Source organism: Lactuca saligna, chromosome 4 (assembly GCF_052625555.1).
Source record: "Lactuca saligna cultivar CGN05327 chromosome 4, ASM5262555v1, whole genome shotgun sequence".
Taxonomy (NCBI): domain Eukaryota; kingdom Viridiplantae; phylum Streptophyta; class Magnoliopsida; order Asterales; family Asteraceae; genus Lactuca; species Lactuca saligna.
Window position 1 is genome coordinate 186664139 of NC_136420.1, and position 72089 is coordinate 186736227.

Here is a 72089-nt window from a genome sequence, read left to right on the forward strand (position 1 = left end):
AGGTCTTGAATTTCCAACACCACTAGAGTCTAGATCAAACTAATGAATGAAGATAACGATGTCTCAGAACTATGATGTTTATCGCTCGATGCTGTCGTTGGAGAATGAGAGATGAGGTTGTTGCCGTCGCTGCAACAAAATATAAGTGAAATCATTATCTTCGATCAGTAAAGTGTATGGACGAAAACACCATTTTGATTCATATTTTTTTCACATCTTACAAAACATTGAAACTCAATTTAGATTCGTGCCATCTTCATTCCAACATGATTCAAGGCTTTATCATAATGAAATAGGAACAATCTTCGATTGTATAACCATATTTGTTCCATCTTAATCTCCTTGATAGAAATGAACCTATTCTCGATTGAAGTTTCATAAAAACATGCTCATCACCAAAACACAGTAAATGATTTAACATTCATACCTGATTACATTCAATTGTCCATACAACCTGTTTCCAAACAACTTTATAACTTTTCGTATCAATAAAGAACCAAAGTATACTCCAATCGATAATTTAACGTCCTAAACCGAAGCTTCATAAAAACCTAATTCATCAAAAAACTTTGATACACATTTTAATCAACTTTTTTGCATCAGCTAACGAGAAATCAGATTCAATTAAAATCAACCATCGATTCGACCATATATCCCACACAATCGACAAACACAAATCATCATCAACGACGAGCATTTCTTGATCAAAGAAGAGAAAATGAAGAACACGATGATAAACAAAAACCCTAAAATTTGAAATCAACAAATGATTGTAATCCAAAAAATTTCAAGGAGATAATGAATCGATCTTGTTAGAGAAACCTTTTATACAAATCAATTAGTGAAAATAATGAGAGATAAAGTACTTAAAAAATCAAATCATACAATGAAAGTAGGAAGATAGGATGAATAGTAGAATCCGATGGAAAATGTGGTTGGGTGTTATAAATATATATATTTTTCTTTGTTTTTAATTATTTTAATGAAAGGAAAATGGAAAATGAAATTGTAAAAGGAAAATCTGTCTAAATATTTTCAATAAAGATTGCACTAAAACCGCAACAAAATGAAAAGTTTGGACCTCTGGCGATAGTCCAAATATTTTTGGACCAAAATGATAATTTTTAGCTAACGATGTGGACCATTTTTGTAGTTTATCTACTAAGAATTAGTGGGAGCTATAGTGATATTCCTAATCTTGTATAAATGAGACATACTTAATCATGAGAAATTACATTTTTACCATGCGAAGTTTTTTCACCTTGACTCAGAATGCGTTTCTACAATGAAAGACTTAGGAATGACAAGATACATTCTTAGAATATAAACTCTATGGAGATAGATAAATATGAATGTTAAAGTTTTTAAAATGATTATGCATATATTGACAATGTTTTGAAGGAGATCAAGATAGAAGATTCATTTGGAGGATTCTTGGCATTGCCATATGACACTAAGTTTGAGCAAGTCTCAAAAGGACCTAACATATATGTTTGAGCTAGATAGAATGATTAATATTCAATGTTCTTTACAAATGAATATATTATTTACTCCATATTATGAACAACACCTGGTATATGATCATGCTATGAACATATCATAAGATACCAGTTGGATAAATGGGTAAGTCACTGGATGAATTTGAGGACATTATAAAAGTACTTAAGAAGAATTAAGAGAACGTACAAGAAATAATAAGTTTATAATAATATCTCTATGTAAAGAGCTACACAAGATGCTGACTTCAAAACAGATTAATATAATTATAATTATAATTGGATGAACGAGTTGATTTAAAAACTAAGCTGAATCCTACCATTCAACGATAACTTAGAAGTCTTTTGTGACTTTAAGAGTGTACTTAATAAAGCTAAGTAACTCTAAATCACATTAGAGCACCAATTATATTCTCTAAGATATTTAACTATACTTAGAGTAAATTCAAATATGGAGATGATAGTATTCACAAAATTCACACAAATTAAATTTAATCAGACCTATTAATCAATTCTTGCTTTTAAGTTAAGTATGATTAGTCACACTTTAGCTATAGGAATTCATTATTCTAGAAATGATATTTGATTTGGATTTAGTATTTGGAATTTGGAACTTTAAGACAAAAAATGTTATATTTTTTTGATATATTGGGATATGATCATCATATCAATACTTGTTGTGTTCTATATTAACATGCTTAATCCATGACTTAACTTACTTTTGTAAAACTTCATAGTCGGTTATAATTATTGGAGCAATTATGAAGTAAGACTAATATGAATTGGATTGGCTGAGTATCATCAGATGAAAGTAGGCAATTGGTTGCTACCAAGTTTCATAGGTACTTATCAGAGAACTGGTAGTGAACGAACCCACATAAAGACCACCTCATGGATCACTTTCATGAATGAGACTTGATTAAAAGGTACTATATTTGTATACTTAATACCTGAGATGCATAGTGAGACTTGGGTGTAGGAAATGCTATAGTTAGATATGGTTAAATGTTGATCCTTAACTGGGTAGTTATAAATTCCATTTTTGGATTTGGTGTGAACTATGCAAGCAGCTTACATAATCAAGATGGAATTTGTTCATATTATATGTCGAGAGTTAGACATCTACCACGGTACCCAAAGTTGAATACCAAATAAGATTGATTGCGATCAAAGTCTCATGTTCAACAGGATGTCTATAACAAAGGGATAACATATAAACTTACCTTATACGTCAATTGAATATTTGAGATTTTGGGAATTCGATGTTGATGAATGGAATTCTTCATCATAGGTTTTTGGGAGCAGTGAAATATTCCTAGATGTTCACCACTATCCATATCAATCTATGTCGAGTCTTGTACAAGTGTGAGATTGAAAGATTTTGTATGCCCAAGAGTTATTATAGAATGATTTTGTTAATAACATATGATCCTATAGGGTCACACATTATAAAACGTTACCATTAGTTGATTATTTATTTGTATAATTTGATTATTAGTGAATATATCAACACTTGTATTTAATTAGAAAACCATTATTTTTGTGAAAGTAATATTTTAGCAACATATTGGGAATTATTATTTCTCGAAAATAATAATAAAGAGAACAAAACTAGCTTACTATACATAAGGTATGTATTTAAATGTTATGTATAACCGTTTGGTCACCTTAAGTAACCTTCATTTTAACAAAGTAAAGAGCATTTCATTTTTGCTCCTTTGACCTATATTAAATAATGGTGTTAGAAATGCCTTTTAATTTGTTTATTACATCATGACATGCTTATAAGAAGTCCCCATGCTTTCATTATTATATGTATTACTTTTGTACTAAGTGTTGGTATAAAGTAAAGGCATAAAACAAGAGTTTTGGCTAGTTTTTTACACAGTTCTCACTGTTTTGGGGCTAATTTTGCCCAAAAGTTTGAGCCACTCTCTCACTTTTGTTCTCTTGCAATTTGGTGCTACAAATGAAGGATATGAATTTGCTTCCCTTTAATCACTTAGTTGGTATGAGTCTTAAAGGTTAAGGACAACTTTATACAAGTGTATACTAGCATATTTGGGTAGTTCAAAACTTGCTTGGTGGATACATTATATAAAACTTCTACTTGGAGTTTTAAAGCCATCTTCATCAACTTCCTAATTATCAAAGCTAATAAAAGTCTTCGAAGGTTGTTATATTTTCTTCTTCTTTGGTTATGTTTAATCTATCCAAGTTCTTAAAAAATGATCCTTGGTGTGTATAAAATGATTTTACTTTATTCAAACAAAAATGCTTCCATTGTTAATTATGTCTAATTGTGAGACTAAAATTGGACTATTTTTTAATAAAAACCCAACAAGTGGAGCTTCATGATTTAGAGTATACATCAGTCTTACATTCAAATAATACAACTACTTTGATAGTATATCAACCCTTATATAAGGTTGATTTACCCTACCCAAACCCTCATTTTAGTATCATGTTGATTTTCCTTGTACGAAAATTTTTCACTCCTTCTTGATGGGTTTAAGACTCCAAAGGGTAATATGATTCTTTAACTTTCACCCTACTTCATATTTCCTTGAACGCTTACATAATTGATTGCATTCTGTTGAAAAGGAAAACCCAACATTGGCTTGAAGTAATCAGCCCGTTCTAGAGGGTGGATGATAGGGGAGGGAGAGTCTTTCTCCAATGAGAATAAAGAAAGTTTTTGGGCAACCGTCCACGGCCCATCTTTCAAAAGTGGCCAAAATTTTTATGGAAATTGTTATATTTAGTAGACAGTACAAGTAGTTTTCTTTTAATTATTGAGTTTTTATAAAAAAAAAACTTGATGACATTATGTATTTTAAGGACCCAAATTTTTTTCTATCGCCCTGGGCCCAAAATATGTTTGGAACGTGTAACATTCCGAGTCCCATGTATAAAAATATAAAGATTATAGTCATGTTCTTACACAGACTTGACGAGTTGGATGCCTCAATTCATCGTGTAGAAATGATTCAGGCTGTATGAATTTATGGGGTCTACTCGACGAGTAGGAGCTCGAAAATGAAACCCTATTTTCCAGGGTTTTACACCCTATTTAAAAGGTCATTAACCTCCCTCTGACTCCCTTACCATCCCTTTTGAGCTCAGGAAACCCTAATCACGCCTAACCACTACTTTTGTGTGTTAAGAAGCTTGGAAGGTGGATTTTGTGAAGAAAGCTTGAAGTCTAAGGAGCTTGGAGCAAGGAGAAGTTGGTGGATCTGTTTCTACTTCATCTTGACATCATCTTGAAGGTAACAAAACGTTACCTTGACTTCTCTCTAGCTACATCTCTTCATGCAAAGGTTTAAGGCCATTTTCTATTTTCCTGTGGGTTATTTTGGGTATTGTGCATGATTTGAAGTTGTAACTTCAGATCTGGACTCCTCTAAGCCTTTAGAGTCATAAAGTTCTAGCGTTTAGCAAGTTATGGAATTTTTCTTACCTAGAACTTCTTCCTTGGCTTGGTTTTTTCCTTTAAGACATTGCATGCAACTGAAGTTTTTAACTTTACGTGGTAACTATGCCCTTGGAGGCTAGATCCACAATTTGGAGCTTTGGAGTAGCTTGAAATCATCTGGATAAGAAGTAGACTGCATGAACTTGACGAGTTGGATAAGCCAACTCGACGAGTCAAGACAAGTTTCCCCGTTTTTTGGTTTCGGTATGAACTCGACGAGTTAGTAAGAAGAATCAACGAGTAGATAGGGTTTTTCCCGACGATCTGGACGTTGCATGGACTTGATGAGTTGGGTACCCAACTCGGTGAGTCGATTTTGATTCTCGCAAATCTCTGAGCTCTGAAGGAACTCAATGAGTTGGGTCAACATGGACTGTTGACCTTGACCGTTGACTTTGACTTTGATGAAGGGTTGACCGGTTTGACTTCTGGGGGTATTTTAGTGTAGTGACATAAGAACATGGTTTGACATGTGGAATTAAAGTTTGCACAATTAAACATGGTGATTTGGGTGCTAAAATATATATTCGATCATAGTAAATGAGTACAAAAAGGGATATAGTCTAGAACTTCATAAATATGTCACTCACTAATCACTATTACTACATCTCTCAACCACACATCTACAAGTGGTATTAACCCAAATTATATAGAGGTGTTTACATGTCTCTCTCTCAATCTCAAAAACTCATTAGTCATAAGGCTAATGCACCACATGCAGTGGGTCTACAAAAGTCAAACCATCTATAAAGTCATACATGAAGAACTTTGCATCCTAACATTCTCCCCCTCAAATTTAGGAATGGATGACCCACTTCAAGACTACCAAAGTCGAGCAACTATGTGGTTCGAGCCTCAAAGGTGACACATATCGAAACGAACTTCAATCTTTAATTTTTCCGTGATTCTTCAATTTGGGCTCTAGGATATGAGACCATAAAACCCGAGTATCAAAGAATGATCACGAGCTTCTCACACTCTAAATCGATCACCCTAAAGTTGAGCATAAAAAGACACCCTAAAAACCTTCAATAATTCCAAACCCATTTTGAAAATAAACCATTTCCAAATTTCCAATTGCATCATTCCGTAAGCTTCAAAACATCAAGATCATTTCGGTCTTCAAATCCACGTAATATGAAAAATTCAAGTTCGAATTTCCATATAAACTTCTCCCCCTTTTTATAATCGAAATTTGATTATAAAACTCCCAAGGAAAAATAACGTGCTCTATTTGGAATTTTTCGTGTCAATACTCCCCCTTAACATGTGGCATAAACTTTGTGCTTCAATCCGGAAAATCCAAAAATATTCAGTTTTTAGCTTTGTTCATGGATCGGCTTTGACAAGATTTCTCAAAAATGGGTAGAAATTGTCAATTTCAAAATTCTACAGTGACCCGTTGTGCCCAAAACAACAAAATATGCAAAACTCTGCCCCTTTTTCAAAGTTGGGTAGAAATCGTCAATTTGCACAAACCGCAGGGGCCTGAAATGCACTTTCTTCAATTTTTAGCAAAAACAATCCTTTTTCGAATTTGGGTATGAACCGCCAAACATTCAAAACCTTAGGGACTATTTTCTACAATTTTACTATTTGTTCTCAAATCATACGAAGAATCACCCCAAACATACGAAGCTCCAAAAATTTTTGAAATTGGGTGAAATGGGTCATACATTCGAAACTTGAGTTAATTTTCGAAGTGTCAAATATTCGAAGATTTAGGGGTTGAATTCGAACTTTTTGCCATTTGTTCAGTTCATACGAAACTTTGATCATTCATACGAAGGGTTTTGAAACGATGTCAAACAGCCGAAACTTCAAGGATTATTTTCGAAACTTTTCCTTTTTTTTTTAATTCGTACAAATCCAACCTTTGTATTTCATACGAAATCCCAAACACCCCTTCTATAACTCAAAAACACTCCCTTCGTACACAATCCAAACAACTTCGATCATTCCAACACAATCATCCTTCGTTCAAGAATCCCAGATACACTCTTCGTATCTCAATCATCATTATACACTTCGATCATTCACAAACACAGATACAATTCATTTAAATCCTTCGTATCATCTACAAACCCCTCTTTGTTAATCTTTGACCAAAAAAACTTCAAATCCCTTTGTTCTTAAAGTCACTGCCCTTCGAATCATTGAAACATCCAATTCCAACCCATCGATCGTATAACCAAGGCTTCATTCGATCAAGTTCCAGTTCATCAACATTAATCTATCGAATACTGATTCCCAAGTCGTTCCAACTATGAGCCACAATACTTCGAGTTTTCAATCTCTTAATTCGTTAATGAGGCCATAACTCCAAAATCAAATCCTTCCAATTCTAAATCTGTATCAACTCAAAATCATCGATTTCTCATAATTCATTTCTCAAAATCACTTTCCCAAATCAAGACTGATTCCCAGTCGACAATACAAAAATCGATACCCACTTTAGGTTATAGGCCAATGATTTGCAAACTCAGTCAAAATTGATTCTAAATTAGCCTCCGAAAAATCATCGACATTAACAATTTGATTTCATCAATTCGTTAAATCATCAATTTCAAAACTGTGAAAGCAATCGACAATCCAGATCTCATATATCTACTTTTAGTATTCAAATAATGAACTCAGTGAATACCGACTCCAAACATCAAAATCAAAATGTTAACTTTTCTTTCAAATTGTTTCCAAAGGGATTTCTAAATCGACGACATGAATCGATTTCGATTCAAAGAATATGAGTCAATAAATCGAGATGAACAAGAATATGAACAAGAACATGAATCAATTTTGAATTTTGATTTTGTGAGTATTCATTTTAAATCGAATGAGAAAATAGAACAAACAGATTAACAGTTGGACTTTAGATGTACTATAATCGAGATGTTTGCACAAAAGAAAAATCGGAGCTATCTTTTCACGAATTGGACTTTAGATGAACAATTTTCGAAATTTTTATGGGCTCTAATATGACATTATCGGATCAAAGTGATTAATGGGCTTAAAAACCAATCATTAACAGTAACTCGTTATATGATAGGATTGAATTCGCATTTTAGATCAAAATATTAGAAACAAGATTGAGCTTGATAAAAAAAAGTATATTGGATCAACAAAGGATATTGAAACAAATTAGATCCAATGAATCAAGACGATCAAAAATCAAGAACGTAACACATGATTCAATGAGATTAAGTGAGAGACTCACCAAAAATTGTTCAAATTGCGACAAAAGTTGCCAAACTGAGAATCGTTCTTCAAAAATCACCTTGATCTTGAGGACCCACTCTGATACCAATTGTAGTGACATAAGAACATGGTTTGGCATGCAGAATTAAAGTTTGCACAATTGAACATGGTGATTTGGGTGCTAAAACATATATTCGATCATAGTAAATGAGTACAAAAGGGGATCTAGTATAGAAATTCGTAAATATCGCACTCACTAATCACTATGACTACATCTCTCAAGCACACATCTACAAGTGGTATGAACCCACCTTGTATAGAGGTGTTTACATGTCTCTCTCTCACTCTCAATCTCAAATACTCATTAGTCATAAGGCTAATGCACCACATACAAGTGGGTTTACAAAAGTCAAACGATCTACAAAGTCATACATGAAGAACTTTGCACCCTAACATTTAGTAATTTGGGAATTTATGGAAATGGATCATTGGTAGATGTAGGTGATTGAGTTAGGAGTTGAATTTAGGGAGTTTGACATTTATTATTCCGTGGTACTTATGAGGTGAGTTTTCCTTACTATACTGATAGGGTCGAATGCACCAATGCCGACCCATTTTTGGATTCGTATCCGGGTTTATTGCATGATATGCTTATTCATTTACATCCTGGTAGGTAGGATGGTGATATGCTTAGTAACCTAGTAGGTCAGTATCCTAGTAGGATGATGCTAGGTCAGCGATGTAACACTTGATTCCTGGTATGCGTATTATTCAAGTATTTTATGTTTTTCTCTGGGACTCTACGAGTTGGAGGCGCAACTCGTCGAGTAGAGTCATGACCCGTGGACAACTTAAGTAACCTACTTGACGAGTCAGGGGACTGACTTAGTGAGCTGGTACTGGTTGATTGAAACCCTAAATCTGAGCATTTGAACCCTATTTAAACACCTTATCTCAGACTCCATCACCCTTATCACCCCTAGAAAGTTGTGTATCGAAGCCCTAGCCGTTTTTGGGTGTTCTAAGGCCATTTTGGTACATTTGGTGGTTTGTGAAGCTCGAAGAAGAAGAAAGAAGCGTGAAAGTTCGAGTTGGGGCTTAGATATTTAGAGATCTAGTTCCATTTTCAGCATAATCAAGGTAAAATGCCCCTGTCATGGTCTTCTATGTATTTATTCATCTTTAGACTTGGGTTTTGGACACATTTAGGGCTTTCCAAGCCATATTCAAATTTATGGAGTGTTATATGGGATCTTGAATTCAGATCTGAGTCATTGGAAGGGTCTCATGGCATAAAGGTGCCAACTTTATGGCCATGAGAGCCCCATGCATCTTGTAGAGCACCTTTTATGGCTTTTTGAGCCAGAGCCCCCATGCATGTGCACCAAGTTTGGAGCTTTACATATGAAATGGACATTAGGGGACCAGATCTATGGTTTTGAGGTGTTAAGGCTCATCTGAATCGAGTGTATAGTGTTGGTCAAGGATGGAATCGTCGTTTGTTCTTGGGAATCGGCGAGTCGCGGTGTACTGACCACCAAATCCTTTTTTTGTGGATGGACCAATTGTTAGGGAGGAAAATCTCGTAGATGTTTAGAAACAAAAAGGGACCTGGGAATCATGGGACTCGATGAGTGTATGAGCAGACTCGGCGAGTCCAAGGCAATCTCCCAATATTTGAAGTTGAACTCGACGAGTTGTTTATACAACTCGGTGAGTCGTAGACAGGACACGTTATTATAAGGGAGATGAAATCGCCGAGTTCAAGGAAGAACTCGACGAGTCATATGAAGATGGTCTCGATGGTTTGAATGAAGGAGAACTCGTCGAGTTCTTGTTAGACTGGATGAGTGGAGTTCGGGTTGGATCGGGTTAGTGGAGTATGGACTCAACGAGTTGGTAAACTAACTCAGCGAGTCAGGTCAAATAGGTGTTGACTTTAACCAAGGTTGACTCTGCCTGGTTTTGGTATTGACCCTGGTTAGGGTTGTATGTTCTATTTGATAACTTGAGGGTTGTTGTATAGGGATTGAGGAGTCAAGGAGACCCGACCTGTAAGGTCCCTAATCTGCATGTGTATCAATCAGATCCGTTTGATGGTGCGGAATCCCAATCAAACGGATGATGTCAGATAAAATAGAAGAGAATAAGAAGAGGAATAAGGTGAATCTCAATGTATTAATGAATAGAATGATGATCCCGATACAAGAGATTCACACACACACACACACACACTAACACACAATAGTTCTTCTGTTTCTCTGGCCGTAAACTCTCTAGGGTTCATCCATCTATTCCTCACACCCTAATACCTATATTTATACTAGGGGAACATGGACAGGAAACAAATGGGCCGTAAATGAGTTTACGGCCGTAAACTCAGCCGTAAACATGAACATAAACTTACAAATATTACAGAAAAATACAATTGCCCAGAAAAGTAAAGTATAAACCATATTTTGACCCAACAATCTCCCCCTTGGTTTATAGCTTTCTTTTCTTAATGACCCAACAAGCTCCCCCTAAAAAGTAGTTGGCTCTTCTTGTCAATCTTCAATTGGAGATTGGCTTCAGCGTTTATCTTTGATGACTTCACAGCTTCAAGATGAACATCAGAGAGAACAAATCTTCTGGATCACTTCAGCAGGTACAACGATAGCAGCAGACTGCTTTGAGGAGGCTTCAATGGAATCCATTACATAATCTTCAATTTCTGCTTCACCTTGCTTCTGGGGTTGAAGGATTGAATGTTGAAAGAATAATCTTCATTTCTTGCTCCTTCGAATGTGAATTCTTCGATGCTCACGGACGAGGCTTTAGCTCAGAAATCTTCAACACAAACTCCATGAGTCTTATCTATACCTGAAATCACTTTTCAAGACAAAACACAACTAAAAGAAAACTTAGCACACAAATTAAAACATAAACAAAAATATTTTTGGATTTTTGATTTTTCTGAACAAGAAATAAAACAGAAATAACACTACTATTGGATTTTTAATTTTTCTGATTTTTCTTTGATTTTTGAATTTTTTTGATTTTTATTATTTTTAATTTTTAGTTCTCCCCTAATATTTAAATTAGAAGAAACTATGACAAATTTAACAAAAATAAAATGATATCTAACTTTAAGATTGATTTGGGATCAAAGTTTTTAGACAGTCTTTATCCACTTGTCGGTACCTTCTATCTTCACGTCTTTGTCTGGTCGATTGTCGGTATTGTAGTCCACTTAAACACGAAAAATTTGTGGCAGATTTAGGACATACTGTTTCTTACAAGACAGGGTGAACTTAAAATCCTAAAATTTACATATGATCCTAATTCTTTAAATACTATCTTACGGACCGTTCATCTGACGATGACCAGGGATATTGTTGTCCACCCAAATTGAGCATCGAGATCTATAGACAATCTGTATGACTTCAATTTTAAGTGTACTGGAACGTGTTTCCCGCTTCCTGATATGCCCCAGCCATCAAGAACTTCCAGAGTACTCCTTACATCAGGTGAGCAGAAACCCATTTAGAGAGAAGATAGATTCAGAATTTAATAACTTATCACTTTAGAGGGGTTGAGAAGTAGAAAGTTGCATATGCTGTGTACCAGGTCAGATTTGAGGTCACGCAAAGGAGACAACATATGGCTAACAGATAGGAGGAATTTCATACATATAACTTGCAGAGAAATAGAGTTGCATGTGTTGTGTACCAGGTCGGATTTGAGGTCACGCAAAGGAGACAACATATGACTAACAAATAGAAATAAGGAAAACAATTTTCTGCAAACCTAATTTATCAGAATTTACCAGTCTCCCCATCCAACCAGAATTAAGGACCGAATCCGCACATCGGGGAAAAGTTAAGCTACAGTTCCAAGTACGGGTTCAATAAATGTGACGGGTAGATTCCCATATATATCTCCCTGCTCAACCTATCCGAGCATTGTATTGTCAGGCTAAACGGTTCTAACTAAGTCAAGATTTGTCAAGTCTATAAATTTCCTAAGTTCAACTCTGCCTAGTCATGTCCATTTAGAATCTTTCGTGCCTACCAACGCATAAAACCCGAGCATAGACCTTCAACTTCGGGTACGTTACGCAGACTCAGGTTGCCTGTTATGACTTGATAATATCACTTCCCAAAACATCTTCTACAAACACATTTCATAACCAACATAATTTTTTTTGATTTTCTATTTTTTTGTTTTTATTTCTCCCCCTAAATTTGTGCATAGGAGAGAAACGAAAATAAATGCGCAAATTTAAACTATCCTAAAACAAAAATTAGTCTTTAAAGCGAATCAACTTAAGAAAAAACGCAGGAGTATAGAGAAGAAAACGCAAACTGTAATTCACCGATTGAATCTGCATTCAGAAGGTCTGAGAACGGTAAGCATAATCTCAGAACAGATCTGAAAATTCTTCATATCATTAAGCACTAACCCCATGAGTAATCACTTTCCTTTCTTCTCTTCCCGCAAAGGACACATAATTTCAATCAAATGTCTGAATGTTGTACAGTTGAGAGATGTCCCCAATCATATGCCAGGAACAGCCACTACCAACAAACCGAAGTATGATGATATGCCTCCATGGCTGCTCCGAAATAGAGCGGGATCAGTTGGTCTTTGGAACCCAATCCATTTTGAAACTGGGTCGACCTTTGTCATCCTTGCACAGTACTTTCTCCCATGACATGTCGTGCTTATCACACACAGAAGATGTAGAAACGTTAGAAGCATTAGGAGATCTGGGAGTTTTCACCTTTGGTACCCATCTATATTCGAGTTTAACCCATTTCTTGTTCGATCCGATGGGTGCCTCGACACTTGCTTTGGAACATGAAGCCGTCTGCCTAGATGACTTTGACCTAACCGGTCTTGGTTTCACATGAGCATCTCTTGAACTAGACTTCTGGGCCAGCATTCCCTTCTTGTTCTTGGGAATTGGATGCTTGGACTTGGGAGTTGGATGCTTGGCCTTGGGAGTTGGATGTTTGGCCTTGCGCGCATTCCAATCATCATGGTCTGAACGTGAACTTGAGGGGTTTCTTTTGGAGTATCTCCTTCTTGGTGCGTTCTGCCAGCCTTGTGCATAGTAAGGAACATATGCACGATTTGGACAGTTCATGGCAATGTGTCCAGGTGTTCCACAGTGAAAACAAGTCCTTTTCTTCACTGGGAAATTGTTTCTTCCTGCCCCTGGTGGCGTATCCTTGCCTTGTTTCTTGTTGTTCCCACATGCACACTTGCGACAGGCACTCTGTTGCGCTGGAATTGGAGGCCTGTATTTCTCAACGACAGGTTTATCCGAAGCAGTTGAGTTCGAAGCAACATACTCAGAGTTCAAGGAGTCATCGGTTTGTTTAATAGTGTTCTCATTGATCTCATCTTCTGCTACTTTACCTGCACATGAAGTAGCAACATTAGTATCTTCAAAATTAATAACTCCTCCTGACACAAATCCAGCTCGTTTGCCATATCGAAGATGTGGCTCCCTGTCAGTTTCGTCCTGTGTCATAGGGATGGATGTGTAGTTATGATTATAAGGAGGAGGTACACTATCATACCCTAGACCCTTGTTTTGATTTTCTTTGAATTTTAATTGGGTTTCATATAAGGACTCGACTGTCTGACTTGACGCAATATAATTTTTGAAACTGACATCTGTTTTTCCACACTTAATTTTTAAAGCGTCAAGTTCTTCAGTTACAGCAGCAAGTTGTCTCTTAATATAATCATAATTTTCACACTTGTTGCTATACTCTTCCTGAAGTTTCCTAAAGTCCTTGGTTTTTGCTTCTAATTCAGCCTTCAGGGGTTTCTGGCCTTTCCTGAGTTGATATCCTTCATATCTCAGGTCCTCAACTTCTCTTTTAAATAAATCAATTTGTTCGCGAAGAAATTTAATCGTGGCTTCACAAGCTGGAGTACATGTAATTTCACTGACCGGAATGTTTTCAGAACTCATTGTTTCTCTACACTTCAAAGCATCAAGTTCTTGAATAACATCAGAAAGACTAAGATGATTGAGATCTTTTGTCTTCTTGATGATGGCCACGTTCATATCCCACGATTTTGGAAGTGAATTCAATAACTTTTTGTTTATCTCAGATTTAGACAAGAAGATCCCAACTATATTCATCTCGGTAATAAGTGTAGTAAATCGCTGCAACTGAGTTTCGAGGGCTTCTCTAGGGATATAATCGAAAATGTTGAAATTTTGTCTTAACATATCCTGACGACTCTCTTTCATGTTTCAACTCCCTCGTAGACCTTAAAATCAATTAAAAAACACAACTAGAAGCCAAAATCAAACTTAAAACTCAAACCATTTCATTATAAAAGTCAACCTTAAAAGTCAAATTTAAAAATTTAAACTCAAAAGTCAAACTTAAAAGTCAAACCTAAAAGTTAAATTTGAAAATTTAAAAGTTAAACGAAAAAGTCAAAGTTTAAAGTCAAAGTCAAAATTTAAGGTCAAAAGTTCAAAAAAAAGTAAAAAATAAAAAAAAGATTTATTTTATTATTATTATTATTATTATTATTATTATTATTATTATTATTATTATTATTATTATTTTGATGAAAAAGGAATTTAAAAATAAAAGAAATTTAATTTTTGGGCTAAAAATGAAAATTTTGCGAAACTTGGAACCGAAAAGGAGTGCTTTTGAGTAAAGAATGCGGAGGAGAGGGACAAAGGTGTTGCTAGAGGAGTTGGTTAAGGCGCTGGTTGATGAATAGGAGTTCTCTAGTTTGATTCTCGCAGCTCCCAAAACTTGCGTCCTTTTTTTTTAAGTGCGAAGCAAAGCTGGTTGCGAGGCCGAGGTGCGACGCGCGATGCCAGGATCTGTTGCGAACCGGAAACCGTGAGGCCCGTAATCTCGGAACGTGAACACCGAGGCCACAAGCTCGGACCGTAAACGTACAAGGCCTCGGACCGCAAACACTTTGGAAACCCTAGCTGCTGACCGCCACCCCCTCGCTGATTACGACCAAAAACACCGATTTTTGCCCTTTTTTGCTCCAAAACTCGATCAAAAACCCTTTTTTATGAAAAACACGAAGAACAAACCCCCCTTATTTTTCAGAGATCTATCCAAAAACACAAGAATATTTCGAAAATAAGATCAAATAATGCTCCAAATCTGACAAACTTGACTGATACAACTTGACTCTGATACCAATTGTAAGGTCCCTAATCTGCCTGTATATCAATCAGATCCGTTTGATGGTGCGGAATCCCAATCAAACGGATGATGTCAGATAAAATAGAAGAGAATAAGAAGAGGAATAAGGTGAATCTCAATGTATTAATGAATAGAATGATGATCTTGATACAAGAGATTCACACATACACACATACACACACACTAACACACAATAGTTCTTCTGTTTCTCTGGCCGTAAACTCTCTAGGGTTCACCCATCTATTCCTCAAACCCTAATACCTATATTTATACTAGGGGAACATGGGCCGGAAACAAATGGGCCATAAATGAGTTTACGGCCGTAAGGTGTTTACGGTCGTAAACTCAGCCGTAAACATGACCATAAACTTATAAATATTACAGAAAAATACAATTGCCCAGAAAAGTAAAGTATAAACCATATTTTGACCCAACACGACCTTCATGCTGAGGACAGTTTAGACACTACACGACATCGAGGTGAGTTACCTTCTAGTAGGAGTGTGTCTAAGGAACCAAGGCCGACCCACTAATGACTGTTAGTTGGGATGGTTATCTTTGTGATAACTGTCTGGTATGATTGTTGGATATGTGAGTATGCTAGACTACTAGATATGTGAGTATGCTAGTTTTCTAGTTGCCATGTTATATGAGATAGTATTAGTAGAAGGGGACTAGTCCCCGATTCGGTCGTTAGGACGAATGGGTAGGTTGGACACCCCATATATGCCTAACAACATGATTATGATATGATGTTATGTGATAGTAGTAGGGGTGAAATAGTCCCCGTGTTCGGTTGAGATAGAACGGAGGGTAGGTCAACACCCCAGAATAGCTTGACATGGGTAGGTTAGCACCCCAGAATGGTTTGACATGGGTAGGTCAACACCCCATAATGGCTTGACATGGGTAGGTAAGCACCCCAAAATGGCTGGACATGGGTAGGATGGGCGCCCCAGAATTTCCTGGTAGTATGTATGCTATGTGATTGTATGGTATGTGGTAAGATGGGGGAACTCACTAAGCTTCATGCTTACAGTTTCAGTTTTGGTTTCAGGTACCTCTTCGTCCAAGGGGAAGGAGCCGGCGGTGTAGCAGCGCATCACTTAATGAAAAGTGAAATTTCAGATGATTTGGTTTTGAGACATGATATGATGGGATTATACTATGATATTTTGTTATTTCAGAAGATTTGGTTTTGAGACATGATATTATGGTTTTATGTATTGACATGATTTTGGCAACGTTTTGATGAACCATTTTATAAATCACCTAATCAAAAGTGAAATTTTTGGCCTCAAATTTTGGGATGTTACAAGAAACCAGTTAGTTTGGTATCTTGGTATATAGGATGATCCTATGTTAGTAATCAGTTAGGTCGGTACACTGGTTATAGGATGATGCTACTATTAGTGATCTATTAGATCGGTTTGATTGTTATATATGCTAGCATATGATATTTATGTGCACATGATTGTTTGATTGAGAGTTGGGTTGAGGCGATCATGCTTTGTGCTCTAGGCGAACATACCCATGGTGAACTTGATAGACTGCAGACCCTGTTAGGGCATACTAGTCAGGGCGTATGCCCGACGAGCGATCTGTATAGGCTAAAGGCCCTGAGAGGCGGTCCAGAAGTACCGATGGCTCGGAGAGCGGTCCAGATAGACTGATGGCCAATAAGGCGGTCCAGTCAGTCTGATGGCTCATTATGCATGATGTTTATTTGTTGCTATATTATAGCTATGATTTTTATGGCGTTGATATTTTGGGGGAATTCACTAAGCCTTCGGCTTACGGTTGTTGATTTTGTTTTAGGTACTTCTGATGATCACGGGAAGGAGAAAACGTGATCGTGCACCTCCTTCCATTTTTATGATTTGATTGTAGTATACTTTGACATGAAAACATTTTGAAAAAATTTTTGTAATAATTATTGGTTTTTGAATGATTTAAAATTTTTTAAATTGGCTTAAATTTTATGGATGTTACAACTTGGTATCAGAGTCTTGGTTTAAGTGAATTAGATGAAACACTCTCGTGTATCTAATCTCTAACTGAGGACAAGACTTTTTAAATGATTTTCAAATGGTTCTCAAAATACTAAAGGAGGATGCAAGTGTATGATCGGGCGAAGCTAGTGAATAGACCCCAAAATACCTTACGGATATTTGATGTTTTGATTTGTTAGAACAACATGCTAGTGATAAGATAGGGATCCTTCGGAATTGTCTGATAGAATTGCCTGATCTTTGATGCCATATCTTATGTAGAGTACCTCATTGGTTGTTGTATGACTCTTTCATGTGTGAACTAACTATTGCGTAAAGTCACATGCTACATGGGTTAAATGGTATTAGGGTAAGGGATTTGGTCCTGCTGTGCAGCTCTTGTTTGCATCCAACCGTTGTAGGATTAAATATTTTAGTCTAAGATTGTTTAAGCCGTGCGACATGTGATTGTATTCATGAAATAGTTAACTGGCACCAATGGAGGGTCGTGTGGCAGTTGGTGGTAGGATGAGTTATGTGGGGTTATTCGACCGGTTATGAGATATTTAGCCTTCCTCTAGGAAGAGAGGATTGAGCACTCGCCATGCATATGAATACTGTTAGGGCATTGTGATGATATTTGAGACAAATATGGGTAGGTGTGGAAGGTACTATGGGACCGTACTACTGACGACACAAGACCCATACGCGTATCAAGGAAGTCACAACCCCTGCGGATTTGATTGGGAGTTGGTTCCTGGATTATTATATGGAGTGACTAATACCTTCGTGGTATATTTTCAGCATGGTGATTACACGGAGATTTATGACTGGATCCGGGTCAGGATCAGGAGACGGCGGTCAGGAGGGACCAACAGTGCCCGAGACTATCAGACAGATGAGACCAGATGAGATGGATGCCAAGATTTAGGAGATCCTGTAGGATGAGGTTGCTACACTATTCCGGGCATAATTTCCGGAGATGTTTGGGTCTATTAAGACCGCCATGGTTGAGCACTTTGATGAGCGCTATGCAGCTCTTACTGAGATAGCTGTCGCTACAGCCTCCACAACCATAATAGTCGCTGGTGATGGGACCAGCTAGGATTTTCAGTATCAGGACTTCAATAACATGAAGCCCACAAAATTTGATGGTACTCACGATCCGATCAGATCTATGAGGTACCTCTATGACGTGGAGTGGTGTTTCTCCACATGCTCATCTCCTATTGACCAGAAGGTCAGATGTGCCTTGAACCTGCTGAGGTCTGGGGCAATGGACTGGTGGAGGTTGATGACTGGTTTGTGCACTGATGATCAGAGAATTGTGGTTAGTTGGGAGCAGTTCGGAGAAATGTTTTGCTCTTGCTACATTCCGCGGGTCGAGCAGGAGCGGTTGACTCAAGAGTTCTTGGAATTGAGATAGGATGCTGAGACGGCGACGAAGATCACTCGTATCTTCATGGAGAGGGCTATGTTCTGCTTGGAGTTCGCTTCTGAGAAGGGTCAGATGTCACATTATCTGAGCATGCTCAAGACTGACATCATTCGGTTTGTTTCTACCCAATGATGTGATACTTTTCTGGAGTTACAAGAGGCCGCTAGGCGGCGAGACCTTGAGATTGAGTTACAGTTGAAAGAGAAGAGGCCACCCTGGTGCAGTTACAGCCGGTGTTAAAGCGGTATAAGACCGCTGATTCTAGGTCGGGAGGCCAGTAGGGCTGCACTTGTGTCAAGTACGGGAAGGGTTACTCCGTGGTTTGTAGATCTGATAGTGCATGCCACAAATGCTGCAAGTAGGGGGATTTTGTGAGGCAGTATTTCCAGCTAGCCCCGGTTCAGGATATAAGGATTTTCTAACACTACCATTCGGTTGGTCATGTGAAGACCAACTGTCCACAACTTGCTGTCAGGCCGGCACAGACTCCAACACCAGCTACACTGAGGATTACTGAAGGGAGTCAGGGTAAAGGAGCATGCCTAAGGGCTCAGGGATGTGCATTCCAGCTTACTGCAGAGGAGGCCAGGGCAGCACCAGACGTGGTTGCTGGTATGTTTTTATTCCTTATCTTACAGATTAGTTTTGTTTTATGCTTATATGTGTTGTACCATGTTAGGTACATTCTTGGTGAACTCCTTACTTTCTTTGGTATTATTCGACTCGGGGGACGAGTCGGTCGTTTGTCTCTCAGACATTTAGTAGGGAGTTCAGTTTTCTAGTAGGAGAGCTAGAGTGTCAGTTGCAACTCCCTATTGCCAATGAACACGGGATTTCTTCTTATTCAGTTTATCGGGGTTGCATGTTAGAGATCTTTGGGGTACCTTTCCCGATAGGCTTGATTCCGACTCCCATGGGGGATGTATGTGTGATCGTCGATATGGATTGACTTAGTCGCTTCAGTGCCATGATTGACTGCAAGGATCAGCGAGTGGTAGTTAGAACCATAAGTGGGGGAGAACTGGTTGTCTAGGGTGAGGGCACCATGTTAGCTTCAGGGTTCTGTTCAGCTGCCAAGGCTTGATAGTATATTCAGCAAGAGTGTGCGAGTTATCTAGCGTACAAAGTGGATACATGGGCCAGGGATCAGACTTCGGTTCCAGAGGTTCCAGTAGTCAGGGGGTTCGCTGATGTATTACTGGAGGAATTACATGGAGTGCCTCTGGATAGGCAGGTCAAGTTTAAGATCGACCTAGTACTAGGTGCGACTCCTATTGCCATGGTGTCGTACTAGTTGGCACCACCAGAGATGCCAGAGCTGCCATCACAGCGTGGGGAGTGCCGATTCTCTTCGTCAAGAAGAAGGATGGTTCACAGTGGATGTGCATTAACTACCAGGAGTTGAAAAGGTTGACGGTGAAGAACCGTTATCCACTCCCTAGGATAGATGATCTTTTCGATCAGTTATAGGGAGCATCTTGGTTCTCCAAGATAGACCTGAGGTCCGGGTAGCTTCAGGTCAGAGTTAGGGAGGATGACATGGAGAAGACCACGTTACCGACTGGCTATGGGCATTACAAGTTCGTGGTGATACTGTTTGGGCTCACCAACACATCAGCGGTGTTCATGGACCTGATGAATCGGGTCTGCAGACCGATGCTCGGTCGCTCGGTCTTCGTGTTCATAGACAATATATTGGTATACTCCAAGATCCACGATTAACATGAGAAGCATCTTCGGTAGATATTGGGAACTTTCATGCCAGAACGACTTTATGCAAAATTATCGAAGTGCGAGTTTTGGTTATGAGAGGTTCAGTTCCTTGGACATCTCGTAAACCATGAGGAGATTTTGGTCGATCCGGCCAAAATCGAGGCAGTTATGCAGTGGGAGGTTCCGAAATCTCTCTCAGATATCTGGAGCTTCTTGGGATTTTCAGGGTACTACAAGAGATTCATATAGGATTTCTCCAAGAATGCAGTACCCCTCACTCGTCTAACAAGGAAGGGGGTGGATTTCTGGTGGGGTCCTGAGCAGCATAGGGAATTCGAGACCCTCAGACAACAACTTTGCGAGGCTCTAGTCTTGACTCTCCCAAAGGGAGTTGAGGATTTTGTAGTGTTCGGTGATGCATCTATCACAGACTGGGAGCTGTCCTCATGCAGAGAGGACGGGTGATAGCTTACGTGTTGCGACAGTTAAAAGTGCACGAGACGAGATACCCTATTCATGATCTGGAGTTGGGAGTGGTGGTAATCGCTCTAAAGATTTGGAGACATTACCTCTATGGGGTCTGCTGTACCATATACAAAGACCACACGAGTTTGAGACACATCATGTATCAGCCAAACCTGAACATGAGATAGCGCAGGTGGCTGAATATAGTCAAGGACTATGATTGTGAGATCCTTTACCACCCAGGTAAAGAAAATGTGGTCATGAACGCTCTGAGCCACAATTCAGATGGATCTTCTACTCTGGTGACATGTATGAGGATATCAATAGATTCTCCACTTGTGAGCTTGATCAGGGAAGCTCAGGTTGAGAGTATGCGACACGAGCATCGGAAGCTTGAGAAGCTTAGGGGTAAGAACACTCAGTTTTTGCAGGATAGCAGGGGATTATTGACCTGTTGTGGTCGGGTTTGGGTTCTGATGTCGAGTGGGGTCAAACAGATGGTTATGGAGGAGGTTCAATAGTCTTGCTTCTGTATTCACCCGGGGCACCAAAATGTACCGATATTTGCGATTGAGTTACTGGTGATCACACATGGATAGGGAGATTGCATGGTACATTGAGAGGTGCTTGACCGGTTGGATGGTCAATGCCGAGCATCAGAGGCTGCATCCCCTGGAGATTCCCATGTGGAAGTGGGAACAAATCACGATGAATTTTATCACCAAGCTGCCGAGGACAGCGAAGGTCTTTGACGCTATTTGGGTCATCGTGGATCGATTGACCAAGAGTGCCCACTTTTTAGCGATACGGGAGAGTTCATCGTCCGAGAAGCTGGCCGACTTGTATATCTGCGAGATCATTGCTTGCCATGGGGTGCCGGTCTCTATTGTCTCAGACCACGATATTCAGTTCACCTCCCGTTTCTGGTAGAAGTTCCACAAGGAACTGGGCATGCAGATGCACTTCAGTACAACCTATCATCTACAGACAACCAGAGTGAGTGGACCATACAGACTCTCGAGGATACGATGAGAGCCTACATTATTGACTTTGGTGGGAGCTGGGACTCCTACCTATCCCTTGCAGAGTTCTCCTACAACAACAATTTTCATTCTAGTATTGTTACCTCACCATATGAGTTGTTGTATGGACGGAGATGCCGCACCCCAATCTGTTGGTGTGAGATTGGTCACAAGGTGATAGGATGGACATAGGTAGTTCTATAGACTACCTAGAGGATTCATCAGATTAGACAGCGGTTGTAGATCGCTTAGAGTCGGCAAAAGAGTTACACCGACAGGCGCCGATCTGAGCTGGAGTTCCAAGTGGGAGACATGGTATTACTGAAGGTTTCACCCTGGAAGGGTGTGATTCGCTTCAGGAAGAGGGGAAAATTGGGACCCCAATACATTGGGTCATTTAGGATCATTTACAGGGTTAGCAAGGTGGCATATAGACTGGATCTCCTAGAGGAGCTTAGTCAGGATCACAACACTTTTCATGTGTCACAGTTTCGAAAGTGCATATTAAATGAGGAGGCAGTGGTATCATTGGACGATATATAGGTCGACGAGCGCCTAAATTATGTGGAGAGGCCAGTGGCTATTCTTGAGTAGAAAGTGAAGATTCTACATAATAAGGAGGTACCTTTGGTAAAGGTATAGTAACAACACCGGAGGTGATCCGAGTGGACTTGGGAGCCAGAGACAGAGATGCGGGAGGATTACCCCAACTTATTTACCGCAACAGACTTCAAGGACGAAGTCTAGTTCAAGTGGGGGAGAGTTGTAACATCCCAACTCCTAGATATACAATTTTAAAGCTTATAGTCATGTTGTTAGACTTACTCGACGAGTTGGATGCCCCAACTCGTCATGTATAAACGATTCAGGCTGCATGAATTTAAGGGGTCTACTCGACAAGTTGGAGGACCCCAACTCGACGAGTAGCAGTTGGAAAATGAAACCCTAATTTTCAGGGTTTTACTCCCTATTTAAAGGGTCTTAGCCTCCCACTAACTCCCTTACAGTACCTTTTGATCTCAAAATACCCTAATCACGCTTACTCTCCATTTTTGTATGTTAAGAAGCTTGGAAGGTGGATTTTGTGAAGAAATCTTGAAGTCTAAGGAGCTTGGAGCAAGGAGAAGCTGGTGGATCTGTTTCTACTTCATCTTGGCATCATCTTGAACGTAGCAAGTCGTTACCTTGACTTTTCTCTAGCGAGATCTCTTCGTGCAAAGGTTTAGGGCGATTTTCTAATTGGTTGTGGGCTATTTCGGGTATTGTGCATGATTTGAAGTTGTAACTTCAGATCTTGAGTCCTCTAATCCTTTATAGTCATAAAGTTCTAGCCTTTAGCAAGTTATGGCCTTTTCTTACCTAGAACTTCTTCCTTAGATTGGTTTTGGCCTTTAAGACCTTGCATGCACGTAAAGTTTGTAACTTTACGTGGGAACTATGCCCTAGGAGGCTAGATCTACAATTTGGAGCTTTGGAGTAGCTTGAAATCATCTGGATAAGAAGTAGACTGCATGAACTCGACGAGTTGGATAAGATAACATGGCGAGTCGAGATGGGTTTCCCCATTTTCTGGTTTATTTATGAACTCGACGAGTTAGTAAGAAGACTCGACGAGTAGATATGGTTTTTCCCGACTACCTGGATGTTGCATGGAACTCGAACATTCTTTAGGTTACACTCGACGAGTTTAGTCAACATGGACTGTTGACCTTGACCGTTGACTTTGACTTTGACCAAGGGTTGACCAGTTTGACTTATGGGGGTATTTTAGTAGTTTTCGAATTTATGGAAATGGATCATTGGTGGATGTAGGTGATTGAGTTTGGAGCTGCATTTGGGGTGTTTGACATTTATCATTCCGTGCTACTTTTGAGGTGAGTTGTCCTCACTATACTAACAGGGTTGAATGCACCAATTTCGACCCCTTTTCGGATTTGTATCTGGGTTTATTGCATGATTTCTTATAGATTTACATCCTGGTAGTTAGGATGGTGATATGCTTAGTGACCTGGTAGGTCGGTATCCTGGTATATAGGATGATGTTATGTCAGTGACTGGTTAGGTCGGTATCTTGGTATATATAGGATGATGCTTTGTGCTTTGTGCTCTAGGCCAACATACCCAGTGCGGACCGTATAGACTACAGGCCTGGTTAGGGGATACTAGTCAGGTGGTAGGCCCGACGAGTAGTCTGGACAAACTGTACTCCCTAAGAGGCGGTCCAGACGTACTGATGGCTCGGAGAGCGGTCCAGATAGACTGATGACCTGCAAGGAGGTCCAATCAGGCTGGCGGCTCATTGTGCATTATTTGTTGCTATGATATAACTATGATTTGTATGGCATTGATATTCTGGGGGGAACTTACTAAGCTTCGTGCTTACAGTCATTGATTTTGTTTCAGGTACTTCTAATGAGCGCGGGAGGGCGAATGCGTGATTGTGCACCTCTTTCCATTTTGATGATTTGATTCTAGGATACTTTGACATGAAAACATTTGAAAAAAAATTTGTAATAATTATTGGTTTTTGATAGATTTAAAAAGTTTTAAATTGGCTTGAACTTTATGGATGTTACAGAACGACCCTGGAAGTAATGGTAAGCAAATGTTGTCCCATTAAACTTTTTTGCATTGCATTGAAAGCTTCTATACTTGATTGAAGTCCCTTTAACTCATTTAAATAAATATTTGGTAACAATTTTTCTGGTTCAATTTGGCAATAAAATATTCAATTTGAAGTATGGAATCAGACGTAGGATATGAACCCTTCACATATCGTTTTAGTGCCTTTACAAGTATTTGCTACACTATTGGTTTTGTTGGTCATGTCTTCGAGCAATTGGCAAGAAATACCAAAATTCTATCCCAAGTAGCAAAGTAAAATCTTTGAATAGTACCACAAAAAATCTCAAATATGCTTACACCCTCTATTTTATAGTGTAACTCCGTTAATATGAAGAAGATGATCTTTGGGAAGATGTTGGATTTGAATTTTTTAATGGAGTATGAAAATTACAAAAAATTAATAATATAGTTACTTACCTCTCTCTTGATCATCGTCCACCTCTTCCTCCCTCCCCCCCACTTCTCTATTATATATATATATATATATATATATATATATATATATATATATATATATATATATATATATATATATATATATATATATATATATATTGGTAACTCTTCACAACATGGTAGAAAAAATACCACCCGTCTAGGTGGAGGTGGAGGTTGCTGATGTTGAGACTCTGTATGACCAAAAGTAGGGGTGACTAAACCAGTTTGGGGGCTCTAAGTGAACCACAAATTTGGGCCCTTGAGCTGCTCCTTATGAAAAACATGAAAAAGTTGTAAGTCATTGAAATAATATTTATAGAGATCTAATACAGATTACAAATTTATAGATGATAGAGATATAAATTCATCATCTTTTTTCTTTCTGAAATATTATTGTATCTATATTCATATATGTATATAGTAATACATATTACAGATTTAAGAGATCTCAGTTTCAACTATTTCTACCATAAATCCATAATCATAGTCCACATAATGTTGGTGATTTGTTTCACTAATGTGATTTAAGTGTAATGGGATTACTTTGTGTGACCAAAAATGATCTTGATAAATATTAAATAAGTAAGGATGGTTTGGAGTGCACACTTGTTTAAATTTATTCAAGATTAAAAGTAGATTGTCATTTGGGGCGAAGCCCCTGAACGAACGGGAGTCCGACAGTAGTGCCCCTGGGAGCGGGGTCCAAGGGGCGGCAACCCCTGGCTGGGATTGAGCTTGTTATTAATCATTATCGAAAACCCAAATTTATGATAGTTTTTTGACTGTTGCCAAAATGTTTTATGATATTTTTGATAGTTTTCAGACAAAGGAGGTATTTAACCAATTTTGGTCATTTTTTTCTGGTACTCACGAAATTCATATATCTCATTCTTTGTTCTTTTGTCTTCTGAGTGTTATCCAATCAAAGATTAGGGAGTACCACCCAATACTTTGATTTGATAGTTAAATCACAATTCTCAGAATTTCCAAGGCTATTATTATCCCATTTTCTACCAAACACCAAAGTATTTTGTGATCATGGCAAGTGGTGATTCTGTGAAGGATATGGCAAGCAAGTTTGACAAATTAAACAATTTTGAAGGGCAAGATTTTGTAGATAGTAGAAGAAGATGCATTTTCTCCTTATCACTCTGAAAGTGGTGTATGTTCTTAGTACACCCATGCCAGTTTTACAAGAATCTGTTGCAGATGAACATTTGGAGGCAACAAGAAGGAGATCAAAGTGGGAAAATGATGATTACATATCTTGTGGTCATATTCTCAATGGTATGACTGAATCTCTTTTTGATATCTATCAAAATTTGGAATCTGCAAAAGAACTGTGGGATTCTCTTGAATCCAAGTACATGGTTGAAGATGTTTCTATCAAGAAGTTTCTTGTCAGTAACTTTATGGGTTACAAGATGGTTGACTCCAAGCGTATTATGGAACAATTCCATGAAATGTTAAGGATCCTTAGAGAGTTTTCTCAACACAATCTAAAAATAGATGTAGCCATTTCTGTGGCTGTGATTATTGATAAACTGCCCACTTCATGGAAGGATTTTAAACACAATCTGAAACATAACAAAGAGGAATTGACTTTGACTTAAATTGGAAGCCATTTAAGGATTGAAGAGTCCATAAGGACTCAAGAACTTGATAATAATCCTAAAGGAAAAAACCAAGTTAGTTCCTCTTCTGTGAACATGGTGGATGGAGAAGGATCAAAGAATCAAAAGAAATCTAATGGAAAAAGGAAGTTTAAAGGAAAGGATGACAAGTCTTCCAACAAGAAGGCTAAGTTGGTTTGTTGGAATTGTAACAAACTGAGTCACTTCAAGAAAGATTGCCATCTTTGCAAAGTGAATAAGGATGGTGCTGGACCAAGTGGATCCAAGGATCCAGAAAAGCATCAAGGTCAGATTTATGTTTTCGTGTAAAATTCTAAATATATTTAGAATTATATTTCTGTGATTTTTGAAACATTTTATGTGCATGATGATAAAGTTGCATGGTAGGTTGATTCGGGAGCAATAAGTCATGTTTGCAAAGATCTATATTGGTTCCAGGACTTCCAACCAATTGAATATGGATCTGTTGTCAAGATGGGAAATGTTGCAACTAAACCAATCAAGGGCATAGGATCTGATTTACTTACTTTTACTTCTGGTAAATGTTTGTGTTTGAACAATGTTGTATATGTTTCAGGGATTTGTAATAATCTCGTGTCTGAAATTATATTAAATAATTGTGGTCACAAACAAGTTTTAGAAAGTGACAAGTATATCTTATCAAGATATGGTTCTTTTATGGGATTTGGCTATATATGTAATGGAATGATTTGGCTTAATATTAATTATCCTTCTAGTGATAATTCTATTTTCATGGCTTCTACTAGTACTAGCAATAATTTTAATAAATATGAATTATGGCATGCTAGACTAGGACACATTCATTACAAGAAATTAAAAGACATGTCTAAACTGAGTTTAATTCTTCTTTTGATATGTAAAATAATGAAAAATGTAAAACATGCATGCTAACTAAAATCACTAGACAACCTTTCAAAGATGTTGTTAAGGAAAGCAAGGTGTTGGATCTTATACATAGTGATTTATGTGATTTCCATGCAACACCATCCCTTGGAAACAAGAAGTATGTTGTTACTTTTATTCATGATGCATCTATATGTTGTTATATGTATTTGCTACATTCTAAGGATGAAGCACTTGGTAAATTTAAAATTTATAAACAACAAGTTGAGCTTCATAAAAATGAATTAATAAAAGTATTGCATACTAATAGAGGTGGTAAGTATTATGATCCAATTTATTTTGAATCAACTGGAATAATACATCAAACCACAACTCCATATACACCACAATAAAATGGTGTAGTTGAAAGGAAGAATAGGACTTTGAAACAAATGGTTAATTCTATGTTGTCATATTTTGGTTTAAGTGATGGGTTTTGGGGTGAGGCAATGTTAACTGCATGTTACATCTTGAATAGAACTCTAAATAAAAGGAGTAAGAATACTCCTTATGAACTTTGGTGTAAAAAGGTACCAAATTTGAGTTATCTCAAAGTTTGGGGTTGTAGAGCGGTTGTAAGGCTCACTGAACCCAAAAGGAAAACATTGGGTGAGAGAGGTATAGATTGTATCTTTATTGGATATGTTGAGCATTCCAAAGCATATGAATTATATGTTTTAGAATCTAATGACTTTGTGTCTGTAAACACAGTGATAGAGTCAAGAGATGCTATATTTGATGAAGAAAGATTTACATCTATACCTAGACCAAGGGACATGATTCATCAATCTTCCAGCAAGAGTACTACTCAAGCTGAAGATGTTTATGGTGGTGCAAGTTCCGTATCTAAACCTAGGAAAAGCACCAGAGCTAGAAAAGCTAAGTCTTTTGGATCTGATTTTCAACTATATTTAGTTGAAGGAACAAGGAATGAAACTATTTCTCAACATCAATATTGTTTTAATATTGAAGAGGATCCAAAGACTTTTGTTAAAGCTATGGCTTCTAGCGATGTTCATTTATGGAAAGAGGCAATTCATGATGAGATTGATTCTATCATGCATAACAATACTTGGGTATTGACTAATTTACCTCTTGGTTGCAAGGCATCTGGATGTAAATGGATCCTCAAAAGAAAAATGAAGGTGGTGACTTCTTTGATACTTATGCTCCTGTTGCCAGAATTTCTACTATTAGATTATTATTAGCTCTTGCAGCTATACATAATCTTGTGATTTACCAAATGAATGTGAAAAATGCATTTTTGAATGGTGACTTGGATGAGGAAATATACATGAAACAACCTGAAGGGTTTGTGATGCCTGGAAATGAACACAAAGTGTGCAAGTTGAAGAAATCATTATATGGTTTGAAACAAACACCAAAACAATGGCATCAAAAGTTTGATGATGTTGTTTTATCTAATGGTTTTGCATTAAACCAAGCTGACAAGTGTGTATATAGCAAATTTGATACTTCTGGTAAAGGAGTCATGATTTGCTTATATGTAGATGATGTGTTGAGTTTTGGTACTGATTTAGAATAAGTCGATAAAACCAAGAAATTCTTATCATCTAGTTTTGATATGAAAGACATGGGGGAGGCTGAAGTAATTCTTGGTATAAGAATTCGAAAAGGAAATAATGGGATTTCAATTTCTCAATCTCATTATATTGAGAAGATATTGAAAAAGCTTAACTTTGAGAATTTTTCTCCTGTTAGCACTCCTATAGATCCTAGTCTTAAGCTTCTACCTAATAAAGGATCTCTAGTGTCTCAACTAGAATACTCAAGGGCTATTGGCTGTCTAATGTATGCCATGATTAGTACTAGGCCTGATATATCATATGCTGTGGGAAGGCATAGTAGATATACTAGTAATCCTAGTTCACATCATTGGCAAGCCGTGAGTAGAGGATTCGAGTACTTAAAAGGGACCATGAATTATGGTTTAACTTATAGTGGATATCCTTCTATTTTGGAAGGTTATTCAGATGCCATATGGATTAACAACTTAGAGGATCACTCCTCTACTAGTGGTTGGGTGTTTCTTCCTAGAGGAGGTGCCATTTCTTGGGCATCTAAGAAACAGACTTGTATTACTAACTCAACAATGGATTCTGAGTTTGTTGCTTTGTCTGTTGCTAGTAAAGAAGCTGAGTGGCTAAGGAATTTGATTTATGAAATCCCATTATGGCCCAAACCGATATCTACCATTTCTATAAGATGTGATAGTGCTGCAACCTTGGCTAAGGCTTATAGTCAAGTATACAACTGAAAGTCTAGACATTTAGGTGTTAGACATAGCATGATTCGTGTGCTCATCATGACTGGTGTGATATTTGTGGAGTTAGTAAGAACTCAGTTGAATTTAGCCGATCATCTAACCAAAGGGCCAGCAAGAGATCTTGTGCAAAAGGCGGCTATAGGGATGGGTTTAAAGTCCACTTAAAATCTTTTATATTGAGATACCCAATTCCTATCTAATGTGATATTAGATGTTGAATTCAATGTGGAAAGCTTGATATTTGAAGATTGGAACACATTATTATCATCATCCCAAGGTATGTGTTCAGTACTGCAAGTAAAGGAGGTTGAATTTATATTCTTAATAGTTCTTTTGAAAAATTGCATTTGCAGGTGCAAGAACAAAAGAACTACCTATATAAGCATGAAGTTTAGCTGCTTCAAGAAGTTGGGACTTGGCTTTGATATGCTTATTGAAGGATGGACACAAGATAGTAAAATATAGTATCAAGTTAGAACTTATGAGAATGTAAAATGTTGTGTGTATTATCTTCATGTATTCACTATGGATAGAAAGGGTTTAATCCTTAGTAACACCCTGATATTCGTATATTTGGATTGTATAATATACTAAGGTGAAATTCAATCGTCACGATATTTCATTTATGCATCAGTTTGTTGGTGTTATGTTTCATTTTAAGTTAATCAAGATTACACTTAAATGGGAGAGGTTTGTTGGTGATTTGTTATCATCAATATTATTTAAGTGTAATGGGATTACTTTGTTGACCAAAGGTGATCTTGATAAATATTAAACAAGTAAGGAAGGTGTGGAGTGCATACTTGTTTAAGTTTGATCAAGTTTTCAAAGTACACTGTCTTTTAGGGGCGAAGCCCCTAAACGAACAGGGGTCCGGGGGCAGCGCCCCTGGGAGCGGGGTCCAAGGGGCGGCATCCCCTGGCGAGATCCAAGGGGCAAAGCCCCTAGTTAGGGTCGAGTTGCCAGGTCAGCGCGGAAATTTTTTATATAGAGTATGTTGCTATATAAAAAAATGCATCAGAAAATCGTATTTTAAGAGAATTGACCATTGTTTGAACCTTATCTAAACTTCCGTTTTATTTCGGTTTTATAGTTTATGATAGTTTGAAACTTTCATATGACAGTTTTCAGACAATGATCATAAATTCAGTTTTGGTCTCATTTTTCTGGTACAAACGAAACTATCATCAAAGCATTCTAAATTCTTGTCTTTCTGAGTCTTATCCGATTAAAGAATATTGAAAGTACCACCCAAATGCTTTAATCTGAAAGTGTTTTACACGATTCTCAGAATTCCAAGCCTTACTACACCCCAATTTCTAACGATTATTATCCCATTTTCTAACACATAAGAGGGATAAATAGACATAACATAATTCCTAATCAATGAATCACTTTAATCCCACTTACTTTTTAATTTAATTTCACTATCACCAATCTTTCCCAATTCTTCAGGCGATATCGACTAATTATTATCCATTGGTTTAACACTTGATTAATTATAACAGTTGTATATAATTGATAGATACAACAATTGCTTCATCTTTCACTTCCAAAAAGTATATAAATGATAGATACAACAATTGCTTAATCTTTCACTTCTAAAAAGTCATCAACTCAAAATTTTTTAAAATTAAATTAGTGATTAGATAACGGAAATTGGAAAACATGAAAACTCAAATGGAGAATCATATATTGTTTCTACGTCTCAGTTCATCATCAGTTGAGGTCTTGTCCTCTTGACGCCCTTGAACAATGGTCAATGGAGAATCACAATCACTGAATGAGACTATCATAATGGAAAACATAATGAAGAAAAAGAATAGAGAAAGCTGCTACGTTTCTGCGTTTCACTTTCTAGTCAAATAGAGATCAAAGGATAGGAGGATAAACCGAGAAGGAAGAAGATTATAAGAACACTAGAACATATTAGACGATTGCATTTTTTGGAAATTGAATCATCGCTTCCCTCGGGCGTGCGTAGAATGGAATAATCGAGAGTCTTTGGACTAGAATTACTAAATACGATTTAATTGAGGGTCTAATAGAACTAGGGGTCCTAAAGCCTTGCTAAGTTTGGTAAACACTTGAGCCGCCCCTATCCAAGAGCATAACATACCCAATTGTCTTATATAAAAATCACTACAAAGTGAAACCACCAAAATAACAAAATGCAGATTTTTATTTAAGTTTCAATTTTTCAAACATTATGCAAGTTTTTTTTTTAAATAACACCCAAACAATCTTTGATCGATCACATATATTCTTTAACTTACAATTACAAACGAAATCATATATATCATATCTACACTTTATAAATAAGAGTACAATAAAAACCATATATGACTGCTATAAAGTCCACATTAATCGTGCTGCGGACTGCTTTTTAATCACTGAATTCGGACCCAAATGCCTGGACTCGGTACTTCATTATGAACCACAAATAGAAGATAATCACCAGCAGGAGCAATGTTACCGGATGGAGGCGCTGTTACTTCAACCGTATAGTAAGACCGTCCAAAGACAGCCTTGGTGGAGTTGCCACCGTCAAGCACCAACAACCTTTGATTCATAGAAAAAGAGTGCGTGTTAAATGAAGGTGCTATCATTGTCACTGAGATCAAACTAAGATTGACATCGCCTGTTATGGTAAACCTAATGATAATTTGTTCACCATAGTGCATCTTAGCTTTGGGTTTGTGCGAGATAATATTAGGACGTAATATGGATGAGCTTGGATCCAGATAAGAGGGCGCAAATGCCTCCAAGCTCAATTCAGTTGGGTAAAGTACGTCCGTGAATGCATATTTATCATGAGGATTACTTCCACCGACAAGAACCCTACCATCTCTTAGCAAAACCGCTGTCGAATGGTACATTCGAGGTTTGTTGCTTGGATTTTGCACTTGAAATCTAGACCCAATTGGGTTCTCCGGTAGGTAAACTACTGGGTTCAGAACTGGGTTTCTTCCAAGCTCCCATCCTGCAGACCCTTCAGACGCACCATTAATGTTCAATACATGTCCATTTGGTAGCAACAACATGTCACCTAATACTCGAGCTAAAGGCATGGTTTCCATGAGCCATTCGGGATTTTGGTCTGATATTTTAAGCCGACCACATGTATCCAAGGCTCTATCAAATCTTGCGTTTAATGCATTAATGAATGCTCCTTTGGGTGCGCCCCCACAAACTAATACTTCAACGGTATTCACTGTTCCTTTATTTATCTGCAAAGGTAATAAAACCGCAGAACCCGTGCTTGGGTAATTCCTTGGTTGACCATCTGGCATTGTTGGGTAATTCCTGACCACTTTGTTCCTTGAATAGTCGAATAAAATCGCACGATTGTTTGCAAAAATGAACAAATTACCATCAGGAATGAGAAATACAAATGGGTACAGATTATTTTCAATGTTAAGGTCACTCGTTTGAACCAAAAACGGTAAACTGTAAGAGGTCTCTGTCGCCGACGTCTTAGGATAGAACTCATAGTTAAACGTCTGACGACCACCAATAATAATTTGGCGACTGTCGGGCAGTATTTGATTGGTTGCATACCATCGGGGTTGATTCAATCCATTTTGTATCTCTTGCCAATCGCATGTATCACATGATCTATAAATTCGGACAACCTGAGAACCATCACCCCAGCCTCCGGTCTGTGTAAGTCTTCCGTTGGGCATTAAAGTTCCAGATGAGCACCAAACATCCGTGAGTACCATAAGAGGACGTATGGAATTGGATGCAACATCATACTCGACGGAATGGGCTGAGCAGTCGGTTGAGTTGTGGCGGCATTTTCCATTAGGAAGAGAGATTCTGGAGGTGCCAAAGTCCGTACGATCAAACATAACAACACGATCATTTGGGAGAAGCTGCATGTGCATGGCTGAGATGCCGACGCTTGTGAGGAGGATGGACCAGGATCCACCAGTGGCGGAACATGGTGGAGTATGGAGGAGAGCGAAGAAGAGGAGTTGGAGATAAATGGCCATGAGTTTAGTTGCGGATATATCTGTCGAGATTTTCTGTTTTCCAAGAAGTTGTGGTGGTCACCTTTTAAGTACTAGTCATAGAAGAGCTGAGGTTGCTAAAGTTACACAAACTCCACACATGTAAGGGGCTGAAGTTAAGTTCAACTCTTTACCATATTATCTTTTGTATAATCCAAACAACTTTATTATTTTTTTCTTTATAATATATTGAATTATATAAAGTTTAATAAAATACTACAAAAAACAATTTATAATAAATATTTAAGAATTAAAAACTTTCATTTTTTCTCATTGAAAAGTTCAATGACCATTAAACTCTAAATCTATTAAATGCTAATATGACATCTCACAATGGTATAGTTTAATCAATTGAATGACATATCGACTTGCCATCTCATTCAAGTCTCCCATTAAACTCACTATTATAGATGTTCTAAGTGCCTATGTGTTTTAAATGATGATTTTGGATGAAAAGTATGTTTATGTAACTATACGCTAACATTGTGGCTATGTTTTAAATGATGATTTTTGGATGAAATATCTGTTTAATTTAACCACTAACTAAATATAACATGACATGTTGAATTATTATTATATCCATATTAAAATTCAATAAAAATAAAATTGGAACAAGTTTGACATTTTTTTTATTTTCATTTCTTTGGACTCCATAAGAATTTGTGGATATTTCCAATTCCATCATCTTGTTCCTAGATGTTTTATAGGAATAAAATTAAAGAACCCTTTATTCTAATTCACAAAATAAGAAAATTTTTCACTATTTTTCTTTTATTACATGATCAAGATTAATTAAATGATAACTGAAAAATTAACTGCAAATTAAAAAGTAGATGATAAAAAGATAATATTTGATAAAATATGACTGATAAAACTAATTGAGAAATGTAAGAAAGGTAAAATGACATTAAAATCTATATATATAAAAATGATATAATGTTATAATATAAAACAAACACGATATATTTCGTTGAATTAAAATAAATGTTAAATAACAACAATTCCAATATTTGTGTTTAAACTAAAAAGTAAAAAAAAAAAAATTCCAAATCGTTTAGTTCTTTACAATATAAAAATTTAAAAGAAAAACAAATATGTTTAAAGAAGATGTTTCTTGCGACCAACGCCATACTAAACTTTCAAATGTATCTCATATTATTATAATGTTTTTATAATAATTTAATTAATTGCGAAAATAATATTTATGTTTGTATACTTTATGTCATTCTAATTTTATTTTATTTTTATGTTTTAGTTGTATTAAAATTTATAAAGTCATTATTTTAGACATGTTTAATGTTATCTCATTTAGAAAATTATATAATAATTTTAGAATATGTTTCAATATAGTTCACGAGATTAATAATTTTTTTTATTATAACAATTAGTTGTATAATAATGAAAGATATAATTGAAAAATTATAAGAAATCTTGGAAAACTATTGAATATTTTTTCAAAAAAAAAAAAAAAAAAAAAAAAAAAAAAAAAAAAGACTAACTTATAAATTATTTTGTTCGTTTATCAAGTTTAGTAAGCTAAAAAATCGATAAATAAACTAACTATATATGAAGCACTAAACATAACATTTTTATTACAAACTCGTTTATATAATTAATTTAATTAAAGTGTATATCATTTTATTATAATGTTTTTTAATAATTTAGTTAACCGGGAAAATGATATTTATGTCTTTATACTTTATGTCATTTAAACTTTATTTAATTTATATGCTTTTTAGTTGTATTAAAATTTACAAAGTCATTAATATTTTAGACATGTTTAATGTTATCCGACTTGGAAAATTATATAATAATTTTAGAATATGCATGTGTTTCAATATGGCTCACAAGATTAATAATTTTTTGATTATAACAGTTAGTCGAATAATAATAAAGGATATAATTGGAAAGTTTTCAAAAATCTCCATAAGCTTATTGGAAAATTATTACTAAATAGTTTAAAAAAAAATTTAACTTATAAGCAATTTTTTTGGTTTATCAATCTTAACGACTTAGAAAACTTGATAAATAAACTAAGTATCAAACACCAAACATAACATTTTTATTACAAACTGGTTTATAAAATTAATCTGTAAAAAAAAACTAAACACGGTTCACTCAAAAAGAACAAACAGATACATGTGAAGACTCTAATTTTCAATCACGTCAAAGCCTCCAACTAATAAACATGTGAACTTAAGGTTTTCTATAGCAGCCAACATTAATTAACCTTTCTAAATTTATGTATAACTCAAATGGAAAACATTAGATGCATGGATCTTCTATTCAATTTTTATCTTTTATTATTTTATTTTATATTTTTTATAAACGAGAATTTATATACTATAATAAGTTATGTTATGAGCTTGTCCAAACCGATTTAAGGACCCTGGCAAAAACAAATACGAGGTGTATCAAGCCCAACAAATAATAAGGGTACAGACTTCAAATACATTGTTTTAATGCATTAAAAAGTAGTACAATGCAAGCACGGTCGAACCACATAGACACGGGATAGAAGTCTATACTTCTTTGCCTAAGGTACTTTGATCACAAAAGGAGGTTTTGTTTGCAAAATTAAAATAATAGTCAATTTTAAAAACATGCTACCAAAATGAAATTAACTTGTAACCAATTTGATTGAATGGTTCTAGTTCCATTTCTTAATATTGTTGTTCAACTTGATCATGACTTGATGTGACTAGTTACACTAACCTACTTAGTCCTTGCTTTTTAAATTTTCACCAAACCTATATCACTTCACTAGTTTTATTTACCATCATTACAATAATTTGTAACCGCTTCATATAACTTACTAGACATTTCCTAACAATGTAAGTTATATTTCTCGCTAAAAACAACCAAGTCTACTTTTAATAACCTGCTTTAACTTAACACTTTTATTCAAAAACTCAATTTAACCAATATTGATATTAATCTTGTTATTTCAATTTCATTTCAAACCCATTTCAATTGAAAGATGTGCTTTTTAAGAGCATATAAATTATTTTAAGCCTTGCTTACCATTTTGGTACGTTTTCGAAAAACTTAGAAACATTTTATTTTATAATAGTGTTTAAACTCTATTCTATAAAACTTAAACATATGACATTGAAGTTCATATTATGTGTAAAAGCTTCATCAGATCTTTCAAAACCACTTTTGTTTTGACTCTTTTAATCACTTTCTTATTTAGGCATTGTACTTCACTTAAATGTGTTTTCTTGAAAGCCAACATGATACTTTTACAACTTTCTACTCCAAACGTGTTTACAAGACATCACCTATACCTACGTTTCAGAACATTCCTCATTTGTTTATTTTATTTCAAATTAGTTTTATAATTTGTAAACTTTTTAAATTTGACAACATTGCAAAACCTAGTGTTCACTTTTAAATTTTCAGTTGCACACTTTCAACAATGTATAATTAATCTTGTAAATATATTTATTCTTAATCTTATCGTTGTAACTATTGTTGAAGTCCTGTCTAAAATGTCAAAATTGTCGTACTTTTACTTACCAGTTTTAGTGCTTCTTCTTTTTCACAAATGAATTTTAACATAATAAGATAACTGATGATTTTTAGCAAACACTTTAAAACTTCCAATGTCTATTTAATCATCAACATACATCAAGGATTGACATTTGAAATATATCTCAACTTAAGTTTTAAATCTACTTACGGATATTATGCTTAAAATTTTAAGAATAACAATCATTGTTGCTGCTACCTTCCATTTCTTTCCCCTGCACTTTATTTATTGCTCTCTATCTGATTTGAGATCTCGCACACCCATAATAATAACTTAATACATTGTCAAACTTTGTTTGTGTCTATTTTGCTTCTTTTGGTACCATGTTCTTACATATACAAACCAGAAGTCTACCCTTTCGTTTTGAGCAAACAATATGTGTACTGTCATGAGGCATAATTTTGATTTAGTCAACCTTGATATATTCAAATACACCTCTTATCATATACATTTTGTTTTTATTATTAAACCTACCATAAACACGTAATCCTTATTTTCATTGTTTTTTGTTCTAAATTAAATTTTTTTGATTAAAAACACAATTTTCGTTGTATTTCTCATACAATTAATACATAAGGTGACTACCCTTGTTCTTATCATTTTTCAAAATCCAGAAAATATATGTGAAGAACCTATTTTCTTATGTTCCTTCTTTTCTTAAAAAACATAACATGTTTTAAATGTTATGATTACATATCCTCCAAAGGAATGTTGTCTCAGAACTGTTAAATTGAGAATGCACCATTTTCAATGGTCGATATTTTTATACATTTCTCAATAATAACATTCTACTTTGAAATTTCCAATGAGTTACTAAACTCTCAAACTTGTTTTCATAATATTCTAACTCATCGTAAACTTGAATTTGTCATGATTTAAACAATTGGACAATTTTTCATAAATTGTAATATGAATATTTCTATATAAATTCCCTCATTAACGACTTAAACTTTTAACACTAATTAATCTCTTTATTATTTTACTACTTTATTTGATCGCCACACATGTATCTTCATTTTCTTGGAATTATTACACATTTTGATAACAGTGAGATTAATTATCATTTCTAAACACTCAAAATGCTATCTACAGAATGTGATTTAATTTATCATAAATTTCATCACCTCCATTCACAACAATGACTCTTTAAATATATATATTCTTCGAATACGGTTTTATTGTAGCAAGAGTAACGGTAGTAGTAAATATAGCTTCAGTTGGAAATCCTTGGCCCTTTCGTAATTTATTTTGTTGACGACACTTAAATAGTCTTTACACTTGAGATGTACCAAAACTTCGTTGCCTACCCTTAGCATATATCATTAGGAACTTACCCTCGATTGCTTCTTTTACATTCGTGCTACCCTATTCTTATTTCATAGTATATCTTTTCCAGATTTTCTATCCAACCCGAAAGTGAACAAATTGTTCCTAATTTCTTCTTTATTAGACGACAAATTTACACTTAGTGATGATTTAGAATGCAACTTAAGGATCAATGCGGACTTAGCACTCAATGCAGTTGATGCTTCAGAAAAAATTATAACGCTATTTTAAGCTAGATAATATCTAACTAGATAATCTTTTTCAACTAGGTTACCATTGTTAGATCATGATTTCCATGATTCTAATTCCCCATAATCTAGACAGCATAACTTAAATTAGGGAAACACTAACCTGATTATAACTAAAGGATCTGACTCTCCCTTGAGGAGTTAATCCAAGGTTCTTCAAGTCACCAACTCTCTAACTATACACTTCTATTCGGCTAAGTTCTAATAGAATACGTCATGAATTGAATTTTGGGACGAAATTCTTTCAACCGGGGGAGACTGTGACAATTGTCAAATTTTGAGATAGTTTTAGATTTGAATAAACTTAGTTGCACGTATAGGCACGACACATACTAGACTTAGTAACTAGAAGCTAAGTTACAACCTACTAGAAACTTGGAAACAATTAGAAACAATGGATAGTGTACTTAGAGTTCACATTGATACGTGACTTTTATAGTTACTTTAACTATAACAATTTTCAAATTCGGGTCATTCCTTGACTTGAAAACATTTTCATGAATCATATACACACATCATGCACTTGACCTAGTAGTAGAAATTAGGTTCGAGTGTCATAGGAACTTAATTTTAAGTTAAAAACTAGGACTAGTATACTTGATTCTTCCATTTCACTTGAATCTCGAAACCACTACATAGAAATGCCAATAAATCGCTAAACATAAATTACAAACATTATTTCTAATTTGAATAAGTATTATGAAACTTTAAAATAGTTTGAAGTCTTAAAATTCAAGTAATTTTGATATCCAAAGATTTACAAACTCTCACAAACCCTAAATGCCCTAAAAACCTAAATATATAAATTTTAACCTCAATTTTTTATATAAATATAATGGTTTTTCCATGGAAAATATTTGGATAAAAGTTAGGTTAAGTTGTATATTAAAACTTTGATATTTTTATAGAAGATTTAAATTTTACAAGGAGAAAAGAGAAAGATACGATATTACACCTGAAAATTTCGTCTCCTCTCTCCCCATATCTCTATCTCACTCAAAAGGCACACCATATTCATTAGACTATCTCCCACAATCTACCTTCCTCCCCCTCTCTATAATTATTTCTTCATTCTCTCTGAAAATGACAAACATAGAACCAGAATAACTGGGAGAGATTTTACATTAGTTTATTCATGAGCTTACACATATTTCGGTATTTTGGTGACCGATTTTGGTGGAGAAAAACCTCAAAGAGATGATGAGAGAGATTGGGTACCTAGAGAGACAAAATCTCTCTTTTCTCTCTTTTCTTCTCTCTAAAACCCCACACTCTCCCTCTCTAAAAATCAGCCTCCAACCCATGAAATTTATGATATATTTGGGTGTTTTTGAAGATACATAACAAAAAAAGGTAATAGCTTACATCTTTTGAAGATCCAGAACAATTTATACAAGTTTCCTTGTTATTTTCATCTTTTATTTTCGGATTTTATGACCCGTTATTGTATTTGATCTTGATGTTTGTAGATTATCACTATCAACATGTTGCATGTTATGAAAATAGTGATAATCCATGATCAAACCAAAGTTGAGACCAAAGATGAACACATGCAAGCTCTAAACCATCATCAATGGTGATTTTCACACTTTCTTCTTGAGATTTTGAGTCTTTTGTATCTAAATCATTTCTAAACCATCAATAACTTATTTTTTTAACTTCATTAATTCATATTTCATATGCTAAAACTCAAACTCAAATGTTTGGATCAAAAGATTTCTTATAAACAACATAAAACTCATTTTTAAGAGTTCATGAGAAACAAGATTTTATATATCAATACATGTAAGTATTTTATGATTTTAAATCTTTTGATCTATGGAAACATGAGTAGAACATTCATGAGTCATGATGTCTTTAAAATATTTTAAAGGATTTACTCAAAGTAATGATGAAAGCTCATTTTTCTAACCTATCATCATGCATGCAACTGCTAGATTTGTTTACCTGACTTTAAACTAATACATCTCACTCATTTCTTAACCAAAAATCGAGATTCTTTTTCTGAATTATAATAATCCGAGTTAGCTTTCCAATCCATGTGGTCTTAAGGAAAAACATTAATATTTCGATTTTTGAATAATTTTTACAAAACTGTTGCTCCAACATCACTTTCCTTATGAATATTAGTTTTGTGTTGCATGTTAAAGAGGGTAAATCATCACTAAAAATCCTTCAAAAATTATTTTGAACTCCTAGCATTATAAAATCAGAGGTACAAAAAGATCATAACTTAAAAGTAGAGATAAAATGTAATAAAAATTCTCAAAATAACATCAACATTGTTACCAAAATCACAAGAATCAAGTTTTTCTCTATTATCTATTGAACCTTTAGGCATGTTTTTTGACATCCAAAATGAGAAAACTTTTTTTCATCGTTAGTAAATTGTATGAAGATACATTCTGAAAGTTTTCAGATCCAAATATATTTTCTTTATTTTTATATGAAAATAATAAGAAAATAGAGTGTTAAAGCATATAAAATACTTACAATAATAAATAAATTTTGAAAAAATTAATAATGACCTATATAATAAACCAACATCCTCCAGGAAGTTTGAGAAAATTTTATTACTATTTACTATTACTTTTGATTTTTATTGTTATTAAACACAAATAAATAACAAAAATCGGGTCCCGAGTTATAAAAATCACATTTATTGTTTTACAAAGTTTCAATGGAATAATAAGCATAGATCTTGATAGGGCATCAGTCATAGGTTTGGTTGTGAACTCATTGTTTGCTCATCTACATACAAACTAGTTTACTTATTATAGCAAGGAACTTTGTTTCTTATTATAGCAACAGACTTTTATTACTGGAAACTTATTTACTTGTCTTAGCAATGAATTTGTTTGCTCCTTGTAGTAATGAACATGATTGCTCATTATAGCAATGAAACTTTTTTAATCGTTTTAGCAACAAACTTTATTTCCCATGAGAATATGAACGTTACATCTTATTTGGGCAACATCCTTTATTTCTCATGATGACAAGGTACTTTGTTTATGCAAACTTATTTACTCATTTTAGCATTGTACTTTTATTTAAGGAAACTTCTATCAAAGCTTAGATTACGATTCATGAAACCAATATTATTTTTAATCTGTGAACTTACAAACTATTTTTATAGTTGACTCTCATTTTACATGCTTTTTAGGAATCACCTAGTAAGTGGCACGTAGAGACACAACATTTGTAGGAGCATTTGCATGTGTTGTTCTATTTTAGTACACAACACTTATGGTTGGAGTTGTCTTTTAGTTTTGCTATGAGACCCTTTGTACTGCTATGCCTCGTGTTTCCACTTTAGCAGGGTGTGACATCAACCATGGAATCACATTGTTGAACTGTCTTTCATAAAGTTGGAGTCGTCATAAAATTTGAATTTATATCATTTAGTCGAGTATTTACTTATTTCTTTATTATGTTGTTTATATCATTGCATATAAACCGCCCTTTCCGTGACTATTATTGTACCTTGTGCCAAAAGGTATTTACATTTTTCCTGTGTCTTTGTGGATCAACCATGCTTACCTTTTATTACCTTTTAGTGCATCTGAGTTGTGTATTTAGAGTCTTTTGTACCACTTATTTGTTGGGCTTGACAACCCTAACAGATGTTGAGTTGTTTGTTTATATATATATATATATATATATATATATATATATATATATATATATATATATATATATATATATATATATATATATATATATATATATTATGTGGGCTGAGGTATTCTAGGTTTTTGTGGAAGGCCAAGATATAGGTAGATAAGTTTATGCTGAGAGTTAAATGGGTGACTTGATGACAAGATCAAAATTGAGTAATGTGAGTCTACACATTTACAAGGGGGCGAGTTGATGGCAAGATCAACTAAAGTTTTATGAGCCTAGATACTTGATAATGTTCATGCAGACTAGTTTTAGGGTCGAGAGCGTTGCTTGCATGCTTTTATATGTATTGTTGTATGTGAAATTTTGGGGAACTCACTATGCTTTGGTTTACAGTTCTTAATTAACTGTTTTTCAGGTACTTCATTGGATCTGGAAAAAGCGCAAGGCTTAACTGTACATGCACGTCGACATCATGTTTTGAGAATTCCACATGTTTGATTCTATACTATGATTTGAATAGTTGAGTTTTGATTATCAAACAATGGGTTTTCTTATAAATGAATGTTTGATAGAAGTATTACACTTTAAAATGGAAAATTTTGGTTAGAAAATCAGGTTGTTATACTTACCATTCAAAGAGGTCGACACACATTTATATATATTTTGCTCATTTATTTTGTTTTGTTGTTTACGTTTACCTTATCTACTTTGATTGTTAGGCCTTGGAAAATGAAAATTCCTTTGGTCCATTTATCAACATTATTGTTATCTCATATTATTATTTTAATAAGTGGGTGTCACTACATTGAGCCAATTTGATATTTACATTTATTTTATGTACTTCGATTAGTTTTGTTCAGTTTATCCAATTTATTATTATCATATTAATAGTCATCACTACATTGAATCAATCTAATCTTTACATTTACCTTATGTACTTTGATTAATTTTGTCAATAAAATTTAGATGTCAACAAATGGAAACGAGTTTAGTGAATTTATGCACATTATTATGACCCCATATTATTAGTTGCCAAGTATTATGAATTTGAAGAGGTCAACCCACCTTCTTATATATGTTGATAATCTATTTAGTTTTGATCTTTACATTTAATCTTATTTAATTTGATTACTTTTGTTATAAAAATTTAGGCCTCAGAAATCGAAAACCCTTATCTCACCAAATTAACCAACATGCAAAATCTGCTACAACACGCTATCGACAATGAGAAAGATGTCAAGGAGAAGATCAAGAAGGTTTTTAGTGATGTTAGTGAAGAATATAAAGTTAAGGATAAACTGTTGGAGGGAATCAAAGATTTCTCAGATTTAAATAAGCACTTGGGATTAAAAGTGTTGCTCATTGATCTAAGGAACAAAGATTGAAGACAAGGTCTTTGTTGGATGTTTTTATGTCCATTAAGATGTCTATCAAGTGGATACGTAGGTTGCTTCAAAGTTAATTTATGTTTAATTTTTTTTCTTATACTTTTGGATTATCATAAAAGGATTTTCGTAATCAAGAAGAAATATAATAACAATTTATATTTTATTCCATTTTTTGTCATGTGTTTTGATGTCCTATTAATATAACCATAAAGTAAGAACATTTTTGTAAGAATTAATAACATTTACCATAAAAAAAATTATTTCAGTTCCTATAGTAGAAGCTGTAAAATATCAACAATTTTGTATGAATAACATTTACCATAAAACATATTATTCCAATTTTAGAATGGAAATTTTGATAGAAGTTGAAGTTTTGGATATCGAATATAAGGGTAACCGAACTGTATATTATACCGCTCAACATTGCACATAATTGTTGAAGTTGAAGTTTTAGAACTCTTTTCTCATCCTTGTTGAAGCCAGACACAAACTACTGGTTTAGTCCACTAAAAGATGCATTATCGTAGGGAGATCGATGCATGGAGATGATAGGGTCCTTGTTAATTGACATCAAGCATGTCAATATCCATGATCTTGAGGAAATCCATAGCCTTGGTTTTCCATGTTGCAAACTTGTGTTCATCGAAAGTAGGGATCTTGTTTACATCAACCAATTTTAGATTATAGGCGGAAGACATGATAACTTGAATATATTGTATACTTGTTCTTCTATTAATTGAAGGGTCGTATTGACCGGACACACTCAAGTATGAATAATGAAGAACAAAAAAAACAACAAAGAGTAAATAGAAACAAAAGAGAAAGGATGATCACAAAGATGTTTTCACTAAGAAAAGGTTCTTACACATAGAAGAGTCACATAAAGCGAGGCACAACGTTCTATTAATGTTTAAACCTAATAGTATATTATATACTATTAAAAAAAACAAAGATCCCACTATTTTAGTGATATATTCTAAACTATGTAAAGTTTGATCCTAATAACTAAGAGTACAAATTAGATATGTTTTCTATAATTAAAGAGTATATCTACCTAATATACAAACCGATCACTCAGATCATGAAGATCACGTTGTCACTGATTATGTTGTTGCTGGTGCTGGTGCTGACGATGGTGCTAGTGGACAACATGTTACGTGTTTAACTCATCTGATTATAATGTGTGACCTTACATGGTTGTTGAAATCATATTAGAAAAAAGTATCTACAAAATATGTCTTCGATTGATGTTCATCTGCATGCCATTTTTCAGCATTACATTATAATGAATATAATTTGAAAATTGTTCGAATCCTTATGCAGTTGTGAGGATCGAATATATGTTATGTAGGCATCTTTATTGATAAAACTTTATTTGCTTTTGATGGAGCAGGAGGTAGCTATCTGATATATACTTTTCATTGGTTTAAATTTTATTGAAACCGAATATTATACCGATCCACATCAGGTATTAGAAAATAAACATAATATTATTCTAGGGTTTTAAGGATATAATAAGGTGATGACATGTTTATCAAGTCGATTGCGCACCAGTTTCCTTTTAAATTTCTAACACTAAACATAATTTCTCCTTGATTCACTCAAGAATTAAATACTTTTATTGAATTTTAGGCTTTTTAGTATCCAAGAATTAGATGACACGTGTATCGAGTTTATTTCACATCAATTAAGTTTTTAAATTCCTCCCGCACTACACACACTCAACAAGAAAACCATCGCAAGCTTGTTAAATTTCAAACCCTCCTCTTTGTCGTTCGTTCCGTCTATAGCTTTTTCTATTGATTGTTGATAAAAAAAAAATTATTTCCATTTAATTATACACTCAATCAGAGACAATGCAGTGCTCTCTATGATAAGCTTTCAAAAAACCTATTTTATAATTCATTTATCATGAAATGTAAAGACAAGACTTGACTTAATCCAACCGAATGTGAAGGTGGAAATCATTGCTGAAAACTAGAAGAATTTGTAATTTTTCTATGGCTTTTCTAAATATAGTGTCACAACTAGCATTTTAGCTAGGAAATTCTAGTCTCCTGTAAACATTCTCTACTGTGATACTTGTAACCCTAATTTTTATAGTGTAGCATATGCTCATTCAATGACAACAAACTTAATAAACATTCTTCAGTAAAGCTCAAAATCTTATACAATACATCTCTTATAGTCAATTATGACTGAGAACCCTAAAAATTTCGGTTCACGTTTAATATGAACTATGATTTTTTTATTGGGCATAATGGACCAATAAACCTTCAACTTGACTATCTTAGGCCTAGAAACCCTAATTGGGCTCTAATTAGAACCACACTTGTAAAAATTTAGCATTTTGGGCAATGTGGACCTAAAAGGGCTCTCATATCCCTAATGGGTCTTGTTGGCCCATAAATGATTTCATTAGTCCTAATGGGCTTTAAATTACGTATTGGACTTTTATTGGGTCGTAAACCCTTCATAAGGGCCCAATGGGCCGAAAAAAATATTTTTGGGCTTCATAAATTCGAAGAAAGCCAATAGTGGGCCTAAATCAGTTTATCCTTATCTCTCTTTAGCCCAATACTCGGCCCATTATGCAATTATACAAAAAAAATGAGGAATTATGTGCATAAGACACCTCATGTTTGCATGGTGGTTTTCCATGCAAACATCACTTCAATCTCTCGCCTACCCTTAAAACTCTCTCCCTCTCACACAATAATTCATTCCAACTTCATCTTTACACTCCATTTCCTCTCAAATCATCAAGATTTTATTTCATCTTTTACTCCAAAATTTCATGAGTATGCTAGTATGTTCAAGAGTTCCTCATCAAAGATCCTAACTTGGTAATTTACTTCATGATTAAGATGTTAAACTTCATCTTTATGCTAAGATCTTTCATCAAACATCATCAATCTCTTGTGCATGCCCCTATAATCATATCATCTTTGAAGATCTCCTCAAGAACCAAGCTAGGTCGAAAAACAACATCACTTCCTCTCATCTCTTCATCAAAACGGACTTCCACACCTCAAGGTGAGTTTATACCCCGTATTTTTGATTTTTACTTTGTTTTGGGGAGAATATAATTTGTTTTGTGTAGATGTATGTGTATATGCATAACTATGTGTGTTTTCATGAATTATTTGGTGATTAGGTGTTGTTTACTTCATAAATCTAAGAATATGTTAAGAATATGAAGTTTATCACTTGGATCTTCATAAAAACCTTGATAAAAATATGTGTTATCACATATTATACATGTAAACTTGCAGATATGGGATTTATACACTTAGAATAGCAAAAACAAGTGTTGTGTATAAACATGGATATTTAAACTCAAAAATCGGCCTTTGACAAAAAAGCTTAGGTCCAATCTCCGACTGTTTTGATCAGCTTAATGATAATATTTTCAAAACTGTTTTACATTTAAAAAGTTCAGGTTTATACCTTTAAATGACTACTCTCACGTTTTCATAGTATTTTTCTACAATTTTTGGCGAATTTTACAAAACTGCCTATCAGATTTGAAATAATCTCGGACCAGCCTATGAATGTGAGCAATTTCACACTGGTTTCAGGCCAGTAAAAATTATGAGAAAATTGTGAACAAACTAGACAAAATTTCCAAACTTCTAGAGTTTACCAATCCAAATTTCGACTTACGATGATTTTTCTACAAACTTTCCAACAACCGGGTCAAAAAAGTCAAAAACCAGAAAAATGTGTATTTTTTACAAAAATCAAGCCAAAAATGATATTTTTGACAAAAAAAGGGTTAAAAATGTTAATTTTACTAAAAACTAGCCATAGATACAAGTTTTGAACAAAATGGGGACTAAAGTGTTATTTTTTATGTGATTGAGCCTTTTTTTTTAATTGTAAATTTTAGGCTTATTGGGCCAAGAATGTCATTTTTTACAAAAAGTGGGCTTTTATATCATTTTAGTAAATAATTAACCTAAAACTAGTAATCTAATAACAAACAGGCTAATTTGGTCACTTTCTTGTTTATTGAATCTTAGTAACCTATTAATATGTTTGATAGGTCTTGAATACTATTTATATGTTTATTGAGCCTTATTGACCCATTAACATGCGCGACGGACCTTGGATACTATTTGCATGCTATTTGGGCCTGTAAATACTTTACATGTGAAATGGGCATCAGTTGTTCTTTTACATGTATTTTGAGCCCATGTTATATAATCTCATTCCTATCGGGCCTTGAAATGATTACATGTTTAGCGATGCCTTAGTGGTTCACTTACATGGTTCATTGGGCCTGGGAAGGAGTTTTATATGTTTTTCTTCGCGTAAATTCGATTAAGGATCTAGTGAGACTTGTCGGTTGACACCTATTGAGTGTACGATCGTAGCCTGTAGTTATAATCAGAGTCTCTTGGAGGGAGAACAAGGTTTTGTGTATAGATCTATATGGGGATGAGACCTCACACCTGAGGTGTTCGCTACAGTTAGACTAAATCAGTCCAGGTTGACGAAGACTATATTATATTGTTTTGTTAGTGTTCACAAACGCCAAGACAGGTGAAATTGTCATTATTTAGTATGATTATGACAGCTCACTTAGAGGAATTAACGTTATAAATTTATGGAAGACCATCCTTTTTCTTTTCTCTTTGGATTACTCAGGAACATACATGTACTGGTACTCAACCTCGAGGGTTGGTACGGAAGCATTCTCTATTACAAACAACATTGGGTTGTCTTGGGGCATTCTCTTCACGTTTTCTGTATTATCTTTATACATTCTAATAAACAATAACACAAATGCATTAATACGAGATCTGACACAAACATACTAAAATGTTTACAGAAAATATCGGATTTTCTGGGTTTTACGAATAATCCAAATCATTTTCACAAACATGCTTATGAACTCACCAACATTTTTATGTTGACCTTTTTAAATTAACTTGTATTATCAGGAAACCGTTGAAGTAGGTTGAGTGGAACAAACTAATGGATATTTTGTTATATTTTGTTTCGTCATACTCTGACTATTTTGACATGCAATATTCAAATACAATACTCGATGTAAACAATGAATGTTGTTATATTACATGTGTGATGAGGATGATGCTATGTTTCAATTATATACTCTGTGATGATACTACAACAATAGAGTCACACTCAAGCCCCGGGACATTTCCGCCGTCTGGTTCGGGGGTGTGACAGGTTGGTATCAGAGCATTGTTTATAGTGAACTAGCATATCTAATAATACAAAATATGCAACTATAAGTACAATGAGACTAAACTACTCTAAACATAATAATTAAAATACATACCTATGTGTGCATTTTAGAGTAATAACACAACAAGAACAGTAAACATCTTTGGAGGATTTGAACATGCGCTTAAACCTGGGCAGTTATGTAGTCGTATTAGGGGTGAATGTAGCCTGATCAACTACATTCATTCAAAATACGACCAACATGTGTTCGGGAGTAATTGTGATCGACAATGAATCAAAAACTTACCACCACATTATCCAAAGAGCTTATAGAACCAAACCTAAACAAAATTTAAAATACTATAGGAGTATCTGGTGTGTTATTGGTTTTTAGTATCTATACACTTACGTGCAGACACCATGGTCGGGTATCATTAGACAGTAAACCCCTATCTCCCTAGTCAGGGAAAAGCAGGGTGACTCGACCCAGAGGAAGAACCAGAAGGAGACTCAGAGGAAGAACCAGAGGAGGAACATGAAGTAGAACTTACAGATGAACCCACCGAGCTAGTAGTGAACCTTAAAGAGGAAGAACTTAAGGGCGATGCTGATGATGACTCGGATGCAGAGTTCGAGGTCATCAATCCTCCATACATGGCTAGAGTACCGGCTTATCGAATGGCCCCCGATGGCCCCACGCTCGCATAAGCACACGATATTTGGAGATGGAGTCACCAGCAGGGGATACGACCACCCTACGGTATGAAACTGAGGTTTCTTCGATCTTAGTCATAGAGGACCAGTTGACCGTGCCCTCCTAGTCATGGTTCGGCGCACCCGAGACATTGTCAACCAAGCTCAGGACACCTCAAATCAAATGGACCAAAGGTGGGCTGCTATTGAGAGAGATGGGGGACAAAGACAAGAAGTGACTGGGGACTTCCAAGCGAGATACTTAGTTTGGGAGGCACAACTACGGGACACCAAGCGACAAGTAGCTCATCTCTAGGGTGCATCCACTTCATCAGAACCACCACCAGACACTTTCCGCCACAATTAGGATCAACTTTTCCCCCACTACTATTCTTTATGACTCTCTTTAATCTACTAAGATGGTATTCCTTAATGAAACAACTATTTCTTCTTCTTATTCCGTGTTATTGCATGAGTTCACTTATATGCACAACCGAACCCCCGAAACTGCTAGATACTCAAGGATCTCGAAACCAAAATAACCTATATACTCTACGGATAGACTTAATATTTGTGCCAAATCTACGATTACCTACTATTATAAATACATCATAGGGATGTAGATTGAAACATTGTCAATCATACGACAAAACGTGAGTTTATAGAATACAACCAGAGATGACCATCGTTACTTACAAAGCTTGCTTATCATCATGCAACAGAAAATGTCATCCTGCAGAAATAACAACCACACCCGTGAGTCACCAATCCTGCATATGGACCCTACTACATTGTAAGCTACTGTAACAGCTCCTGTAACTGCTGCTATGGTACAACTCAATGCAAACATGTGACAACCTGTGATTTATTCCGTCACAGTAACCCGTTTCCGTTAATAAAGCCGTTACGTTCCAAAATTTTCCGTCGGCTTTGTTTTAAATTAATTTATTGCGACTTCTATTTAGGTTTTAAAAGTGTTGGGATACATTTTTAAAATATTAAAATATTTTCTATTTTCATTTGGAAAATATTTAGTTTCATCTAAGTCGTAATTATGGTAAATTAATCGGGTACGACCAAAAGCACCGTTTTACGTCAGTATCGGGTAGAATTCTACCGGGTCTCAAACCCAACCCCTATATAAAGGTTGAGTGGACACATTTTGAAGACTTTTTCCCACTTCATAACTTTCTCTCACTACTCTCTCTCTAAAACTCGAAATTGAGCCAGAAATCCCCCTTTCAAGCTTCATTTTGGTAAGGAATCTATCAAAGCATGTTTCTAAGCTTGTTTATCATTCAAATTTGGGTTTAAACTAATCAAAACACCCATAAACATGTGTTTATGGTTTGGGAACCCTCCCAAAACCATGAACACCTCTAAAGAGGGTTTTGAAGCCCCAAAACCCCTCCAAATCACTTCTAGTGCTTAGTTAAGACCTTTGAATTTGCAAGAATGGACTTAGAGCACCAAAATCTTACCATTTAGGGGGTAAACATAAGTTTACGGCCCAAAAACATGCTTGGACCATAAACCCACATTCTTAGACCATAAATACCTTTTTAAGGTGTTAAATTGCCCTTAAACACCTCCAAAGGCTTCCATGAACTTCCATGAGTGATTAGAACCTTATAATCCTTCAAGAAATGCACCAAAACATATTCAAATGGGACAAACTTGAGTTTACGGCCCAATAACATTCTTGGACCGTAAACACATCTCCTTAGACAATAAACTCCTCCAATGGGTGTTAAAGTGCCTTTAACACCTTGTATGGCTTGGAATTGGACCTAGAACTTTGTATGCTTAACTGCCAACTACTAAAACCCTTGAATCATGGACATACATGATTTTATGGTCGTAAACTCATGTGTTTAAGGTAGTAAACTCCCAAGAACATCTTCATAGACTGTAAACTACTTTTCCAAGGTCAATTCAAGTCCCAATCACTTCCTAAGCCATGGAATCAACCCTAGAACCTTCCCATGCGCATTGTAATTGACCTAGGACCACCAAATCACATTAAAACTTGGCACACAAGATTTTACGACCGTAAACTCATAGTTTACGACCGTAAACTCATAGTTTACTGCCGTAAACTTCTCAAATGGTCCTTAAGATGTAGAAATCTCATTCAAAGGCCTTGAAACCAAGTCTAGCATAAACCTTTAAGTGTTATAAGGCCAATTAGCAACCAAGAACACCACCACCATGAGTTTACGGCCGTAAACTCATGGGGAGTTGGTCATTTGGACCGTAAACTCCTAAAGGAGTTTACTCTTGGGGAGTAAACTCCATATCCAAGCCATACACATCCATAGATGCTACCCGGGTCACTCCAAACACTTGAATTGAAGTGTTTTCGCGTCTAGAAGTGTTTACTCTTATCTAATTAGTGATTCAAAGTTTAATTAGATACAATTATGTATCATTTCATATTACATAGGAACCTCGCGTGTTATCAAGCCCCGATATGACACTTAGCATCCAAACCGACTCGTTTCTCGACTGGTAAGTTCATACCCCTACGCCTTTTTCCATGTTTTCAATGTTTTCAGGGGGGGGGGATATAAGCAACTATACATGTTTTCAAAACTTAAAACTAATGAAATTCTATAAATATCTGCTAAACTTTGAAGATATCTTTACCCCTTATGTATTATGCGGAGCATAAGGAATGTTTTATCAAATCCAATGACACGGATTGCAACTACGGTAAAGGAAACGATCAAACCAATCAGATTATTATGGGAATAATTTAGGATCTATAGTTCTTGTTTTACGAACACATATTCCATACAAAGTTAATAAATAGACTATGTCTGATTCAGTTTATCTCCGTTTAATCTAGAATATCATGCCAGATAATCTTATTGTGTTAAATTGTTTTACTATATGATGTATGATAACTACCGAGTTTTATGTATTACAGCTACCTACTGTGATACAGGATGGTATTCCCATGGTTTTCAATCTACAGTTATATGTATTAAACTGTCTTAATAAGAAAATATGGGATTTTCTTGAATAACAACTTTTTCAGAAAACTAAAGGAAACATGTTCATTTCAAGAAAATAAAACACCTATGAACTCACCAGGTTTATGCTGATTTTCAAACTACTTGTATTCTCAGGTCCACATTAGACAGGTACCCGCAATCTTTTGGAGAAGACGGAGTGTTTAAAAGACTCGTCTTACTTTTGTTCAAACTCTTGTATAGATAACATGCATTACTTTACTTTTAAACAAATGTAATTATTCATATGTAATGTAATGTTTCGTGTTTACTATGCTTAGTATGTACATTGGTTGTGATACTTACATGACGTCCTCCGCCCCGGAATGTTTCCGCCATCGGTTTCGGGGTGTGACATATTGGTATCAGAGCCCTTATTTATAGCTAACTAGTATACCAAACCTTACATGGTATAAGACTATAAACACTAAGGGGCCTAAGTGCTCTGAACTAAAAGTATACTTTAAAATATAAGTATTTTCAAAAGTATACAAGTATACCTAACCGCCGGAATCCGTAACTACGTATAGAACAAAACATAAGTAAATGGGTGTTGTGTGCTATGGTTAAACCTGGCCAGTTATGTAGTCGTGTCTAGGGTCAATATATCCTGATCAACTGTATTCATTCGAGACACGACCAACATGTGTGTGGGAGTGACTGTGGTGTGCAGTATGCCTAAAACTTACCTAAAATCCAAACAATGATTCATCGATTCAGCGAAACATAAGATACTATGGGAGTATCTTAGTCAGAACCGAGTACTTTGTAGAAATTCATTCAGAGTGATGCTACTCCTTCCACAGTTAGCGATAATTTATCTGCTTTGATAACTCTTTCCTGTTTTATCGCTTACTAGAACTTTATATCTGTTCTAAAGAGATATTTCTTGTTCCATATCTCTTGATTCAATTCAGAGGACTTATGATCCTCTCTTTCCTGGCTATTATAGATCAACATGCCTCCAAGAAAGAGACCCAGCTCGAAGAACAACAACCCTCCACCACCACCTCCTCCTCAGTTTGATCCTGTGATGTTCCAGGTAGCTGTTACTGCCGCAGTAGCAGCCGCCATGTCTCAAATGAACCCTGGTGGCTCCGGTGGTCTAGGAGATGGTACCCAACCTCAAAATCAAGAAGGTATCCAGGGACAACAGAAGGAGTGTTCCTATAAAGACTTCATGAACACGAAGCCCACATCTTTCGATGGCACTGGAGGTGTCATTTCCTTAACTCGATGGTTCGAGAAAATCGAATCTATTTTCGAGATCTGTGCCTGCTCTGAATCAGATAATGTGAAGTTTGACGCCTGCACCTTCACCGATAAATCCTTAACTTGGTGGAACGGCCGAGTCAAATCCCTAACCCTACATGTAGCCAATGCTATGGGTTGGGAAGCCATGTAGGATCTTCTACTTGCCGAATAATACCCACGGGGCGAGTTGTAGAAATTGGAGCATGAACTTTGGAATCTCAAGATGAAGGGTTCCGACATCACCGCCTACACCTCCAGATTCGAAGACTTAGCGCTTCTCTGTCCGAGAATGGTTACCTCAAAAAGTAAAAAGATTGAGAGGTTTATTTGGGGCCTGACCCAGCCAACCAAAGGGAATGTTTTGGCTACAAAGCCAGACATGTTTGACAGCGTTAAATGTATGGCGCAAACCCTGATTGATCATGAAGACAATCCTGATGAGAAGGTCACCACCTTCGAGCCGGTTAAAAGTAGTGGTGGTAGTAAAAAGAAATTCTGGAACAAATGAAAGGCACAAGTTTCACAAGGATCCCCTAAGAAACAGAAAATGGTAGCAGTCCATGCTGCTATTGCCCCTGCTGTTGTTTCCGCCGTCGGATCCACAACCCAGACTCCTACCAGTGGATATACTGGTACTCTTCCATGGTGCAGTAAGTGCAGTTATCATCATCATACTTCTGGGCCCTGTTGTGAAAGACTCTGCAACAGCTGTGGCAAGAAGGGCCACCTTGCTCGAAATTGCAGAAAACCAGCCCAATCAACAGAACAATCATCCGGAGCGGTTGTCGGTTAGGCCTGCTACGGATGTGGGGTAGTAGGGCATTTCAAGAGAAACGGCCCCAAGGCAGCTACAACGGGCAACACTGGGAGAGTCCTAGCTATGGGACGAGAAGAGGCAGTCACTGATCCCACCGTTGTCTCGAGTACGTTCCTCCTTGACAACTCTTATGCTAGTATCCTTTTTGATTCTGGTGCTGAACATAGTTTTATTAGCCATTTATTCAAACGTCTTCTTAAAAGTAATCCCCAACCATTATCTAAAACATTTACCGTCGAGATGGCTAACGGTGAGAAAGAAAACACTAGCGACATATTCATGGGATGTACCCTTACCCTAAACGATCATTCCTTTCCCATTGACCTAATGCCAGTTTCGATTAAGAGCTTTGATGTTATTATTGGCATGGATTGGTTGAGTCCCAATCACGCTAATATCCTTTGTTATGAAAAAGCCATCCGTCTCAATGTTCCATCTGGCCAGACTCTCATGATCTATGGCGATAAAATAAGCTCCAATCTTCGTATCATTTCCTGCATCAAAGCTCAAAAGCTTCGGCGGAAGGAGTGCAAAGCATTCCTAGCCCATGTCATTAACAAGAACCAAGACGTTAAAGACCTCGAGAGCATCCCCGAAGTTTGCAACTTTCCCGATGTCTTTCCCAAAGAGCTCCCGAGAATTCCTCGTGAACGATGGGTTGAGTTTCGCATCGACCTAATTCCTAGAGCTACCCCCGTAGCCAAATCTCCATATCGCTTAGCTCCAGAAGAAATGCAGGAGTTATCCAGTCAGCTTAATGAGCTGCTCGACAAAGGGTTCATCAGACCGAGTTCCTCACCCTAGGGAGCTCCGGTATTGTTTGTAAAGATAAAAAATGGATCCTTCCAGATGGGTATCGACTCCCGTGAGCTGAACAAATTGACACTCAAAAACTACTATCCTCTTCCTCGAAAAGATGACCTCTTCGATCAACTTCGGGGAGCTAGTTACTTCTCGAAGATAGACCTCAGATCAGGGTACCATCAGCTTCGAGTCCATGAGAATGATGTTTCCAAAATAGCTTTCAGGACTCGATATGGACACTACGAGTTCGTAGTGATGCCCTTCGGTCTAACCAACACACCGGCTGTGTTCATGGACCTGATGAACCGGGTGTGTCGTTCTTTCCTAGACAAGTTCATCATCGTGTTCATTGACGACATACTTGTCTATTCCCGAAGCGAAGAAGATCATAAGCAACACTTGAGGTTTGTGTTGGAAACACTTAGGATGGAGAAACTGTACGCGAAGTTCTCTAAGTGTGAGTTCTGGATTCGGAAGGTAGCTTTCCTTGGTCACGTGGTAAGCGAGGAGGGTATACATGTGGACCCGTCCAAGATCAAGGCGATAGAGAATTGGTCAGCACCGAAGACACCCACAGAAATCCGTTAATTCTTGGGTCTCGCTGGCTACTATCGCAGGTTCATCCATAATTTTTCCAGAATCTCCAAACCCCTAACTACTCTGACACAGAAAGGCGTTCCCTTTTTTTGGAGTGAGAAGCAGGAGACCGCATTCCAAACATTGAAATGAGCCCTATGTAGCGCGTCTATCCTGTCCCTGCCCGAAGGAACAGAGGATTTTGTTGTCTATTGCGATGCGTCTAATCAGGGATTAGGTTGTGTGCTTAAGTAGAAAGGAAAAGTTATTGCTTATGCCTCGAGACAGTTAAAGGCACACGAAGTCAACTATACGACTTATGACTTGGAGTTAGGAGCAGTGGTCTTTGCATTGAAGATTTGGAGACATTATCTCTATAGAACTAAGTGCACGATCTTCACCGATCTTAAAAGCCTGCAACACATCTTCAATCAGAAAGACTTAAACATGAGGCAGCGGCGATGGGTAGAACTACTCGGTAATTATGAGTGTGAACTCCGCTACCAACCCGGTAAGGCCAATGTGGTAGCAGATGCCCTGATCCGAAAGGAGAATTCAAGTCGCAAGGTGAAGACACTGACGATGACCATCTATTCTCACTTATCTGTGCAAATCGGAGAAGCTCAGTTTGAAGCCCTAAAGCAAGAAAACATCTCAAACAAAACCTTGAGAGGAATGGAGAAGAAACTTATGATCAGAGGTGACGGCGTCTACTGTTTCATGCATAGAATCTGGACCCCAAAGTTCGGAGGTTTCAGAGACATCGTCATGAACGAAGCTCACAAGACCAAATACTCTGTTCACCCAGTTTCGGACAAGATGTACCTGGATCTCAAGAAACAATACTAGTGGCCGAACATGAAAGTCGTAATCACAACCTTCATGGGCAAGTGTCTGACTTGAGCCAAGGTTAAAGTCGAGTACCAGAAACCCTCGGGTCTGCTCTAGTAGCCCGATATACCTGAGTGGAAATGGGAGATGATTACCATGGATTTCATCACCAAGTTACCCAAATGTCCGAGTGGGTATGATACCGTTTGGGTAACTTTCGATCATTTGAAAAAGTCCGCTCACTTCCTTCCTATTAAAGAGTCGTTCAAGATGGAAAGACTCGAGCATATCTACATCCAAGAGATAGTTCGATTGCATGGTGTACCTGTGTCCATTATCTCTGATAGAGATAGCAGGTTTACCTCCCAGTATTGGCAGTCTCTCCAGAAGGCTCTTGGAACTAAACTAGACATGAGCATGACCTATCATCCTCAGACAGACGGACAGAGTGAGAGAACTATCCAAACTCTAGAAGACATCCTTAGAGCATGTGTCATTGATTTTGGAAAGTATGGGACACATATTTGTCATTGACTGAGTTCTCGTATAACAACAACTACCAACCCAGTATCAAGGTTGCACCGTTAGAAGCCGTCTACGGCCGTCAGTGCAGATCCTCTCTATGCTGGGCCGAAGTAGGGGACACGCAGCTAGCCAAGAATCGAGTCCCCGACAGTGCTCTCACTGGTCCTGAAATCATTCGTGAAACCACCGAAAAGATCATCCAAATCCGTGAACGACTGAAAGACTCACAAGACCGACAAAAGAGTTACACTAATAAACAAAGGAAACCTCTGGAATTCCAGGTTGGAGATCGGGTCCTGTTGAAGGTCTCGCCTTGGAAAGGCATGATACACTTTGGAAAGCATGGAAAAATTAACCCGAGGTACATCGGACCTTTCGAGATCCTAGCCAGGATTGGTCCTGTAGCCTACAAACTCCGACTTCCTCAAGAACTTAACAACATCCATCCAGTCTTCCACACTCAAATCTTAAAAAGTGTCTATCCGATGAAACCCTCGTGATTCCTCTTGATAAGATCGAGATCAACGAAAACCTAAACTTTGTGGAAGAACCCATCGAAATCTTGGATCGAGAGATCAAACGTACGAAACAAAGTCGCATCCCGATAGTGAAGGTTCGCTGGAATGCCAAGCGGGGACTTGAGTTCACTTGGGAGCGCGAAGACACGATGAAACAGAAATATCCGCATCTCTTTTCCAATCCATGATTTGTATCATAATTATAAATTTTGGGATGAAATTTTCTCTAACGGGGGGATAATATGACAACCCATGATTTATTCCGTCACAGTAATCCGTTTCCGTTAATAAAGCCGTTACGTTCCAAAATTTTCCGTTGGCTTTGTTTTAAATTAATTTATTGCGAATTCTATTTAGGTTTTAAAAGTGTTGGGATACATTTTTAAAACATTAAAACATTTTCTATTTTCATTTGGAAAATATTTAGTTTCATCTAAGTCGTAATTACGGTAAATTAATCGGGTACGACCAAAAGCACCGTTTTACGTCAGTATCGGGTAGAATTCCACCGGATCTCAAATCCAGGCCCTATATAAAGGTTGAGTGGACAACTTTTGAAGACTTTTGCCCACTTCATAACTTTCTCTCACTACTCTCTCTCTAAAACTCGAAATTGAGCCAAAAATCCCCCTTTTAAGTTTCATTTTGGTAAGGAATCTATCCTAGCATGTTTCTAAGCTTGTTTATCATTCAAATTTGTATTTAAACTAATCAAAACACCCATAAACATGTGTTTACGGTTTGGGAACCCTCCCAAAACCGTGAACACCTCTAAAGAGGGTTTTGAAGCCCCAAAACCCCTCCAAATCACTTCTAGTGCTTAGTTAAGACCTTTGGATTTGCAAGAATCGACTTAGAGCACCAAAATCTTACCATTTAGGGGTTAAACATGATTTTATGGCCCAAAAACATGCTTGGACTATAAACCCACCTTCTTAGACCATAAATACCTTTTTAAGGTGTTAAATTGCCCTTAAACACCTCCAAAGGCTTCCATGAACTTCCATGAGTGCTTAGAACCTTATAATCCTTCAAGAAATGCACCAAAACATATTCAAATGGGAAAAACTTGATTTTACGGCCCAAGAACATTCTTGGACCGTAAACACATCTCCTTAGACTATAAACTCCTCCAATGGGTGTTAAAGTGCCTTTAACACCTTGTATAGCTTGGAATTGGACCTAGAACTTTGTATGCTTAACCTTCAACCACTAAAACCCACAAATCATGGACAAACATGAGTTTACGGTTGTAAACTCATGTTTTTAAGGTAGTAAACTCCCAAGAACATCTTCATAGACCGTAAACTACTTTTCCAAGGTCAATTCAAGTCCCAATCACTTCCTAAGCCATGGAATCAACCCTAGAACCTTCCCATGTGCATTGTAATTGACCTAGGACGACCAAATCACACTAAACTTGGCACACAAGAGTTTACAGCCGTAAAAATATAATTTACTGTGGTAAACTCCTCGAATGGTCCTTAAGATGTTCAAATCTCATTCAAAGGCCTTGAAACCAAGTCTAGCATCAAGCTTCAAGTGTTATAAGGCCATTTAGCAACCAAGAACACCTCCACCATGAGTTTACGGCCATAAAATCATGGGGATTTGGTCATTTGGACCGTAAAATCCTAAAGGAGTTTACTCTTGGGGAGTAAACTCCATATCCAAGCCATACACATCCATAGATGCTACCCGGGTGTCACACCCCCAAACCAAGGATGGCGGAAACATCCGGGGGTGGATGACTTCATGTAGAGTATCACAACAATGAGTATAATAGTGCTCAAAGTAAATACAACCAACACGAATATAATTGAAAACGTTACATCAAAGCACATGTTTACATGATTCACATCAATTACATTATGATACAAAATGAATTGTTTGACGATTTATCGTCCCATCCTCAAAACGTTGTTGATTTCCTGTTTTCACTGAATTCCTGAGAATACAAGTAGTTTTGAAAAGTGTCAACACAAAGGATGGTGAGTTCATAAGAGATTTCGTTAGAAAAGTAAATCATTTTCCTTGTAAAAGCGTTAGAATATGTATCCAGAAAATCCGATATTTTCTTTAAAATCTATGTAATGTAGTCTTATGACTGAAGACCAAAATGTATAAGTAACCTTTCTTATTAATAGAAAATGTTATGTATTTAAATGGACATGGATGCGTTTGAACTAAATGAAATTTCTGTATGTTCTCATGTTTATTAATACATTATATATATGTAGTCCTAAATTAGAGGACCGAGTAATAACAAGTATTGACCATACTTAAAGGTATAAATATGGTTTCAAATGATGTGTAGTCGTAACTACCAAAACCAAAAGTGTACAGTAAAATCTGTACTCATAGAGATAAAAAGTGATTTTAAATCGACATAAAACTCATTTAGGTTTTAAAAATAAAATCCCGTAAACTTATGGATTGTTATATCCTATGTGAGTCGCTATAATCATACTATGACTATGTGAACCTGCCACGACGTTCTCAGGCGTCGCGAAAACTGAAATGACATTTGTCACCCGTAGACCTACAGGTCCAACTGTAGCTAGCAGCAAGGTGTGGGGTGTCAAACCCAATATAGATCTATATACAAGTATCACGTTCTCCCTCAAGGAGATTCTGATTATAACTACCAGGAATTATATCCCGCACTCGGACGTACGGGGGGGGGGGGAGAGAGAGAGAGAGAGAGAGAGAGAGAGAGAGAGAGAGAGAGAGAGAGAGAGAGAGTCTTACAATATAGGATAACAAGTTTACCTGAAATGTGTGTGAATATAAATCTTTCTTGTATGAATGTACCCTTTTTGTACGAGTGTGTTGAGTGATGTATCATAAACTATACCTATTATAGTTTATCTAAATGTATGTAATATGTATGAACTCTTTTATGGAAATGTATTAGTGTTATGAATTTATCAAACTATAGGTTAACAAGTTTACGTGAAATGTGTGTGAATATAAATCTTTCTTGTATGAATGTACCCTTTTTGTACGAGTGTGTTGAGTGATGTATCATAAACTATACCTATTATAGTTTATCTAAAATGTATGTAATATGTATGCACTCTTTTATGAAAATGTATTAGTGTTATGAATTTGTCAAACTATACCTTTATAGTTTAATATACGTGTTCTAAAATGAATGATTAATATTTATTATGAATTACTTAGTTTCAGTTCATGATGACAAACTAACAAGGAAACACATTCAATAATTAGAACTTATGATTATACACTTTGCTCAACATAATACAAAGTGTTATGATATTTACATGCTGTTGGCTAACTTTAGCCAATCTGCCCTGTTTTGGAAAAATCATAGAAAAACCATACGAAGTCAAAAACTAGATCCGTAAATTCTGAGAGTTCACAAAATGTGTCTAGTTTACTCATAATTTTTATCAGGATTTTTAACAACCTCCAACTTGGGTGAAAAAGTCCATAATCACAAACTGGTCCGGGTTGTTGTTTGAAATGATAGGCAGTTTTGTAAAAATCACCATAAATTGTAGAAAAATCGTATGGAGATGTGCAAGTAGTAATTTTAAAGCTAAAAACTTGAACTATTTTCACCTTGTACAGTTTTGTAAACAAAAATGTTTAAGATGCCCAAAACAGTCCGTGAATGGAGTTGTACTTTTCTGATGAAGGCTGTTAGAAAATTTTAGTTATGTTCTTAGTGTTTTAACTTGTATTCCCCCCCTGAAAACTTGAGAAAACATGAAAATGTAGGGGTATGAACTCACCTTGAGTGATTTCAGTAGATAAGTGTTGAAGAAGAGAAGTGTTCAACCCAAGAACACTTGAAGATTCGAAGCTCTAACGCAAATATGATGGAGTTTGTGTAAGATATCCATGATTTGAGTAGAATGAAGTGAAATAATCATAAGGAGGATGAATTATACTTACTAAGAGTGGAAGAACACTTGAAAATCAGCCTTGAATCTCGGAATTGAAGTGGAAAAAGTTTGATAGAAAAGTGGTGTTTGATACTTAGTGAAATGAGGGCAAATGAGAGAAATGAGGAGAGAGGATGTTTGTTCCAGCTCTAAAAACATGGGAATGAGTGTAAATTGAGTGTAAGGGACATTGAAGTGACCTAGGTAAGGTGGGGAGGTATGGCTGGTCATAGAGTGAGTGTGGGGTGGTTGCTTGTGACATTGGATAAGGCAAAGTCAACACTCCACCTTTAATAATTCACCCATTTGATTTTTATTATTTAGATAATGATTTTCATCAAAATATGTTTAAATTATGAATACTTAGGGTTTATTATTTTAAAATATAATTTCTAGAGAAAATCCCGCTTTAAAATCACAAAAAACGGGCTTAAAATGTTAAAAATATCAAAAATGAGCTAAAAGTGACAAATTTCCGAAATCTGGCCGAGGTTCGGCCTTCTGATGCTGAAACCGAGAGGAGGAAGGGTAGAAACCGAGAGGGGAGAAGAGAGAGAGCAGGAACCGAGAAGGGAGAAGAGAGAACAGAGAGGCGCGAAGAGACAGAGAGGAGAGAAGGAGCAGAGACCGAGAGGCGGGAAGAGAGAGCAGAGACCGAGAGGCGGGTAGAGACAGAGACCGAGAGGCGGGTAGAGACAGAGAGTGAAGAAGCGACAGAGAGGAGAGGAAGCGACAGAGAGGTGAAGCGACAGAGCGAGAAGCGATAGAGACAGAGAGAAGAGAAGAGAACAGAGAGGAGAGAAGGAGCAGAGACCGAGAGGGGCAGAGACTGAGGCTCGGTCTCGCATACCTCAGCCAACAGAGGCTCGGTTCTGGTCCTAAGAGGCCTCTTTTCTTGGTTTCGGTTCCTAAAGCCTATTTTTCTCGTTTTCGCCCCGTTTTAAGCCGTTTTTGACCCGGTTAAGGGTCGGAATGACCCGAATGATTCCAAAAAGTTACGGGAAACTTTTGAGAGAGATTTGGGAGAGATTTTTGCATACTTGGAGAGATTTGGGAGAGATTTGACATTCTTGGAGAGATTTCTCATATAGAGAGATATTTGAGAGAGATTTCACATACTTGGAGAGATTTGGGAGAGATTTGACATTCTTGGAGAGATTTCTCATACAGAGAGATATTTGAGAGAGATTTCACATACTTAGAGGGATTTGGGGAGACATTTGACATTCTTGGAGAGATTTCTCATACACAGAGATATTTGCGAGAGTTTTCGCATACTTGGAGAGATTTGGGAGAGATTTGACATTCTTGGAGAGATTTCTCATACAGAGAGATATTTGAGAGAGATTTCACATACTTAGAGGGATTTGGGGAGAGTTTTGACATTCTTGGAAAGATTTCTCATACAGAGAGATATTTGAGAGAGATTTCACATACTTGGAGAGATTTGGGAGAGATTTGACATAGAGAGAGATAGAGTGAAAACGATTGAGAGAGGTTCCATGTGTGCAATTGTGAGTGTCCGACATCGCAATGCATGGTTCGTAAACCCTGTTAAGCCTTGTTTAAGGATCTTACACACTCCCGATGAGTATGCAACATTGTTTTATCGGTTTGGCTCGCCACGTACCAAAGTTTTAGGTTAAGGAGATCTAGGTGTTCGCACTTTTTGCTTTATGATTTCTCATTAGAATAGAGAGTTATGTAGAAGTTTCATAATGTAAATTCTAGTACCCACGGGCAAATTGAGTCAAACGGTTTGACTTGTTGACTTCAGTTGACTTTGTCTTGACCGAAATTTGACGGTTGTCACACCGGGTCACTCCAAACACTTGAATTGTAGTGTTTTCGCGTCTAGAAGTGTTTACTCTTATCTAATTAGTGATTCAAAGTCTAATTAGATACAATTATGTATCATTTCATATTAAATAGGAACCTCGCGCGTTATCATGCCCCGATCTAACACTTAGCATCCAAAGCGACTCGTTTCTCGACTGGTGAGTTCATACCCCTACGCCTTTTTCCGTGTTTTCAATGTTTTCAGGGGGGGGGGGGGATACAAGCAACTATATATATTTTCCAAACTTAAAACTGATGAAATTCTATAAATATCTAGCAAACTTTTAAGATATTTTTACCCCTTATGTATTATGCGGAGCATAAGGAATGTTTTATCAAATCAAATGACACGGATTTCAACTACGGTAAAGGAAACGATCAAACCAATCAAATTATTATGGGAATAATTTGGGATCTATAGTTCTTGTTTTACGGACACAGATTTCATGCAAAGTTAATAGATAAACTATGTCTGATTCAGTTTATCTCCGTTTAATCTAGAATATCATGCCAGATAATCTTATTGTGTTAAACTGTTTTACTGTATGATGTATGATAACTACCGAGTATACCGTGAATAATTTAATAATAGCTTGTGAGATGTATCTTCATTAAACCCTTTGGGTTATCAGTAAATCCTCCCCGGAAGTGTAACCAGAGTCTCCTGGAGGGAGAGCTGGAATTTGTGAATAGATCTATTCGGGACTGACAATCCCACCTAAACTGTTATCTACAGTTAGGCGGGTACGCCTGGGGTGACAAATTCTGGATATCGTATGACGCCTGAAGAACGTCAAGGAGGTCTCGTGGTCATATTAGCATGGTTACCCGACTCACAATACGTATTAATATAAGTTTATTCACGGATTTTCATATCTATCTTTGATCTGTAGTATTTATATCTAGTACGGGATGGTGTTCCCATGGTTCTAACTTCTAGTACGGGATGGTATTCCTATGGTTCTTATATCTAGTACGGGATGGTATTCCTATGGTTTTTAATCTATAGTTTTATGTATTAAAACTACCTACTGTGATACGCGATGGTATTCCCATGGTTTTCAGTCTATAGTTTTATGTATTAAAACTATCTACTATGATAAGGGATGGTATTCGCATGGTTTTCAATCTATAGTTTTATGTATTAAAACTACGTACTGTGATACAGGATGGTATTCCCGTGGTTTTCAATCTAGAGTTATATGTATTAAACTGTCTTAATAAGAAAATGTGGGATTTTCTTGAATAACAACTTTTTCAGAAAACTAAAGGAAACATGTTCATTTTCAGAAAATAAAACACTTATGAACTCACCAGCTTTATGCTGATTTTCAAACTGCTTGTATTCTCAGGTCCGCATTAGACAGGTACCCCCAATCTTTTGGAGAAGATGGAGCGTTTAAAAGACTCGTCTTACTTTTATTCAAACTCTTGTACAGATAACATGTATTACTTTACTTTTAAACAAATCTAATTATTCATATGTAATGTAATGTTTCGTGTTTACTATGCTTACTATGTACATTGGTTGTGATACTTACATGATGTCATCCGCCCCGGAACGTTTCCGCCATCGGTTTCGGGGTGTGACAAAACAACACCAACATAGGTGGAAATAGTGTCGAAAACTCCAGCCAAAGTAACAACCACAAAAACCAACGAGTGACAGCTTATCGAGGCACTCCAAATCCCAAGCTTAAGAGAAGGAAGCGAATGTCTGGGAGTAAAAGAAAGGGACAGTCAACTCAAGGGTCCTCAAAGAAGCAACATGTTGTTGCTGTCCATGCGACCATGACACCTACTGCATTAACACCACTGAGACCATATGCTGGAGGCCTTCCAAAATGTAACAAGTGCAATTTCTATTATAAGGGAGCTTGCTAGAAGCTGTATTGTAGTAGATGCAACAAGAAAGGACACATACTTCAGATCTCAACCACAGCTGAACCAACAACCAAACTACAATAACAACAATAACAACAATAACAACAATAACAAAAATGATAACATTGGAGTTAGTTACACTTGCTACAGATGTGGAGGAACCGGTCATTTCAAACAAAAATAGCCCAAAGCCAACAACCAGGGGGCAGGAGGATCAGGAAGAATCTTGACTTTGGGTAAAGGCGAGAAAATTCAAGACCCGACGGTTGTTACTGGTACGTCCCCACTTAACAACACTTTCACTAGCATCTTATTTGATAGTGAAGCTGAGCGAAACTTTGTTAGTAACAAATTCAAACACTTACTAAAACAACAACCCCAGAAGCTAAATGAAGCCTTCACGGTGGAGATGGATAATAGGAAAAATAAATCACCCAAAGATATTTATGTAGGGTGCACCTTAACACTAACCAACCATTGATTTCAAATAGATTTGATGCCGGTAAATATTAGGAGTTTTGATGTGATAATCGTCATAGATTGGTTAAGCCCCCACCATACTGAAACGTTTTTGATGAAAAAGTGATAATGTTTTGGGTCTCAAAACCATGTATCTCACGAGACATTATTGTCTTACGTATCTCTTTTTAATGTCTTGTATCTCAGGTTACACTTAAGGAGAGAGAATGATCGATGGAAATTAGAAGTCAATGGGTTTCAAAAGGATGGGGGTCAACATCATGTTTTTCCTACTTGATACACACGTGGTTAAAGAAAAAGAAACTACGTTGTTTCTGAAAAGTGGTGATTTAGAGGTGGTAGTGACGACTATCCCATTTATGTTACCTTCAGTGGTGGAATTAGAGAAAGAATCGGGCAAGAAAATTTTGACTGCAGTCCAGCCTTTGGTTAAATTTTTTACAGATATTTTGGCAGAAGACACTGAAAGATGTATATGCTCAAGAATCAGTATATTATGATATTTTCTAATAATATATATAATCCTAAAGGGTCACACTAATAAAAACATGATGAAAATAGTTATAATTCTTATAATTAATTGGAAATTATTTATTTTAGGAAAATAATATAATTTCAATATATGTAACAAAATATATCCAAGTTTATGATTTATTAAGTCATTTACATATTTTTGGACTAGAAATACTTTTGTGTTTTAGTGGATACGGGTTTATAACTTATACAAGAATGACAAATTTTTATGTATAAAAACTCTTTCTTTTAATAATCAAGACCGTAGCATGCATGAGAGGGGACAAGCTGAAACCTTTTGATTATTATATTATTACATAAATGGATCTAAAGTGTGTCTTGACATAATCATTAACCCCGGTTCTTAAAGTCCTAAGACCCTTGGGAGAAAGACAAAAGAGAAAAAGCATAAAGCTAGTTTTCCTTCTTCCTTTGTCACTCAATCTATCACACCCCAAAACCAAGAATGGCGGAAACATTCTGGGGCGGAGGACGTCATGTGTAGTATCACAACACAGTAATTGTAAATAAGCAAACAACATCATCCATTGCATTAAATATAAACATTTTAATACAAGTGTGTTCCGTATAGTTTTAGACACCAAAAATATAATGTATATCAAAATAGTATGATGAGACTTGAATGCGCTCCATCTTCTCAAAAGCTAGCATCGGTACCTGTCTACTGATGACCTGAGAATACAAGTTATTTTGAAAGAGTTTGTCAGCATTAAGCTAGTGAGTTCATAAGTATTTTAGTGTCGTGGTTCGTTTATCAAAAACGTTTTGAACCTATTGTAAGTATGAGTTGTAAATGTATGTAAGTGTTTGTAAAGGTTTGAATCTCTCAGAAAAACCTATATTTTCTGTTTAAAGTATAAAAGTAGCCCCTTTTACCAAGGCTTAATAGTTTGTATGCTTGTTTGATGTAAAAGTGTGAAATTTCCCAAGTGTAACTATCATTTAACAAAATATAGTTTGTACATTTAAGTTTAGGTGAGGCTATCACCAAAATGCAATGGGTAAATTCTTGTAGTACGGTAGTTTCGTTTTATATGAACTACTGTGGTACTAACTACCTTAAACTGGGTTTATATTAAGGTATCGTGTGATAAGTTGCACCATACTATTGACTGGTAACATCGACAACGTATAGTCGAAAAATAGGTTATGACGTTTGGCACCCGTAGACCTGCCAGTCCCACTGTAGCTAACAGAAAGATGTAGGATAGTCAATCCAGTATAGATCTATACGCAAACTCAACGCTCTCCCTCCAAGAGACTCTGGCTACAACCCGGGTCATGACAATTAAGACATGAACCCATACAGTGGATCACAATTGTTAAAGTATTCGTATGCATGTATTATAATTTTACTTGTTCTAGTATCGTTGTATATGTTCTCTTAGTAATGAATATTGACTCATGAATGAACTAACTCGTTGATCTAGAAATCGTAGTAGTATGATCTCGTGTTACCACGATGGTAACTTACAAATGATGTTTTGATAAGCATGAAAATTGGAAGTACCTTTATGTCTATACACGTATATATGACATATAACTAATATTGAAACGACCCTCGGATAGTCACCCGAAATTCCACCAGACCACATCTCAAGGCGCGAAAAGGAAATAGGATAGGTGGCTTTCCTAAGCCCTTTAAACATTATTTATACAGCTATACATATATAGGCATGCAAATTTATAAATAGTAAAACAAAGTTTACAATAAAGCATTTGATAAGTAAAAGAGTTTGTAAAACATTTTGAAGTAAAACAGTTTGAACGGCGATAAAATCATTGGTTTCTTAGTTATTAATCACATGTGATTAATGCCGTCACATGTGACCGAAACAATAACTATAAGTGTTTAACTTGTATCCCCCCCCCCCCCCATAAAGCATGTAAAAGTATTTAGAATAATTAAAACGGTTGATTAAGGGGTATGAAACTCACTTGGAAATTCGAAGATAGCGAGCTCGAAAACCGGGCAGAGTTTCGTCTCGCGAAACGGATTTTTCTCGGGATTCTCGGGAATCTCGGGAGTAATCGACCCTCGAGACTTGAGCAAAAAGACCAGAGCTTCGGGTTTGAACGGGCACGGAAATCGAGGCAAGATCAGGAGAGAAAGAGAGGAAATGAACAACATTTTCGGAAAGGCTCGCATCCCTTTTATAGGGTTGCTGAACCGCCTCCGAACGCGGGGCGAAGGGGCGTACGCAGCGCGTACCCGTACGTCATCGCTTACGCACTTCGGACTGGACGGGTCGGATGGGACGGGTTCCTGGGTTCGCGGGTCGGATGGGACGGGTCGGTAGCTTCGCATAGGGAGACGTGGTCGATCCGAGACCCTTCATTCGAGTACGCGGGGCGTTCGAGCGTACGCGGCGCGTACCTCGGCCCTAGGCTGACTCCTCCCTCGGATAATACCTTACCGAACTTTTAATAAAATTTATATTTAAATTATTTATCAAACTTCAAAAATTCATATCTCTTTCATACGAACTCCGTTTTCGACGTTCTTTATATCCCCGCGAAGGTGAGACTACGATCTACAACTTTCGTTTAGATTCCGTTGGCAAATTCCGAAATTATTTTTATTATTGTTTTTATTATTTAATATCAATCCATCGTGTTTAAGGAATTTCTTTGAAAACTCATAACTTCGCTATCTGAAGTCGGATTTGGGCGATCTTTTTACGTACGATCATGGTTCAAAGACATTAAATCATAGAAAGAAATTAAGTAGAACTTATTTATACATTTTATTACTCATAAGTGGTTACCATACTTGACCTATTAGGTCATTACAAAGAGTTGAAATATCGGGTTGTCACACAATCAAACTGTAGCTTTCTATTTTTTCCACACGTTGTCTCTTGGTTTCTTAATGGGTTAAAAAAAATAAGAAGAGGAAGTTTGTACTTTATATTCTCCTTTAAGACGAAAGCTTTGTCTTGTTCTCAAAGGATTAATAGTGTTTAGAAACAATTTTTTTTGAATAAAACCCAACATAGATACAACCTAGATTTCCATTGATAAGAGATATCCAAGATTATATTGACATCTTTCTAGGGTCATCCTTTCTAAACAAGGCAACCTATCAGATGAAACCAAATGACTATGAAGAACCCCAATGACAAGTTTCAGAATTGTTAAAGAAGGGTTTGATTCGGGAAAGCATGAGTTTGTATGATTTTCCTGCTTTATTGGTTGCAAAACATGGGGGGTGTGACAACTAGAAATATTTTGGTCAAACAATGTCTAAGGGGTCCTGTCTATAAGTGTACCCACAACGTAGGTATATGTAACTTTGATGCAATAACAATCATTGAAAAACCATGAAGGCTTCATGATATGATTTTATATATATATATATATATATATATATATATATATATATATATATATATATATATATATATATGTATGTATGTATGTGTGTCTATATATATATATATATATATATATATATATATATATATATATATATATATATATATATAAGTGTTATGCATACTTTAAAAAGCAATGTAGGTAGTAAACACATAAGAGTTTAGCAAGTAAACTAACTGGAACAAAAAATCATAGAACTAAAACATTGTTTTATAAATTTTGGCCTATGTACCCTACCCCCTGATATTTTGGCTTTCTTGGGGCCACACAAGGCCGAAATCTCCTACCTAGAATACCATAGGCTGAAAACACCATGTTTGAGGAGGCTAGAACTGAAATCACCCCCTTAGTGGGTAAACTCAAACCAAAAACACCTCAAATGAAGACTTAGGACGAAAATCACTAAAGAACAAAGTGATTTCGGTCATACATGGCTGAAAACACTTCCTTTGACTCCTTCCGAAGGAGATTTCAGTTAAGGGAAGGAGAAGATAAGGTTTGACTTAAGGATTTGATAGCTTAATCATTTCCAGGACAAGTTTATACCCAACCGTACTCCAAGCAAAATAAACAAAGAGTTATCAACATAAGTATCCCATCACTGTTTTCCACACTCTATTAGAACCAAAATCACCATTTAGGAATTCCCCCATTTTCATTTCAATTACCAGAGAACTTCAATTTCTCTCAAAACTCAAGCCTAAGTCTACAAGGATTTTCCTCCAAGCATTTTCTTAGATTTTGGTAAGTGATTTCGAGACTTCTTAGCATCCTATACATTCTTATGTTTAGCTCATTCCATTTACACACTTTAAATGTGCTAAAACCCTTAGGATAGCATTATTCTCAAGGAAGTTCAACTGCATTCAAGTGGTTAGGCTTGGAAACTTCTCATCACCTATTCAAATCAACCAAGAAAACCACGCAATGTGAGTTCATACCCACATAGTTTCAAGCTTTTTCATATTTTAGGGGGAGGGGGGAGAATACATGTAAAACTTTGTTATCACACAAATATTTATAGATTTTCATCTTTATGTTAAAAATACGATATTATTTGCATATTATATGCTTAATAATAGTTTTTGTACAATTATTTGTGATATATATTAGTTTGAAATGCAAAACTAACAAAACAAACATAATTTGTCTTATAAAATCATAAGAAATTTATGAGTTGTAAAACTACATGATTTTTTAAGCTTTTACTAAAATATAACATGCATAACTAAGGGAGTACATTCTAGTTGGTTTACTATTTTGTGGGTTACAACCCAAAACAAAATGTTTTGACCTTACATTTTAAAGCTAGACATGATAATTACTACATGTTTATAAAAATGGTTATATAAGTGTTCTTAAAAGCAAACATGTTAAGCTATAATAGGTATAGTTTATGGAACATAGGTAATATTTTACTAAGTTAGGGATACAATACGGAAACAAACATATAAACTATAATATGTATAGTTTATGAGACATACATAAATTTTATTCATTACAGAAAGGCTTTTTATTATTCTACACGTAACCGCCAATATAGCTTTGTGAGACACACTTCAAGTACTTATCTAAGTACCAGCAAAAGACCTGAAATTATAACTAGAGTCTCCTGGAGGGAGAGCGTGACACTTGTGTATAGATGTATACGTGACTGACAACCCTGTACCTAAACTGTTAGCTATAGTTATGTCGGTGTACTTCGGGTGACAGATGTCGTATTGATTATGACGCCTGAAAAACGTCGTATCAAGGCATCTTAGGTCATCAAGCATGATTATAATAACTCACAATTTCGTATTAACAATACGATT

At 36.1% G+C, this 72089-nt stretch overlaps 1 pseudogene; it reads right to left on the bottom strand.

Annotated features, from left to right (window-relative positions):
- Positions 1-32096: 32096 nt before the first annotated feature.
- On the bottom strand, positions 32097-33929 carry LOC145043168 (aldehyde oxidase GLOX1 pseudogene; annotated as a pseudogene).
- Between the last annotated feature and the right edge of the window lie 38160 nt (positions 33930-72089).